General features: G+C 46.2%; 3 protein-coding genes, 3 long non-coding RNA genes and 1 pseudogene across 6 annotated transcripts; 3 read left to right on the top strand and 4 right to left on the bottom strand.

Moving 5' to 3' along the window:
* Positions 1 to 13,205: 13,205 nt before the first annotated feature.
* LOC147974359 (histidine-containing phosphotransfer protein 2-like) lies at positions 13,206 to 16,502 on the bottom strand. Its single transcript, XM_087519457.1, has 6 exons — positions 16,297 to 16,502; positions 16,083 to 16,204; positions 15,914 to 15,982; positions 14,386 to 14,457; positions 13,932 to 14,004; positions 13,206 to 13,557 (listed from the first exon to the last, which is right to left on the bottom strand). The coding sequence occupies exons 1-6, from the start codon at positions 16,354 to 16,356 to the stop codon at positions 13,522 to 13,524; spliced, it is 432 nt and encodes a 143-aa protein (XP_087375583.1). The 5' UTR covers positions 16,357 to 16,502; the 3' UTR covers positions 13,206 to 13,521.
* Positions 16,503 to 22,307: 5,805 nt separating this feature from the next.
* Positions 22,308 to 23,306, top strand: LOC147974358 (uncharacterized). Its single transcript, XR_015601945.1, has 3 exons — positions 22,308 to 22,438; positions 22,514 to 22,638; positions 22,739 to 23,306. It is a non-coding gene; the product is annotated as an uncharacterized LOC147974358 (long non-coding RNA).
* Positions 23,307 to 36,873: 13,567 nt separating this feature from the next.
* Positions 36,874 to 40,168, bottom strand: LOC147974357 (histidine-containing phosphotransfer protein 2-like). The gene is made up of 6 exons (XM_087519456.1): positions 39,965 to 40,168; positions 39,751 to 39,872; positions 39,582 to 39,650; positions 38,054 to 38,125; positions 37,600 to 37,672; positions 36,874 to 37,225 (listed from the first exon to the last, which is right to left on the bottom strand). Exons 1-6 carry the CDS (start codon positions 40,022 to 40,024, stop codon positions 37,190 to 37,192), a joined length of 432 nt encoding a protein of 143 aa, XP_087375582.1. The 5' UTR covers positions 40,025 to 40,168; the 3' UTR covers positions 36,874 to 37,189.
* Positions 40,169 to 45,971: 5,803 nt separating this feature from the next.
* Positions 45,972 to 46,970, top strand: LOC147974356 (uncharacterized). The gene is made up of 3 exons (XR_015601944.1): positions 45,972 to 46,102; positions 46,178 to 46,302; positions 46,403 to 46,970. It is a non-coding gene; the product is annotated as an uncharacterized LOC147974356 (long non-coding RNA).
* Positions 46,971 to 60,538: 13,568 nt separating this feature from the next.
* On the bottom strand, positions 60,539 to 63,833 carry LOC147974355 (histidine-containing phosphotransfer protein 2-like). The gene is made up of 6 exons (XM_087519455.1): positions 63,630 to 63,833; positions 63,416 to 63,537; positions 63,247 to 63,315; positions 61,719 to 61,790; positions 61,265 to 61,337; positions 60,539 to 60,890 (listed from the first exon to the last, which is right to left on the bottom strand). The coding sequence occupies exons 1-6, from the start codon at positions 63,687 to 63,689 to the stop codon at positions 60,855 to 60,857; spliced, it is 432 nt and encodes a 143-aa protein (XP_087375581.1). The 5' UTR covers positions 63,690 to 63,833; the 3' UTR covers positions 60,539 to 60,854.
* A 5,806-nt stretch (positions 63,834 to 69,639) lies between these two features.
* Positions 69,640 to 70,164, top strand: LOC147974354 (uncharacterized). Its single transcript, XR_015601943.1, has 3 exons — positions 69,640 to 69,770; positions 69,846 to 69,970; positions 70,071 to 70,164. It is a non-coding gene; the product is annotated as an uncharacterized LOC147974354 (long non-coding RNA).
* An 890-nt stretch (positions 70,165 to 71,054) lies between these two features.
* LOC147974353 (uncharacterized) overlaps positions 71,055 to 71,586 on the bottom strand; it is a 1,833-nt pseudogene continuing 1,301 nt past the window's right edge.

The following is a 71,586-nucleotide window of genomic DNA, read 5'->3' as shown; positions in this document are numbered from 1 at the left end:
CCACATCTTCAAGGGTGGCTTAGAAGCAATAAGTCTAAGTGCAGCATCTGAGAATTTTGGCTTTGAAGCCTTAGCAAACAGTCTAGCAGGTGGACAATAATACTCATAGGAATAAGCAGAATAATTTTTGGTCATATGAACATGACGGTTCGATGAACCGCTCTCATATTCATATGCCTGAGTATGGTTTCCCTGCAAAACATTTGCGTTAGTGTGACTCAGGTGAGTCCTCTGTTTGTATGAAGCCATTGGACCGTATGAAGCCTTTGGTCTGAGGTTTGTCTTCTTCAAGTGAGGTGTCATGAAGACATTCACAGGAAGATTTTCCAGACACTTTTTCGGAACCCAGATCTTCTTCATAGGCGGTCCATTCCTGCAGTTAGTATCAATGTACCTGGCAAACACTTCACCATTCTGATTCTTAAACAGTTTATAGTTTGCATCAAAGGATTCATCAATGATAATGGGGTTAGCACAAGTGAAGCCAGATAAATTGGATGGATCTGCTGAAAGTTCCTTTGCAGCAACCCATGTGGTTTTGGGGTACTTCTCAGGTTTCCAGTAAGAGCCATCTGCATTTATTTTCCTCACGAACCCAACACCCTCTTTCCTAGGGTTTCGGTTCAGAATCTGCTTCTTGAGGACATCACATAATGTCTGATGTCCTTTAAGACTTTTGTACATCCCTGTTTCAAGCAATGTCTTCAACCTAGCATTCTCATCAGCAATAGCAATGGTATCCTTAGCAGAGGGGTTAGTTACCACATCAACAGTTGAAGATATTGGAACAGCAGTAGCAGTGGAACATCCAGCAACAGAAGCAGCATTATCACGCTCAATGCATTTAAGACATGGTGGTTCAAATCCTTCCTGAGCGGAACTGATCTGTTCGGTGCGAAGTGACTCGTTTTCCTTTTGAAGATCTTCATGAGCCGTTCTCAATTTCTCAAGTTCTTGCTTCCTTTGAAGATAATCATAGGAAAGATTCTCATGAGTTGTTGAGAGAGTATCAAGACGATCTTCAAGTTCCTGATACTTAACGTGAAGATTTTTTATGTCTTCAATTAAGGATTCAGATCGAGTCATTTCAGCACCCAACAGATCATCGCTTCTGTCTAACAGTTTTTGAATATGTTCTATAGCTTTCTGTTGTTCAGTTGCAATTTTAGCAAGTGTTTTGTAGCTGGGTTTTGCATCACAGTCAGAGTCATCGTCACTAGATGTTTGATAGCGAGTAGTGTGTGTGTTTACCTTGGCACCGCGTGCCATGAAGCAGTAGGTAGGAGTGGAGTCGTTCTTGTCATTTGCATCGGTGTCGGTGATGAAGTCATTGTCTTCAGTGTTGAAGATGGACTTGGCGACGTATGCTGTAGCCAGACTCGCAATGCTAGAATCAGACTCCTCCTCAGACTCCACCTCTGCCTCCTCAGAAGCAGACTCCTCCTCTGAATCCATTTCCTTGCCAACAAACGCACGTGCCTTGCCAGATGAGCTATTCTTGTGTGATGAAGACTTTGAGGAAGACTTGGAAGAAGACTTTGAGTATTTCTTCTTCTTCTTGTCGTCAGAATCATATTCCTTGCTCTTCTTCTTCCTTCTGTTCTCATTGTCCCACTGTGGACACTCAGAGATGAAGTGTTCAGTTTTCTTCTTGTAGTCATGAGCAGAAGCTTCATCATTCCTTGAGCTTGATCGTGAAGATTTTCTGAAGCCTTTTTTCTTGGTGAATTTTTGGAACTTCTTCACTAGCATTGCAAGTTCTCTTCCAATGTCTTCAGGATCATCAGAACTGCTGTCAGATTCTTCTTCAAATGAGGAAACATCTTTTGCCTTCAAGGCACAAGTTCGCCCATAGTTTGGACCGTAGATATCTCTTTTCTCAGAAAGCTGAAACTCATGTGTGTTGAGCCTCTCAAGTATGTCAGATGGATCGAGTGTCTTGAAATCAGGATGTTCTTGAATCATCAGGGCTAGGATGTCAAACGAACTATCAAGTGATCTCAGCAGCGTCTTGACGATTTCATGTTTGGTGATCTCAGTGGCGCCGAGGGCTTGAAGCTCATTTGTGATGTCAGTGAGTCGGTCAAATGTGTGCTGGACATTCTCATTGTCATTTCGCTTGAAGCGGTTGAAGAGGTTGCGAAGAACACTGATTCTTTGATCTCTCTGGGTTGAGACGCCTTCATTGACCTTGGAGAGCCAGTCCCAGACCAGCTTTCATGTCTTCAAGGCACTCACACGGCCATACTGTCCTTTTGTCAGATGACCACAGATGATATTTTTGGCAGTAGAGTCCAGTTGAGTGAACTTCTTGACATCAGCAGCAGTGACACCTTCTCCAGCCTTGGGAACGCCATTCTCGACGACATACCATAGGTCGACGTCAATGGCTTCAAGATGCATGCGCATCTTATTCTTCCAGTAGGGATATTCAGTTCCATCGAAGACGGGGCACGCAGCGGAGACTTTGATTATCCCTGCAGTCGACATAGCTAAAACTCCAGGTGGTTAAACCGAATCACACAGAACAAGGGAGCACCTTTCTCTGATACCAATTGAAAGTGCGTTATATCGACTAGAGGGGGGGGGGTGAATAGGCGATTTTTATGAAAGTCTTCAACACGTGGGAGTTATGAAGACAAACAGCGAAGATTATGCCTATTACTATGCAGCGGAAGTTAGATTACACTAGGCCAGCCATGGTCAAGTATTCAATAGAGTGAAAGCACAACGACAAACAGCTGCAGTGTAATAAGGATCAGGTAGGAAGAAGTTATGAAGCCAAACAGATCATACATTCATGTTGTGAAGACAAAAGATAAAGCAAGCATGCAATGTCTTCACAATGAGTAACAGTAAGAAAAGGAAGTGAAGATGAAACCAGTGACTCGTTGAAGACAGTGATATGTTGGACCAGTTCCAGTTGCTGTGACAACTGTACGTCTGGTTGGAGCGGCTAGGTATTTAAACCTTAGGACACATAGTCCCGGACACCCAGTCCTGAACACACAGTTCAGGACACCAAGTCCTCACCGTATTCTCCTTGAGCTAAGGTCACTTAGTCCTCGCCCAATCACTCTGGTAAGTCTTCAAGGTAGACTTCCAAACCTTCACAAACTTCGTTCACTGGCAATCCACAATGTCTCTTGGATGTTTTGAACGCGACGCCTAACCGTCTGGAGGATTCACAGTCCTCAAGTGTAATAAGTCTTCAGATCACACAGACAAGAAGACTTAAGTGATGCCCAATTTACTCTGGCTCTGGGTGGTTAGGGCTTTTCTCCTCGCTAGGAATTTTCTCTCAAAGGCTTCGAGGTAGGTTTCTCTCAAACGACAAAAGCCGTGCACTGAAATCTGAGCAGCCCCACCATTTATGGTTGTGGGGGTGGGCTATTTATAGCCACTTGGCAACCCGACCTGATTTGTCCGAAATGACCCTGGGTCACTAAGGAACTGACACGTGTCTCAACGGTCAGATTTCAAACTCTCATGGCAACTTTACTTGGGCTACAAGCAAAGCTGACTTGTCCGGCTCTGGACAAGATTCGCTCTCATTGTCTTCACTCGAAGACATAGGTTTTTGTTTTAGGCATCACTTCAGTCATTCTGACTGGTTCTCCTGGACCCCACTTAACAGTACGGTGGTTCCTATGACTCAACACAAAAGAAAAAGAACTACGAAAGATCTAAGTCTTCGAGCTCCATAGGCTTCATAACATGTCTTCTTTTGTCATAGTCTTCAATGTGAATATCTTCATATACCACCTTTGTCTTCAATGTCTTCATACATTTTTAGGGGTCATCTCTGGTAGTAAAACCAAATCAATGAGGGACTTCTACCTGTGTTATCCTGCAATTCTCACAAACACATTAGTCCCTCAACTAGGTTTGTCGTCAATACTCCAAAACCAACTAGGGGTGGCACTAGATGCACTTACAAGCACACACTAGGAGAGGCCAACCATCGTATCATCCTATGGAGAAAGGATTGCATCATCTTTCGAAGGCCACCGACACCGCGTCATCCGACTCCTCGTCGCAGTCCGCCACCGAGTCAGCAGACTCCCGCTCCTCCAAGTCCACCAACGCGTCAGGCCACTCCTCCTCCAAGTCCAGCACAGCTTCAGGCCACTCCTTCTCCTCCAAGTCCAGCAAAGCGTCAGGCCACTCCTCCTCCAAGTCCGGCACAGCTTCAAGCCACTCCTCCTCCAAGTCCGGCACAGCTTTAGGCCACTCCTCCTCCTCCAACTCAGCCACGTCAGCCGTCTTCGCCGCCTCAACAATCACGGAAGAGAGCTGCCTCAGCTATGGTGCGTAGCGGTACAAGTCGAGGTAGTACTGGAGGTACAGGCGGAGGCAAGCGATTTCAATATGGTCCAAGCCTCGCGCCTCTTCCGCAGAGGCCTTACGACAAGTCCGAGGAGGAAAACGTAGCCATATCGAAGGCCGAGGTGGAAGCCCATTTTGCACCAAAACCGCCACCTCCGCCAAAGGAGAAAGTGCCTGTGGAAAAGATTGACCACTTCATTCGTATGGCTAGAGCACCAGCTCCCAAGCCTGTTGACACACACTATGAGCGCCACATCAAGAAGTTAAATCGAGCACGTCTACAGAAAGAGGCGAGCTCGAGCTCGAGCAAATCAGCTGGCAAAAGGAGCAGTAAAACCGTTCCCCAGCTGGGAGAACAGGCGGCGCAATCAATCCCCCCGCTTGTTGTGCCAACAACACATGAGAGTAGGCGCGCCCAATATTATTGTGGGCAAACCGTTAACGTTCCCGGGGTGGGCGATGTGGTAATAACCGAGGAGCATATTGCGCAGGCTGAATCGATCGGGATCACTATTGGACAACTCCTTGATATCGAGCCCATGTCTCCGACTAGAGAGGAGGAAATAAAACGGAAATATGCCCGGGGCCAACCTTTGGTCGAGCCAGAGGAGGTCCATAAGCTCCCAACGAGAATGTATGAATTGCATCAATGGTACATGGACATTACCAAGGTTTCCAATCGAGAGTCCCTCATGGTGAATGTCAACAAGGATCATTACTACCATGAGAAAGCTATGACCGTTGAGTATTCAGAACTATTTCAGCTATACAATCAAGACGCACTCGACAAATCTATCGTCAGTTGCTATTGTCTGTAAGTGATTTCTTTCTGCAATTTAAGTCTCAAGCTAGCTGTAGTGATCATTTTGATCAATCATTACCTGTAATTATCCTCATTATATTCTTTTCTGTGGTATTATGCAGGATGAAGATTTATGAAATGAAAAAAGGTGGACGCTATGGCATTGGGTTCGTTGACCCAAATACCATTAATGAATACACATGGAAAATAGATCCATATCACAAAAAAGTGTAGAGGAAAGCATGCTACAGTTCTTCAAGGAACTCAAATACAATGAAGATATAATACTTCCTTACAACTTCCAGTGAGTCACATTGTCTTGTACTACAAATTCTGTTTTTCCCTACTAGCTAGCTACATATTTTTGCTTACATATGCCCGCTTAATTAAGACATGCAAACGTGTGTTCATGCATGTTTCACTGGAACTTGTTAATCATTAAAGTTGATGAAGGAACAGTTGAAGTACTAGACTCACTACTTAAGAAAGCAAGTGACTACACCATCGTGAAGGGGATAGTGAATAGGTAATTTCAATCATTATTAACTATATCTCGGCCTATTTAGTTGGTTCGTCATTTCCTGATAACAACTATTTAATAACCCATTTATTCATTTTCTTTGTCGGTGGGCAGGGCTTGGGCAAAGTTCATCAAGGCCACTCCAGGCCCATGGAAACAAAATCTGAAATGGTATCGACCCAAGGTAAGTAATTAAGTAGTACTAGCTAGCTGTCATCTCTTTAATTATCATGCTTAATTAATTATTATCTGATCAAATTCCATTCTCGTAAAGGCCCTGAAGCAGGCGCCGGGGAATGATCTATGTGCATACTACGTTTGCGAGAACATTCGCATGATGGCGTCCGAAAGAAGCAAATCTCAAAGACAGGAGTGGGTACGATATCGATTGTCAGAATACTATATATATATTATGATCGGTTCTACTAGAAATTCTATTTATATATATGCATAACGTGTACAATATGTAGTATCATAAAATACCAGCAAACGAAAAATAATTAAATGAAAAACACAAAATTAAATGAAAAAGAAATCATAAACCCAAAACCCCCAACTTTTTAATACCGGTCTGATACTAAAGGGCTCCCTGCCCCCGAAGCTGACTCGTGCCACGTGGTTGCCCTTTAGCACCGGTTCGTGCTGAACCGGTACTAAAGGGGGGGGGGGTAGTGCCTACACTTTAGCACCGGTTACCAAACCGGCACTAAAGGGCCTTACGAACCGGTGCTATTGCCCGGTTCTGCACTAGTGACTGAATCTTCTTGTCATGTGCAACAACCAAGTGTGGTATATGCTAATGATATGGCTGTGTGGAATCTGGAATTTGCACAACAATGTAGGGATGGAAAGACCATCCCGCCAACGGTCTCAAAAAATTCCTATGTCTTAGCTACTTGAGTCCCTTGAAGCTTATTCGACAACACAACCCAGTAGAAATAATCAATGAAGGAGCGCCAATACAAACCGAGCTCCCTCCATTGCCGCGGCCTCCTGCAGCTCAAACAGACATTGCGGGGTCTTGGCCTCGGACATGCAGTCAAACTGTTGACACACCAAAAGTCTCCGGTATTGATCACCCCACAGAGAGTGGCCAGCCTGCTCGAACGCTACAGACATCTGCCCAATGAGAGGAACAATGATGCCAAGTTTAGATCGCTTAGGCTGACCAACCACAGAAGGAAACACAGCTGGATGTGCACAAAGGAGTATAAGTGGCAGGCCAGAATAAGGTAACCAAGTAGATTGGGAATCACAATATTAGACACCTCTCGAGACTGCTTCAATGCACTCTTGGTGTGAGCGAAGGACTTGGAGGTCACGAGCAACGCGGTGACCACTCTCTAGGGAGGTCGCCTCTTGTACTTTGAGGTCTTCCAACGACGCTTGAACGACCGCCAACTGACCTCGGGTATCATCGACCTGCAGCCGGAGGCCATCCCCAGTTGCTTTCCCTTCCCGCAGTTGGGCACGGAGTTCCTCAGTCATTCCTTGGTTCTTCTCCAATGTCCCACCTTCCACATGGAGCTGCTCCTCGCAGGACCGCAGGTCCACAAGCTTCGCAGCAGCAGCGTCATGGGTGCGGCTTGTCTCCTTCTAGAAAGCACCGAGAAGATCCTTCATCTCCAGCAAGCGATCTACCGCTGTCAACAAGAAAGCAGGTTCAACACAGATAACACTCATAGTCCAACCAGCCCAAAAGGAGAATACAACAGGACTTGCGAACGATGTCTGCTAAGGACCTTTCAAGTTGGGAAACACGGCTCTGCTTCGTCCCCACAACTTGGTAAAGTTCGCTAACCCGCATAGCAAGATCTGATCTTTGGGAAAGCAAATCCTAAAGACATAGCAATAAAAATCCAGCATCAAGCACATTATGACAAAATTGACTTAAGACCAATGTTTTAAATAGCGGGCTATGGCATTTAGCGGCGACCCTTAAAAACAGCTATAGTTGGGCTATAGCGGGCTATAGCGGGGCTATAGCGGCAAATTGTACATGAAATCATTTAGCGGCAACACCCTCAAACAGCTATAGCGGGGCTATAGCCGGCTATTTAAAACTATGCTTAAGACTCGGGGGCTACTACATGGGATGCATTGCGCTAACATTAGTTCCGGCAACCGTCGATTGTCTGACCACCCCCAGGGCGTCCTTCCGGGCCTGGGCCATATTGCCGCTCCTAACAAGAGAGGCCCGCAGACGACCCAGCGCAGGAGGAGCTATGAGTCAGCCATCAAGCAACGGCGAGGAGGCCAGAGGGGCGTAGCACCACTCACCACGTCAGCCTCCGGGGCAGGTCTGCGTGGCAATGCCGCGACCTCCGCTGAGCCCCGGCTCCTGTCAAGGGGTCGACCGTAGAAGAGCTCGGTCCAGCCGGGCTCCAGAGCTCACATCTTCACGGGGCCACTTCCCTATAGGAAATGCGATCGCCGAAGACAGAGGCGGGTGCTGCAAGTTTTCTTTAGGACATGTGTCGAGCTAAGAAAAACAGAAAGATGGGAATCTCGCAAAAAAGAACCCGCAAAGGGCTGCAGATGACAAATACCTGAGCAGCCCATTCTTAGCCTTGACCTTCAAAATCTGGCGAGGAATCCCCGGGTAACCGCGGCCCACATCTGGGCTGGCTCCTTTAGAGGGCTGGAATGCGAGCGGCCTCAGCTCTCGGGGACTCCTGAGCAACAAGCGAGGGCTCCGGTGGGCGACACCCACTTGTACACACGACTGACGTGCCAAGTCGTCCCATGGATGGGTTTGGGGGGCCTCCGTCAGCATTTTGATGACCTTTCCCACAGTAGGGATGGCTGGCGGTGTATTTATATGACACTAGTAAGAGCACACGTGCAACGCACGTCTCCACCAATACTCATAATTTTTTTTGTGAGTGACCATAAAAATATCAATGCACAACAATATACATTTTTAAAGCACATCACCAGTAAAGAGACATAAATGATGTACATGTTCGAAAACATAACATAGGATGAACATGGGTCTAATTAGTAATCATGCACACAAGGCATTTCGCAGCTGACGTAGACATTCAATCAAACACAAGATACCTTACAAATTTATTTTCAAATTTTGTGGTAAAAGAACCAAGAGCTCCACTGAAGTGTTGCAATACAACCGGAGAAAAGTCAGATATATCTTTTGTGTAATATATGATTAAGAAATTCTCGCACAAAATATGATGTTTTCTTTAAGATTGGTCTCTTTAAAATTTGGTAAGTATATCAAATACTGGCATAAATGGAATACAGATGATCGCATCGTCTCCAAAGAAAAGGAGGGGTGTGTCTCAATCTATTCTGAAAACATAGTCATGGATAATGTATAGACAAAACATGTGCCCGTCCGGTGAGCACATCATTCATCGTATTCAACTCCATACTCTTACAACAAATCTAGAAGGATGGAAACGATATACCAACTCACACACAAAATAAGCTTATCGTTTACTTCATCTGCCTGTTCTTGGTTTGTCGTGTGTCTCTTTGTCTTGATTGTCGAGAGCTCCACGGCCATCTCCTTATCAGCAGCTGGCTGCACCGAGACTTCTTGTTTGCCAGGCCAGGGTGCTGTAGGAATGGACATTGTACGGGCAATTGATCTTGTTGCTGAACTGAACCATGGGAGTGATATCAACATGTGTACCAATACCTAGTAATCATGCACGTCTCTCTACAAACATAAAAAAACTAATAACACTTGAAGAGTACAAAAAATAAAAAACACATTATTCATAGTGCAGTTCATCCAAAAATATTCTTGAACTAGATGTTTCCGGAAATTTCTTCAAGAAAATTGAAAATAAATTATGAAATGGTGTATCAAGTAAAATGAATAAAATATAGTGAATTACCTATATGCAGGAATCATTCAAGAAGTTCATTCCACCTACCAGCAATAAATTGTATCAGGACAGTGATATAATTTCTCTTTGGTTTGTGTATATTTCTTTTTGAACAGTACAAAAATTTGAACCATAATTTTATAGGAGAGAACACAAGTTACAAGAGCACCCCAAAGGGGACGACATCCACGCTCCACCACCAACACATATTACAATGGACTACTATGATAATCCAGCCATCCTCTTCCCTCCCGCAATAGGTCAGAAAGAATGAGAACACAGAGGTGAGCATTATTGAATGCCCTAGCACTGCGTTGCTTCCAAAGGCTCTAGCACACATGCATCACAAGATAATCAAAACCACATCATTACTTTGCGAATGAACTGGCGAGACCACCCCACCAATCCTGAAGATTAGCAGTGACGGAAGGAGCAGGGACAACATCAAGAATCAAGATGAGTTGATCGAAGATAGCGATGACATACCTGTCGAGCATATACGCACTGAAGCATGATGCGATCGACAATGTCCTCATCCTACTTAGAGAAAAAGGCAAAATATGGTCCTGCAGCCCTCTTCTGACCTCACGATCAGATGTCCATACTCGATGACGCGAAGCCAAGCAAATGAAAATCTTGTAGTTCCATGGCACCCATCTATTCCAAAGTGCCTTAGCACCAGGAAAGCAAACAGCTCCTTCAGACAGAAGAATGTACTGGTTAGTGTATATAACACTTCACAAATTCTGCACCCTGACCTTCCAGCACAGCTGACGCAAACTTGATGAATTCAGAACTCAACAATGAACTCTGCCGGTATCTTTAGCACAACAAATTCAACCCATATTTTGGCTGGTCTTTGTCTGCTCACCGAGAAATTCCACATGAATACCCTCATCCTAAAAAATACTGTGTCTAATGCAGGCACCACCTGAATGCTTACTGGTTGGAGCACTTCAATCATTCACATCATTCTTCAGCCACACGATCACCTGTTCACAACCCAGGTATATCAAATGAGGCCACCCTTACTCATATAATCAAGCTATGCATCTCTACATTTGGGTTGTAAAATTCCAGGACGAAACTGAACACAAAGTGCTCTTAGATGCTTAGAAAACATGTATAGCGATGTGATTACATTCTCACACATCCTCTTTGTAAAATTTCATCCTCACAATCAGAAAGAAACCATGCTCGAGACCTGCAGAAAACATTACATCATTGGTACTCGAAAAATAAATAATTTATGTTAGTTTTGCCCTTGAGAAAATAATGGTCAATTTGGTTTAGAGAAACATGTTATAAAGGCAAAAAATATTAATTAGGAAAGTTTTAGCTTGCAGACTCTCCCGTTCATCATAAATAATGTAGTAATTTAGATAACAATGTTGGATGGAGCAAGAGTATGGATGTTAGATAACAATGTTGGATGGAGCAAGAGTATGGATGTTGTAGTCATCCTTGGAATTATTGGACCTTGGACAGGCGTGTAGTAGCATTTCAAGAGCATATGTACTCTATCTACAGTTTATATGAAGGACAAAAATATCTAGTGTCTTACCAATGTTGATTCCTTCCTGCCCATGGTTTCAGTAGCTTGTTTAGAAGGTATATTATGTTTATACAGTATTATATGAGTAAATACATTGGTAATACAGGAAACTGGATCTCCTGAGTTCAGGTGCTACCTCCGAAAGCAAGAACTTGACAGCCATTCTGAGGATAGTCCATGAGAGGTTCCCAATATGTTAGGTCCGTTTATCGGTATAGGAATATCACGACGGTGTTGTGTTGTTAGTTTGCTGACACACAATGGGACACAAAAGAAAACTACCGTTTATCGGTATAGGAATCTTGTGATAAAATAGCTTGACATGTATTTTCATCAAGCTATAAGAGCAAACATTATGGATGATGGTGAACAGAACCATGCACTATAGAATTAGCACATGACTAATTTTCATTTTGCCCGAGGAAAAGAAAAATATATCCAAACATGACTCTAGCTAGTAGATTTTAACAATCATGTGAAAAAATGAAGGCCTCTGCGGTTTAATCACAATAATTAATTTATTATTAGCATGATATTATGAAACCATTCACTAACCTTTAGAAGGACAGAGAAGGTAGATAAACTACATCAGTATGTTGGTGTGCCTTTCAAGCAGCATCAATTCTACAAAAGATAATGGTAGCAATATGCCACCATACTAATCTCCCCGTCGAAAATAAGAACTGCATTCCTGTTCAATCAAACAAGGGGACACACAGAAGTCAATAGAAACACAGTATAAGCCCAATGACTGCTCCTAGCAGTCCACATTCTACTGATGTTGCAATCGGGAACTCTGCCTTATCTGACAAAAAAAAACCACTCAACATCTGTTAATCATATGAATCAATAAGCTCGCAGCTAGGACAGAAAGGCCAACGACCAACCTAGCTGAAAAATATTGTATATGGTACATGGTACACCCACCTAGATAATAGTTTAAATAATTACAACTTAAATCAGGTAACTATGGGAAGTGTAGGAAGATAGGTTATTGTTTCGATAGTGGGCAAAAAGCTAACAAATCATGATTTAGTTAATCAGGAAAACATGCTAAGTCTGAGATACACATCCTCTCACACTCTGTCGCCTTTTCTCAAATATGTGTTCTAAACTTCTAATACCGCATTATCCTTTCCATCGAACGAATTCAAAACAATAGTGGTGTATGAGGATTCTAACAATGGATTGGACGAATTGTAAGAAATAAAAGGGGTTGTTGGCTCCATTTTCTCGCGCCCATGGGGAAGCAGAGGAGGAGCGCCGGGCGGTGGCAGCGTTCCATGCTCGCATATCTGTTATAAAATTACGGGATTGGGCCAGCAGAGGAGGAGCGGCAAAGTTTTGTGGCAGAGATAAAATTACGGGATGAGGTAATGATAATCCCACTATCTGAGGATGAACGGGTGCGCGGGGCGGGGTAGTCTGCTTTGGCAGAACATTCAATCTGGATTGTTTATTTGCGTGGCATACTTTTGATGTAATATTGACTGTTAGATGTGAGTTAGTTAGACTAATCGAACGTCTCTGGTAATTCTGTGTACAGTTTGTGGTATGTCTTTAGTGCAATTCTTGTTTGCTCTTCTAATAGTACTGGAGATATAGAGTATGTGATTAAATTTGAAATGGATTTAAATTTTTTTATGACGTAGGATGCTTAGAAACTAAAGACGACCTCGAGGCAAACACCGCATATTAAATTAACCTGTAAATTTTTTCCAAGAATTTCTTGCGTATGACCTATATATACAGTCAAGGACTTATACTCCCTCGGATCCAAAATAAGTGTCGCAACTTTGAATAAGGTTGAACTAACCTCAATTCAAAGTTGCGACATTTTTTTTGGATTGGAGGGAGTACTTTATTGTACATATAGTTCAAATGTGATTCATGTCCATTAAATATCTGCCTCGCTGGTGGACCGCAAGCCTTGTGACCCATGAAATGTTGTCCGGCAGCACCTTCCGGTGGCCCTCCCCATCATATCTCCTTTTCTCCTCTGTCTGCAGAATGGTCAGTTTAGTGTTGCGGCGATGCTATGAGATTCCGATGGTCGTGGCGGAGGCCAGCAAGGAACACGTCTCAGTACACCAGCCAACAACAAGATTTTAGCTGGAGGAAATAGCATTTCCCAAGACGGTATTAAAAACAGCGAGCAACATACAATAAAACCAAGCCAAAAAGTAGCCAACCAAGTATAGAGTTTACACACAGCCGCAGACCAGCCATGACACACAAATATATAGAGTTGACAGACAAAGACACCGACACACAAGAGAAAAATTCCAGTTGCAGGGTGCTTGCGAGCCCGGAGTGCCGAAGCAAGAATTGTCATGTGATTCCACGCGCCCTGTCCAAAGCCCAGCAACCGTTGAACTGCCTACATATTCAAGGATACATACACCCTATCATTCCATATCACATGGGGCTATGCTTTTTTGGCTTCGATTACTGCTACTTAACTAGGACCCAAGGTTGCAATCTGCTTCTCCAACTACATCAAAACAAGAGTAGATTAATGATTATGACAGGTCTACAAAGTACAGTGGTGCTTAATTTATGTCGGTATATTTTTCCAGTACTTGGCAAAGGTTAAGTTAAGCTGGGAAACACAACTGGTTTTTTGGAGTTAGCCTAAGCATCTAACGAACCATCGTGACAACATTAAGACAGAAACATTCAACGCCAAATGGGACTTTCAAAGACCTCGTACTAAGTGCTCCAGAAACCAAACAATTTCAATAGTAACAAGAATAAGATCAACGTTATTACTTTTTTTATCTTAAACAATATATGCCCAGTCTACATATTGTTGATACTTTTGAGAAGTTGGAAGTCAAAAGCCAACACAGGCACATAAGATGCTACCTGCATAATGGTCTGTAGCCTGTCGCGCACATCGTAGAACTCATTCCTAAGAAGATTCAATCCCATGAGGCACCTGAAATAATGCAAACACACCACACTGTCACATTCTGAAGTAGTTAAGCAAACTGAACCGGAATGCTTCGGAAATTGTAACTGAATGTTTGAGAAAGAACTCTAGCCATCTCAAAATTTAATTGTGGTATAAACAAATGTCTAGAATTAACAAGTTACAAGAGAATAATCATACAGATAAATAAGTGAGTTATATCAATCAGCTGATTGGAGATGAAGTGAATAAGCAGGTTAGTGCTTATGAATATTAGATTAATATGAGCCAAAAATATTGTCATTAAAGACAAAATAAGTTGGCAGGTTTCACACAGGGGATTTGATAAGCACAGAGAGTAGAGAGTAATTACTGTGGTACATATATAATAAGGTAACAAGAACTGACCTTTCTTTGCTTTTTCCCTCATAGAACTGCTGGAAGTGCACGCATGCAAGGTTAACTTTCCTAGCACCAACGCTGATACATGCCAAAAAGAGCACGATCAAGAAACTAGAAATTTCCCAAACTTAACAAACACTGTGGAATGTTGAACATAAGCATAATTGCGGTGTCATAATAATATTATGGAGGAGCTATTTGTCAAGTGTTTGATCACCCAAAACAGAAAATAGTGTTGGTCTTATGTGCTATAGCAGTTAGTAGTGCTAGAGATATTTATAAAACTTTAAAGTTTCCCTAACCAAACATCATTAATATACATCGGCATTTCCACTGCACGAAACATAACTAAACTCGTCTTTTGAATTATGGCTGAACGACAACACCAACCGCATGAGGCACACGCCCACAACATATACACACCCACGCCGACACATCCAAATAGAGACAACATCAATGTATGTAGCGGAGAAACTGGAAAATAGCCATTTGCGTTACATAGAGGAGATCATTAATACTATAAATATTTTCATAACGGCAACTTTTATTGGTGACCTAAAATAATGCCATTGTTGAATATCACATTCAATAGTACGAGAAATTTCCACAAGACGGCAAAGTTTTCCTAGACGAGTTTTAGCGTTGCCATTGGCAGGAATGCTGACAATTCCGTTATATGAAATACGAAACACAACTAAACTTTGCTCTTCTATTTATTTCTATATGACAACCGCAAACGACACATCACTAACACATCTGAATAGAAACGTGGACAAACGAGAATACCCACCATCGCCATAATGCTGAATAGCATATCACTAGCTCAACTAAAGTTGGCTCTTCTAATTATGGCTAAACGACAAAACAAATGGCACGAGCCGCATGCCCACGATGTATCCACCAACCCCGACACATCTAAATAGAGACAACATCAATGTAGCGGAGAAACTGGAAAAACAGCCATTGGCGTTATGTAGAATAGGAGATCATTAATACTAGAAATATTTTCAGAATGGCAACTTTTATTGCTGGCCTAGAATACTGCCAATGCTGAAATTCACATTCAATAGTACTCGAATTTTTGCAAGACGACAAAGTTTTCCTTGACGCGTTTTAGTGTTGCCATTGGAAGGAATCAATGCAGACAATTCTATTATATGGAAGACTACTAAACTCAGCTTTTCTTCTTATGTATATACGACAACCGCAAACGACACTGCGCCGACACATCCGAATAGAAACATGGACAGACCGGGAAATCGCCATTGGTGTTATGCTGAATAGCATACCGCTAATTCCAGGAAGGCTCGCAAGACAACAAAGTTCTAATTTCTGATCGAGCCATAATAACATTGCGGTTGGATGAATGCCGGTGCTTCCGTGAGGCACACGAAATACAACTAAGCTCGGCACTTGTACTCAGGGTTACAGAATAGCGCAAACAACACCAACGGGGGGTATGCCCACCATTTCAATGGCAAACCATTTCAATGGCACGATCGACATCGATGCAGTGTGGGAAACAGATAATCACCTGCCGCTGCACTCCTTGAGCTGGTGCACTAGTTCGCCCACCATTTCGAAGTCGACGACGGGCAGGTTCCTGGGAGGGAATCACAAATTAAGCAGAGGATACGAAATCAATACCCAGGACGATGGGGCTAAGGAAAGCGGAGGGCTTGGTGCGGTGGTACGGCACGGACAGAAGGCTGGTGATGTCATTGAGCATCATGTCGGCCTCGTGGAGGAACATGTTGATGACCTCGGGGACGAAGCCCTCGTCCTGCGGCGGCTGAAGCTCTTGGTAGTACTCGTCTAGAATTCCCTGGATCCATCCATCAATACGGCGATCCGGGGGACAGAGCGAACACGGACGAATTCCGGCCCAGAATTGAGTTGAGGGGAAGGACGACTCACCATGGCGTACATGTAGCTGACGCGCGTGTTAAGCTGGCTCCTTAGCTCGGCGGCCGACATGGCGAAGGGAGGACAGAGCGAACACAGAGATGGAATTCGATGCTGCTGGCGGAGTGGACGAGGATAGAGGAGTGCAGGCAGGTCACGGAGGCTCTCTCACACGGAGCCTTTTGGCAGGGAGTGCTCGTTAAACTCTACTGGGCTGGCCGCCATCAATGAAGAGCTTGAAGAGGAATGCAGGCAGGTCACGGTGGCTCTCTCAAGGAGCCTTTTGGCAGTGAGTGCTCTATTGGCTGGCCGTCATCAATGAAGAGCTTCAAGTTGAATATGGCGTATGTGCGAGCATGCATGCAACTAGTACATTTTGGTGGATTGATGGATGGATGCCGGACCAGCTAGTCACTGCGGCACCCAGGAGGCAAGAAGATGTCTTTGGCCACTCGTTCGGCCCTTAGCCAAGGCCCCACAGGTCACTGACGGAAGGAAGGCAGGAAAGGGTCACTTTTCCAATTGCATAGCCCATCACTAAATAGTGCACATATGTTTATTGCTAATGAATATTTTTGGCATATTATATTGTTGGAGCAGAAACTCTTGCCCTAGCTCACCGCACCTCCCTCTCTGGTCACCTGACTCTCTCCTGGCTCGTACCGAAGAAGAACAAAGGAAGAAGGAGGGCACACGGTGGAATTTTTTCCGGCCTGAACGCCCGCCGCCCGAACGGCTTTTCTCCTCAAGCAACAAATTTGAGCCACACCTATAACACACGTGAGGGGTGAGGGTTTATACGTGCGCGCACCAACGCTCCATGACACGCACCAGACACCACCCCACTCACCCTCTCGCCACGCCCCGTGCTCCGCGGTTCACGCGCCCGCTGTGCACACACGCACACGGATGCGACCGGGTCCAGCGCCCAGCGCGACCACACACCTACATATCTCGCCAACTAACACCCCCCCGCCCCCCCACACACACACACGCGTGGCTACGGACCCGATGCGGCCTGGACCACGCCCGACACGTCTGGCGCACGCACGCATGCGCACCCGACGCGCCCTGGCCATAGACGCGGCTTATTTGGCTATCATTCAACCCCTAAGCCACGGCCTGGAGCAGTGCCGGCTCGAGCTTGTCGCCGGCCTCCGCGATGAGGGCTTGCTACGCCGCCGCCAGCTTCCGAAGCCTCGTGCACTCATGCCGGAAGTGTCCTCGCTAGCCACAATTGTAGCAGCGCCTGTGCCGTCATCGTCAAGGTCGAGTCAGCCTCCGCCCCGCCGTCTGTGCCGCCGTCATCATCAGCTACTTGTCTGCTCGTTTTCCGTCAGCCTGCGCACGCTGCCGCGACCTCTTGTCGAACGTCTTCAGCCGGCCGAGCGCCCCCTCGAACGGCATGGTCTTGACGTTGCAGAATTGCTCATTGTCGGCGACTGCCACGTACAGCCGGTCGGGCACCGAGTCCAACAGCTTATTCACCATCTCGGCATCCTCCAGCATCGTCCCAATTATGCCGCCATGCCACCAATCTTGCCGGCGAATGCGTCCAGCGACTCACCGTCCGCCATACGCAGACGCTCGAACTCACCGTGGAGGGTGGCTAGCCGCACCGCCCGGACCCGATCAACTCCAGCAAAACGGGTCTTCAAAATGGCCCAGACCTCCACCGCCGTCTTCTTCATCGACACCTGCATCAGCAGGTCTTCGGAGAGCGCCCCGAGCAGGTAAGCTCGCGCCGTCTTGTCCTTATTTGCGACGACCGCCGCCACCTCTTCCTCCGCTGAAACCACCGCCTCCCAGAGCCCGGCCGCATCCAGGTTGGCCTCCACCTTGATTGCCCAGGTGGCGACGAAGCTCACCGCCGGGGAGGTATGGGACTCCTTGAAGGTGAGGTTCGTCGGCGCCGATCGGGTCCGCGCGGCGAGGCTGGGGACGCTGCGCGGCGAATTTGACCGGATGAAGATGGCGGAAGGCGAGGAGCTCGACGTGTACGGCGGGAGGCTCGCGGCGATGGCGGCGAGGTACGCCAACCTCGGGGAGACGCTGGGCGACGCGGCGCTCGTCAAGAAGTTGCTGGATACGGTGCCGGAGCGTCTCTTCAGGCATCGAGCAGTCCCACGACGTGACGACGATGGCGTTCGACGAGGCACTCGGGCGGCTGCGCGTGTTCGATGAGCGGGTTCGGCGCCGTGGACATGACGGCGGCGAGCGCGGGGGTGAGCAGCTCCTCATGACAGCGGCGCAGTGGGCAGCGCGGGAGCGTCGACACGGCGGTGCTCGGGACGACGACGACGACAAGAGCGTGGCGTCGAGCAGCAGCGGGAACCGGCGCGGGTGCTGCTACAAGTGCGGTGAGCGGGGCCACTTCAAGCGGGAATGCCCTAAGCTGCGGAGGGCGCCGGCGGCGGAGCAGGCAATGTTGGCGGACGTCGGCGTCGAGGATGGCGGACTTCTCTAGGCCACGGCTTAAGAGGTGAATGTTAGACAAATAAGCCGTACATGCATACGTGAGCTAGGTAGACGTGAGATGCATGCATGTATTAGCTGCGTGTAGTGTGTGTTGTTCTGTTGACGGGAATCGGGGGAGCGTTGGAGTCGGTCCTGGCGGGCGCGCATGACCTGGGCATGTACGTGCATGTCGCCAAGGGGCGTGGATGGCGCGGGCTGGATCGGGTGCTCAGCGTGATCTGGGACGTGGGTACGTGCCCGGCGAGTCCCAGGGTATAAATACCCCAACATTGTAACAGATGGATCTGGAGTTTGTTGCTCGAGGAAAATATAAACGGCCGTTCATGCGGCCGGCGGCGTACGTGCGCCGGGGCAAACTCTTGCTGTGTTTTTCTCGTTCTTCTTGCTTCTTTCTTCTACTTCTGTGAGAGAGAGAGAGAGAGAGAGAGAGAGAGAGAGAGCTGAAGGTGAGGAGGAGAGCTGGGGCTAGACACCAACACTCACCATTGAGCACACGGACCGACATCAACAGCGAGCTCCCCGATCCGCCGGCGTACGACACAAGTGACATCGCCGGCGATCACCCAGCTTACGTGGCTCTGAAGCCAAAAGTTGGAGCAGAAACTCTTGCCCTAGCTCATCGCAGCCCCCTCTGGTCACCTGACTCTCTCCTGTCTCATACCAAATAAGAAGAAAGGAAGATGGAGGGCACACAGTGGACTTCTTTCCGGCGCACGAACGCCCGCCGCCCGAACGGATTTTCTCCTCAAGCAACAAACTTGAGCCACACCTATAACACACAGGAGGGGTGATGGTTTATACGTGTGCGCACCAATGCTCCACGACGCGCACCAGACGCCACCCCACTCTCCCATACACACACGGGCACGATCGGGCCCAACACCCAGCACGATCACACACCCATAGATCTCGCCAACTAACCCACACTTGCGCGTGCACACACACACACACACACATGTGGCTATAGACTCGATGCGAACCGAACCACGGCTGACACGTCTGGCGCACGCACGCACGCTCGCCCGATGCGCCCTAGCCATAGCGGCGGCTTATTTGGCTATCAGATACCTTTTACATAAAAACACAAATACACCCCCCGGCTCTGGGGCGACTCTGGGGCGACCAAACCATACCGCCTGAGCCCCCTCTCTCCTTCCCCTCCCATTCACCGCCGCCATCTAAGGACGCCGCCAGATTCTGATTGCATACGTTGCAAAGTAGCATCCCGGTTTCCAGTGCTCTTGTGTAGCTCCGGACCTCCCGCAGGGCATTAGCTCGCTGGCCCATAGCACCCCACTTGCAACAGAGCATGATGAAATGCAGCATTCCAGATGACTTTGGCGAGCAGTTGTGCCTGGCGAGCTTGTAGCAAAACACCGGTGAGATCGCCACACCCGAGCAGGTTGCAACGCAACACCCATGTGACTTCGGCTAATAGCCACGCCAGGCTAGCTTGCAAGCATGACGGTGGCCGCACGCGATGCTGCATCTTTGGCTTGCAGCACCCTGATCCAGCTCCTTTACAACCCTGAAGCACCCAGCGTTCTCAACGAACAGCCATCCCAGATTATGATACGCCACCGACCGGCCTCGAAGCATGAGCACAACAGATGTTGTGACCACCCGTTGAAGCAACGATCATTGTTACATCATCGGCGAGCTCCCTGGTTGCAAAATCGGCCCCGGCTACGAAGCCGACGAACTCCGTGGTTGCAACGTCGGTGAGGCTCTGCAGGTATCACATCGGCGTGCGAGCTCGCCCTTTTAATATTGGCCTCTAGCAATGCTCGATTGAACCAACAATGGTGAATGGACCACTGGCTACAACAGCATACACCGATTGCAGCACCCTGTCGAGGTTCTAAGGTTCTAGCACAGGCGAATGCTGCTGCGAGCAGCGCACCTTGGGCAGGATCCAGAAAATGGTACAGGGGAGCTCTGGTGTACGTGTCAGGGGTAGGAGACAAAAATGAGTGGTGAACACTTCGTCGGTTGGGATAAGGAAGGGGAGGGCACTGCGGTGTGTGGGAGGCGACTTACATCCGTGATGCGATCGGTCGGTTCATGTAAAGGATTTTCATGTAAAAACACACTTTTTGAATGAAGCAGCTTACGTCCGATTGTATTCTCTTCACTAAGAATACCAAGGTTTGTCATTCCTCCACGCAACTTCATATGAGAGTAGAATGGTCGACCACGTTCAATACCCAGAATTCCAGTTTTTTTTAATATCTTCGGTATTTCCAAATTTTACAATTCATGTGGGCGCGTCTGGAACCGTGTACACCTTTGTATTCCTGTATTCACATGATCTTATGTCAATGTAAGGCATTTCTCTTTTGCTGCGGCTGGTGAAATTCGCTAATATTACTATATTAAAAATGACCACAACATATTTAATATGCACCCATTATTGTCTAACTTTGAAACCTAATAAGTAAGAATATGTTGAGTGGCACAAACTCTCTGTACCTATGTGATGATTATTTATAAATTGACGACATCAATCTGTGATGATTTGACTTCTATGATGATACAATATTTGTTGGTGGTTGGCGGGAGGTAGATAATGGTAGAAGGAAAATGGCATTGTTATCATGGCACAAATCAATTCTTTCGAATGCAAAAGTTGGCATAGGCTTTAGAGAAACTAGATGATGCCCCGCGCGTTGCTGCGGGAATTGGTTGCAATATATTTCAATGAGATTTGATTGTGTGGAATATAAATTTTTAGATTAAGAACACATGAACAAAATAAAAAATAATATGACTTATTATATTTGATAAAATATTTATTGAATATAAGCTGAACAATAGAATGATAATTATTTTCCCATGAATGGTTGCATGTGGTGGTGGGTCTTTATGATGCATGGTTGCATGTTAATGTGGGTCTTATCCCATCCATAATTGTATGATGATGTGGCATGCTTGCATGTTAAGATAAATAGGTTAGTGGAGATTAATCTCTTAGGTATATAGGATTCGAGCATTTAATCAAGCCCTATTAGTAAGCAAGCTTGGTTGACTTTGGACTCTTCCAGAAGCATGTGTGCAAGGATTCTTAGATAGAACTATTATCCTAATGGCAATGTGCTGTTACCATTTTTTGGCAATGCATCCGTAGTGTGGCGTGTAGTAGAACTTGTGACGCATCCATAAGGACTTAGCTCAATCCATAGATCACAAATGGACCCTCTTTTCGACCTATGACACTGAAGGGCGGCCGGGGGGGGGGGGGGGGACCAGCTGAACCGAGTCTTGACTTTCTTACATGTCCAGGGGGCATGTGACATCCTTAATTTTGAATGAGTACTTCTGGAACCTTGATGTGGAGAACATTTTGATTTTTTTTAGAGAAAAGTATACTTTTCGTCCCTCAACTCTTCGCTGAGTTTAGTTTTCGTCCCTCAACTCTAAAACCGGACATATTGCATCCTTAACTTACGAAACCGGACAAAATTCGTCCCTTCTCTTGGCGGACCCGGTTTGGGTGCTGATTAGGTGCGGTTGACCAGTCCACGCCAACGTGGCAAGACGTCCCCACAAAACAGATGGCCTGCTCCCTCACTCTGCATCTCTCTCGCGTTCTCCCCACCCTCCCTCTCTGAAGCGGCGACGACAGGCAAAGACAGCAGGCGGCGGACGCACCGGAGGCTCGCCGGCGGTGGCTGAGGTTAGGGATCCGACGCGGCGGCGCACGTACTGCGGTCCTCTCTCAAATCCCCCTCATTTTCTCTCGGTCCTGCAGCCATCCAACGCGGCGGCGCGCCGTCGGCGGCGGCGGCGATGCACACGCAACCTATGGCTTCCGGTGATGAGGCCAGCATGTTTTGGGGCCCCCCGACCGAGGACGGCCATGCAGATGCATACATGGTAAGCTTGTCCATGTGCATCTTGATTTTTAGCATGCCTGATTTAGGAACAAGGGTTTGAGGATGATAGATGAATATTGAGAATTTTCTGTAATTTGCAGGATGCTGAGTACCTAGATCTTGTGTCTGGGGATGTTCCAATGGAGATTCAAGACATTGAGCATTGTGGAATTGAGGTCGATAGCAAGATAAAATGTTTCCATGGGGATGATCCAATTAAAAAGGTTGCATTTGAGGGTGTGGACACAGGAAGAAGATTCATCGCTTGTAAGAATGCAAAACCTTGTAAATTTTGAATTTGGTATGAGCCAGAGTGGCCTGCAACTTTGCAACGAGCTCTACAACAGTTGTGGGGCATGGTTCAGACAAACCAGAAGAAAAAGGAGGAGTCCGAGGCCCTTGTCAACCAGATGATGTTGGAGAAAATGACATTTGCAGCTGCAAATGCTTCTGTCACTCAGGAGAAGAATGAGGTTGTACAGAAGAAGATGCAACTAGAATTAGATGTGGCTGATATGAAGGAGAAGTACCAGAGGAAGATGAAAAGAATGAAAAGAGAGCTTCAGTGCAAGGAGAAGTGGCTACTGATGTCAGTTAGCTGCAATGTAACTGTTGTGGCTGTAGTAATTTGTCTGTTTGCAATGAAGCTGCTATCTTAAAGTAGTTTGCAGTTTGTAATGTAACCGTAATTATGTGTTGAATTTGTATCACTGTATGCTATGGATTTCAGCAGTATTTTGTCTGAATTTCAGCAGTATTTTTGTCTGAATTTTGAACATATATGATCACAGTTTTTGTTGCACAAACATTCATGTATGATCACTGTTTCTGTTGCACAGACATGAACAAACAAACTGGAGATTTAATGATACATACACACTGGAAATTGAAAAACACATTCTGATCCATGCACACTGGAAATGACATTAAGATCCATACATACTGGGCATTATGTTCCACAAATGACATTATGATTCATACACACTGGAAATTCAAACAAACACGTTCTAGAAATAGAAACAAACACATAGTCTAGATAATAAGACAATCAAACGGTTTGCAATGCTAGCAAACACATTCTGGAACTAATCAAGTAGCTTCTTTGGTAGTTTTTTTGGCCTTTTTGAATTGCACTGAGAATTAGCAGCACCAGAGCTCACATTCACTGTCACAGCTGAGCTTGAACTGACATTAACATGCACCCCTTTGACAGAAGCTTTAGATGGCCCTTTCTGTTTCTGCACTCCTTTTCCCTTGTCTACAGTAGACGCCATGAAGACTTTGGTCTGAGGTTTGTCTTCTTCAAGTGAGGTGTCATGAAGACATTCACAGGAAGTTTTTCCAGACACTTTTTCGGAACCCAGATCTTCTTCATAGGCGGTCCATTCCTGCAGTTAGTATCAATGTACCTGGCAAACACTTCACCATTCTGATTCTTAAACAGTTTATAGTTTGCATCAAAGGATTCATCAATGATAATGGGGTTAGCACAAGTGAAGCCAGATAAATTGGATGGATCTGCTGAAAGTTCCTTTGCAGCAACCCATGTGGTTTTGGGGTACTTCTCAGGTTTCCAGTAAGAGCCATCTGCATTTATTTTCCTCACGAACCCAACACCCTCTTTCCTAGGGTTTCGGTTCAGAATCTGCTTCTTGAGGACATCACATAATGTCTGATGTCCTTTAAGACTTTTGTACATCCCTGTTTCAAGCAATGTCTTCAACCTAGCATTCTCATCAGCAATAGCAATGGTATCCTCAGCAGAGGGGTTAGTTACCACATCAACAGTTGAAGATATTGGAACAGCAGTAGCAGTGGAACATCCAGCAACAGAAGCAGCATTATCACGCTCAATGCATTTAAGACATGGTGGTTCAAATCCTTCCTGAGCGGAACTGATCTGTTCGGTGCGAAGTGACTCGTTTTCCTTTTGAAGATCTTCATGAGCCGTTCTCAATTTCTCAAGTTCTTGCTTCCTTTGAAGATAATCATAGGAAAGATTCTCATGAGTTGTTGAGAGAGTATCAAGACGATCTTCAAGTTCCTGATACTTAACGTGAAGATTTTTTATGTCTTCAATTAAGGATTCAGATCGAGTCATTTCAGCACCCAACAGATCATCGCTTCTGTCTAACAGTTTTTGAATATGTTCTATAGCTTTCTGTTGTTCAGTTGCAATTTTAGCAAGTGTTTTGTAGCTGGGTTTTGCATCACAGTCAGAGTCATCGTCACTAGATGTTTGATAGCGAGTAGTGCGTGTGTTTACCTTGGCACCGCGTGCCATGAAGCAGTAGGTAGGAGTGGAGTCGTTCTTGTCATTTGCATCGGTGTCGGTGATGAAGTCATTGTCTTCAGTGTTGAAGATGGACTTGGCGACGTATGCTGTAGCCAGACTCGCAATGCTAGAATCAGACTCCTCCTCAGACTCCACCTCTGCCTCCTCAGAAGCAGACTCCTCCTCTGAATCCATTTCCTTGCCAACAAACGCACGTGCCTTGCCAGATGAGCTATTCTTGTGTGATGAAGACTTTGAGGAAGACTTGGAAGAAGACTTTGAGTATTTCTTCTTCTTCTTGTCGTCAGAATCATATTCCTTGCTCTTCTTCTTCCTTCTGTTCTCATTGTCCCACTGTGGACACTCAGAGATGAAGTGTTCAGTTTTCTTCTTGTAGTCATGAGCAGAAGCTTCATCATTCCTTGAGCTTGATCGTGAAGATTTTCTGAAGCCTTTTTTCTTGGTGAATTTTTGGAACTTCTTCACTAGCATTGCAAGTTCTCTTCCAATGTCTTCAGGATCATCAGAACTGCTGTCAGATTCTTCTTCAAATGAGGAAACATCTTTTGCCTTCAAGGCACAAGTTCGCCCATAGTTTGGACCGTAGATATCTCTTTTCTCAGAAAGCTGAAACTCATGTGTGTTGAGCCTCTCAAGTATGTCAGATGGATCGAGTGTCTTGAAATCAGGATGTTCTTGAATCATCAGGGCTAGGATGTCAAACGAACTATCAAGTGATCTCAGCAGCGTCTTGACGATTTCATGTTTGGTGATCTCAGTGGCGCCGAGGGCTTGAAGCTCATTTGTGATGTCAGTGAGTCGGTCAAATGTGTGCTGGACATTCTCATTGTCATTTCGCTTGAAGCGGTTGAAGAGGTTGCGAAGAACACTGATTCTTTGATCTCTCTGGGTTGAGACGCCTTCATTGACCTTGGAGAGCCAGTCCCAGACCAGCTTTCATGTCTTCAAGGCACTCACACGGCCATACTGTCCTTTTGTCAGATGACCACAGATGATATTTTTGGCAGTAGAGTCCAGTTGAGTGAACTTCTTGACATCAGCAGCAGTGACACCTTCTCCAGCCTTGGGAACGCCATTCTCGACGACATACCATAGGTCGACGTCAATGGCTTCAAGATGCATGCGCATCTTATTCTTCCAGTAGGGATATTCAGTTCCATCGAAGACGGGGCACGCAGCGGAGACTTTGATTATCCCTGCAGTCGACATAGCTAAAACTCCAGGTGGTTAAACCGAATCACACAGAACAAGGGAGCACCTTTCTCTGATACCAATTGAAAGTGCGTTATATCGACTAGAGGGGGGGGGGGTGAATAGGCGATTTTTATGAAAGTCTTCAACACGTGGGAGTTATGAAGACAAACAGCGAAGATTATGCCTATTACTATGCAGCGGAAGTTAGATTACACTAGGCCAGCCATGGTCAAGTATTCAATAGAGTGAAAGCACAACGACAAACAGCTGCAGTGTAATAAGGATCAGGTAGGAAGAAGTTATGAAGCCAAACAGATCATACATTCATGTTGTGAAGACAAAAGATAAAGCAAGCATGCAATGTCTTCACAATGAGTAACAGTAAGAAAAGGAAGTGAAGATGAAACCAGTGACTCGTTGAAGACAGTGATATGTTGGACCAGTTCCAGTTGCTGTGACAACTGTACGTCTGGTTGGAGCGGCTAGGTATTTAAACCTTAGGACACATAGTCCCGGACACCCAGTCCTGAACACACAGTTCAGGACACCAAGTCCTCACCGTATTCTCCTTGAGCTAAGGTCACTTAGTCCTCGCCCAATCACTCTGGTAAGTCTTCAAGGTAGACTTCCAAACCTTCACAAACTTCGTTCACTGGCAATCCACAATGTCTCTTGGATGTTCTGAACGCGACGCCTAACCGTCTGGAGGATTCACAGTCCTCAAGTGTAATAAGTCTTCAGATCACACAGACAAGAAGACTTAAGTGATGCCCAATTTACTCTGGCTCTGGGTGGTTAGGGCTTTTCTCCTCGCTAGGAATTTTCTCTCAAAGGCTTCGAGGTAGGTTTCTCTCAAACGACAAAAGCCGTGCACTGAAATCTGAGCAGCCCCACCATTTATGGTTGTGGGGGTGGGCTATTTATAGCCACTTGGCAACCCGACCTGATTTGTCCGAAATGACCCTGGGTCACTAAGGAACTGACACGTGTCTCAACGGTCAGATTTCAAACTCTCATGGCAACTTTACTTGGGCTACAAGCAAAGCTGACTTGTCCGGCTCTGGACAAGATTCGCTCTCATTGTCTTCACTCGAAGACATAGGTTTTTGTTTTAGGCATCACTTCAGTCATTCTGACTGGTTCTCATGGACCCCACTTAACAGTACGGTGGTTCCTATGACTCAACACAAAAGAAAAAGAACTACGAAAGATCTAAGTCTTCGAGCTCCATAGGCTTCATAACGTGTCTTCTTTTGTCATAGTCTTCAATGTGAATATCTTCATATACCACCTTTGTCTTCAATGTCTTCATACATTTTTAGGGGTCATCTCTGGTAGTAAAACCAAATCAATGAGGGACTTCTACCTGTGTTATCCTGCAATTCTCACAAACACATTAGTCCCTCAACTAGGTTTGTCGTCAATACTCCAAAACCAACTAGGGGTGGCACTAGATGCACTTACAAGCACACACTAGGAGAGGCCAACCATCGTATCATCCTATGGAGAAAGGATTGCATCATCTTTCGAAGGCCACCGACACCGCGTCATCCGACTCCTCGTCGCAGTCCGCCACCGAGTCAGCAGACTCCCGCTCCTCCAAGTCCACCAACGCGTCAGGCCACTCCTCCTCCAAGTCCAGCACAGCTTCAGGCCACTCCTTCTCCTCCAAGTCCAGCAAAGCGTCAGGCCACTCCTCCTCCAAGTCCGGCACAGCTTCAAGCCACTCCTCCTCCAAGTCCGGCACAGCTTCAGGCCACTCCTCCTCCTCCAACTCAGCCACGTCAGCCGTCTTCGCCGCCTCAGCAATCACGGAAGAGAGCTGCCTCAGCTATGGTGCGTAGCGGTACAAGTCGAGGTAGTACTGGAGGTACAGGCGGAGGCAAGCGATTTCAATATGGTCCAAGCCTCGCGCCTCTTCCGCAGAGGCCTTACGACAAGTCCGAGGAGGAAAACGTAGCCATATCGAAGGCCGAGGTGGAAGCCCATTTTGCACCAAAACCGCCACCGCCGCCAAAGGAGAAAGTGCCTGTGGAAAAGATTGACCACTTCATTCGTATGGCTAGAGCACCAGCTCCCAAGCCTGTTGACACACACTATGAGCGCCACATCAAGAAGTTAAATCGAGCACGTCTACAGAAAGAGGCGAGCTCGAGCTCGAGCAAATCAGCTGGCAAAAGGAGCAGTAAAACCGTTCCCCAGCTGGGAGAACAGGCGGCGCAATCAATCCCCCCGCTTGTTGTGCCAACAACACATGAGAGTAGGCGCGCCCAATATTATTGTGGGCAAACCGTTAACGTTCCCGGGGTGGGCGATGTGGTAATAACCGAGGAGCATATTGCGCAGGCTGAATCGATCGGGATCACTATTGGACAACTCCTTGATATCGAGCCCATGTCTCCGACTAGAGAGGAGGAAATAAAACGGAAATATGCCCGGGGCCAACCTTTGGTCGAGCCAGAGGAGGTCCATAAGCTCCCAACGAGAATGTATGAATTGCATCAATGGTACATGGACATTACCAAGGTTTCCAATCGAGAGTCCCTCATGGTGAATGTCAACAAGGATCATTACTACCATGAGAAAGCTATGACCGTTGAGTATTCAGAACTATTTCAGCTATACAATCAAGACGCACTCGACAAATCTATCGTCAGTTGCTATTGTCTGTAAGTGATTTCTTTCTGCAATTTAAGTCTCAAGCTAGCTGTAGTGATCATTTTGATCAATCATTACCTGTAATTATCCTCATTATATTCTTTTCTGTGGTATTATGCAGGATGAAGATTTATGAAATGAAAAAAGGTGGACGCTATGGCATTGGGTTCGTTGACCCAAATACCGTTAATGAATACACATGGAAAATAGATCCATATCACAAAAAAAGTGTAGAGGAAAGCATGCTACAGTTCTTCAAGGAACTCAAATACAATGAAGATATAATACTTCCTTACAACTTCCAGTGAGTCACATTGTCTTGTACTACAAATTCTGTTTTTCCCTACTAGCTAGCTACATGTTTTTGCTTACATATGCCCGCTTAATTAAGACATGCAAACGTGTGTTCATGCATGTTTCACTGGAACTTGTTAATCATTAAAGTTGATGAAGGAACAGTTGAAGTACTAGACTCACTACTTAAGAAAGCAAGTGACTACACCATCGTGAAGGGGATAGTGAATAGGTAATTTCAATCATTATTAACTATATCTCGGCCTATTTAGTTGGTTCGTCATTTCCTGATAACAACTATTTAATAACCCATTTATTCATTTTCTTTGTCGGTGGGCAGGGCTTGGGCAAAGTTCATCAGGGCCACTCCAGGCCCATGGAAACAAAATCTGAAATGGTATCGACCCAAGGTAAGTAATTAAGTAGTACTAGCTAGCTGTCATCTCTTTAATTATCATGCTTAATTAATTATTATCTGATCAAATTCCATTCTCGTAAAGGCCCTGAAGCAGGCGCCGGGGAATGATCTATGTGCATACTACGTTTGCGAGAACATTCGCATGATGGCGTCCGAAAGAAGCAAATCTCAAAGACAGGAGTGGGTACGATATCGATTGTCAGAATACTATATATATATTATGATCGGTTCTACTAGAAATTCTATTTATATATATGCATAACGTGTACAATATGTAGTATCATAAAATACCAGCAAACGAAAAATAATTAAATGAAAAACACAAAATTAAATGAAAAAGAAATCATAAACCCAAAACCCCCAACTTTTTAATACCGGTTGGTGACACCAACTGATACTAAAGGGCTCCCTGCCCCCGAAGCTGACTCGTGCCACGTGGTTGCCCTTTAGCACCGGTTCGTGCTGAACCGGTACTAAAGGGGGGGGGGGGTAGTGCCTACACTTTAGCACCGGTTGCCAAACCGGCACTAAAGGGCCTTACGAACCGGTGCTATTGCCCGGTTCTGCACTAGTGACTGAATCTTCTTGTCATGTGCAACAACCAAGTGTGGTATATGCTAATGATATGGCTGTGTGGAATCTGGAATTTGCACAACAATGTAGGGATGGAAAGACCATCCCGCCAACGGTCTCAAAAAATTCCTATGTCTTAGCTACTTGAGTCCCTTGAAGCTTATTCGACAACACAACCCAGTAGAAATAATCAATGAAGGAGCGCCAATACAAACCGAGCTCCCTCCATTGCCGCGGCCTCCTGCAGCTCAAACAGACATTGCGGGGTCTTGGCCTCGGACATGCAGTCAAACTGTTGACACACCAAAAGTCTCCGGTATTGATCACCCCACAGAGAGTGGCCAGCCTGCTCGAACGCTACAGACATCTGCCCAATGAGAGGAACAATGATGCCAAGTTTAGATCGCTTAGGCTGACCAACCACAGAAGGAAACACAGCTGGATGTGCACAAAGGAGTATAAGTGGCAGGCCAGAATAAGGTAACCAAGTAGATTGGGAATCACAATATTAGACACCTCTCGAGACTGCTTCAATGGACTCTTGGTGTGAGCGAAGGACTTGGAGGTCACGAGCAACGCGGTGACCACTCTCTAGGGAGGTCACCTCTTGTACTTTGAGGTCTTCCAACGATGTTTGAACGACCGCCAACTGACCTCGGGTATCATCGACCTGCAGCCGGAGGCCATCCCCAGTTGCTTTCCCTTCCCGCAGTTGGGCACGGAGTTCCTCAGTCATTCCTTGGTTCTTCTCCAATGTCCCACCTTCCACATGGACCTGCTCCTCGCAGGACCGCAGGTCCACAAGCTTCGCAGCAGCAGCGTCATGGGTGCGGCTTGTCTCCTTCTAGAAAGCACCGAGAAGATCCTTCATCTCCAGCAAGCGATCTACCGCTGTCAACAAGAAAGCAGGTTCAACACAGATAACACTCATAGTCCAACCAGCCCAAAAGGAGAATACAACAGGACTTGCGAACGATGTCTGCTAAGGACCTTTCAAGTTGGGAAACACGGCTCTGCTTCGTCCCCACAACTTGGTAAAGTTCGCTAACCCGCATAGCAAGATCTGATCTTTGGGAAAGCAAATCCTAAAGACATAGCAATAAAAATCCAGCATCAAGCACATTATGACAAAATTGACTTAAGACCAATGTTTTAAATAGCGGGCTATGGCATTTAGCGGCGACCCTTAAAAACAGCTATAGTTGGGCTATAGCGGGCTATAGCGGGGCTATAGCGGCAAATTGTACATGAAATCATTTAGCGGCAACACCCTCAAACAGCTATAGCGGGGCTATAGCCGGCTATTTAAAACTATGCTTAAGACTCGGGGGCTACTACATGGGATGCATTGCGCTAACATTAGTTCCGGCAACCGTCGATTGTCTGACCACCCCCAGGGCGTCCTTCCGGGCCTGGGCCATATTGCCGCTCCTAACAAGAGAGGCCCGCAGACGACCCAGCGCAGGAGGAGCTATGAGTCAGCCATCAAGCAACGGCGAGGAGGCCAGAGGGGCGTAGCACCACTCACCACGTCAGCCTCCAGGGCAGGTCTGCGTGGCAATGCCGCGACCTCCGCTGAGCCTCGGCTCCTGTCAAGGGGTCGACCGTAGAAGAGCTCGGTCCAGCCGGGCTCCAGAGCTCACATCTTCACGGGGCCACTTCCCTATAGGAAATGCGATCGCCGAAGACAGAGGCGGGTGCTGCAAGTTTTCTTTAGGACATGTGTCGAGCTAAGAAAAACAGAAAGATGGGAATCTCGCAAAAAAGAACCCGCAAAGGGCTGCAGATGACAAATACCTGAGCAGCCCATTCTTAGCCTTGACCTTCAAAATCTGGCGAGGAATCCCCGGGTAACCGCGGCCCACATCTGGGCTGGCTCCTTTAGAGGGCTGGAATGCGAGCGGCCTCAGCTCTCGGGGACTCCTGAGCAACAAGCGAGGGCTCCGGTGGGCGACACCCGCTTGTACACACGACTGACGTGCCAAGTCGTCCCATGGATGGGTTTGGGGGGCCTCCGTCAGCATTTTGATGACCTTTCCCACAGTAGGGATGGCTGGCGGTGTATTTATATGACACTAGTAAGAGCACACGTGCAACACACGTCTCCACCAATACTCATAATTTTTTTTGTGAGTGACCATAAAAATATCAATGCACAACAATATACATTTTTAAAGCACATCACCAGTAAAGAGACATAAATGATGTACATGTTCGAAAACATAACATAGGATGAACATGGGTCTAATTAGTAATCATGCACACAAGGCATTTCGCAGCTGACGTAGACATTCAATCAAACACAAGATACCTTACAAATTTATTTTCAAATTTTGTGGTAAAAGAACCAAGAGCTCCACTGAAGTGTTGCAATACAACCGGAGAAAAGTCAGATATATCTTTTGTGTAATATATGATTAAGAAATTCTCGCACAAAATATGATGTTTTCTTTAAGATTGGTCTCTTTAAAATTTGGTAAGTATATCAAATACTGGCATAAATGGAATACAGATGATCGCATCGTCTCCAAAGAAAAGGAGGGGTGTGTCTCAATCTATTCTGAAAACATAGTCATGGATAATGTATAGACAAAACATGTGCCCGTCCGGTGAGCACATCATTCATCGTATTCAACTCCATACTCTTACAACAAATCTAGAAGGATGGAAACGATATACCAACTCACACACAAAATAAGCTTATCGTTTACTTCATCTGCCTGTTCTTGGTTTGTCGTGTGTCTCTTTGTCTTGATTGTCGAGAGCTCCACGGCCATCTCCTTATCAGCAGCTGGCTGCACCGAGACTTCTTGTTTGCCAGGCCAGGGTGCTGTAGGAATGGACATTGTACGGGCAATTGATCTTGTTGCTGAACTGAACCATGGGAGTGATATCAACATGTGTACCAATACCTAGTAATCATGCACGTCTCTCTACAAACATAAAAAAACTAATAACACTTGAAGAGTACAAAAAATAAAAAACACATTATTCATAGTGCAGTTCATCCAAAAATATTCTTGAACTAGATGTTTCCGGAAATTTCTTCAAGAAAATTGAAAATAAATTATGAAATGGTGTATCAAGTAAAATGAATAAAATATAGTGAATTACCTATATGCAGGAATCATTCAAGAAGTTCATTCCACCTACCAGCAATAAATTGTATCAGGACAGTGATATAGTTTCTCTTTGGTTTGTGTATATTTCTTTTTGAACAGTACAAAAATTTGAACCATAATTTTATAGGAGAGAACACAAGTTACAAGAGCACCCCAAAGGGGACGACATCCACGCTCCACCACCAACACATATTACAATGGACTACTATGATAATCCAGCCATCCTCTTCCCTCCCGCAATAGGTCAGAAAGAATGAGAACACAGAGGTGAGCATTATTGAATGCCCTAGCACTGCGTTGCTTCCAAAGGCTCTAGCACACATGCATCACAAGATAATCAAAACCACATCATTACTTTGCGAATGAACTGGCGAGACCACCCCACCAATCCTGAAGATTAGCAGTGACGGAAGGAGCAGGGACAACATCAAGAATCAAGATGAGTTGATCGAAGATAGCGATGACATACCTGTCGAGCATATACGCACTGAAGCATGATGCGATCGACAATGTCCTCATCCTACTTAGAGAAAAAGGCAAAATATGGTCCTGCAGCCCTCTTCTGACCTCACGATCAGATGTCCATACTCGATGACGCGAAGCCAAGCAAATGAAAATCTTGTAGTTCCATGGCACCCATCTATTCCAAAGTGCCTTAGCACCAGGAAAGCAAACAGCTCCTTCAGACAGAAGAATGTACTGGTTAGTGTATATAACACTTCACAAATTCTGCACCCTGACCTTCCAGCACAGCTGACGCAAACTTGATGAATTCAGAACTCAACAATGAACTCTGCCGGTATATTTAGCACAACAAATTCAACCCATATTTTGGCTGGTCTTTGTCTGCTCACCGAGAAATTCCACATGAATACCCTCATCCTAAAAAATACTGTGTCTAATGCAGGCACCACCTGAATGCTTACTGGTTGGAGCACTTCAATCATTCACATCATTCTTCAGCCACACGATCACCTGTTCACAACCCAGGTATATCAAATGAGGCCACCCTTACTCATATAATCAAGCTATGCATCTCTACATTTGGGTTGTAAAATTCCAGGACGAAACTGAACACAAAGTGCTCTTAGATGCTTAGAAAACATGTATAGCGATGTGATTACATTCTCACACATCCTCTTTGTAAAATTTCATCCTCACAATCAGAAAGAAACCATGCTCGAGACCTGCAGAAAACATTACATCATTGGTACTCGAAAAATAAATAATTTATGTTAGTTTTGCCCTTGAGAAAATAATGGTCAATTTGGTTTAGAGAAACATGTTATAAAGGCAAAAAATATTAATTAGGAAAGTTTTAGCTTGCAGACTCTCCCGTTCATCATAAATAATGTAGTAATTTAGATAACAATGTTGGATGGAGCAAGAGTATGGATGTTAGATAACAATGTTGGATGGAGCAAGAGTATGGATGTTGTAGTCATCCTTGGAATTATTGGACCTTGGACAGGCGTGTAGTAGCATTTCAAGAGCATATGTACTCTATCTACAGTTTATATGAAGGACAAAAATATCTAGTGTCTTACCAATGTTGATTCCTTCCTGCCCATGGTTTCAGTAGCTTGTTTAGAAGGTATATTATGTTTATACAGTATTATACGAGTAAATACATTGGTAATACAGGAAACTGGATCTCCTGAGTTCAGGTGCTACCTCCGAAAGCAAGAACTTGACAGCCATTCTGAGGATAGTCCATGAGAGGTTCCCAATATGTTAGGTCCGTTTATCGGTATAGGAATATCACGACGGTGTTGTGTTGTTAGTTTGCTGACACACAATGGGACACAAAAGAAAACTACCGTTTATCGGTATAGGAATCTTGTGATAAAATAGCTTGACATGTATTTTCATCAAGCTATAAGAGCAAACATTATGGATGATGGTGAACAGAACCATGAACTATAGAATTAGCACATGACTAATTTTCATTTTGCCCAAGGAAAAGAAAAATATATCCAAACATGACTCTAGCTAGTAGATTTTAACAATCATGTGAAAAAATGAAGGCCTCTGCGGTTTAATCACAATAATTAATTTATTATTAGCATGATATTATGAAACCATTCACTAACCTTTAGAAGGACAGAGAAGGTAGATAAACTACATCAGTATGTTGGTGTGCCTTTCAAGCAGCATCAATTCTACAAAAGATAATGGTAGCAATATGCCACCATACTAATCTCCCCGTCGAAAATAAGAACTGCATTCCTGTTCAATCAAACAAGGGGACACACAGAAGTCAATAGAAACACAGTATAAGCCCAATGACTGCTCCTAGCAGTCCACATTCTACTGATGTTGCAATCGGGAACTCTGCCTTATCTGACAAAAAAAAACCACTCAACATCTGTTAATCATATGAATCAATAAGCTCGCAGCTAGGACAGAAAGGCCAACGACCAACCTAGCTGAAAAATATTGTATATGGTACATGGTACACCCACCTAGATAATAGTTTAAATAATTACAACTTAAATCAGGTAACTATGGGAAGTGTAGGAAGATAGGTTATTGTTTCGATAGTGGGCAAAAAGCTAACAAATCATGATTTAGTTAATCAGGAAAACATGCTAAGTCTGAGATACACATCCTCTCACACTCTGTCGCCTTTTCCCAAATATGTGTTCTAAACTTCTAATACCGCATTATCCTTTCCATCGAACGAATTCAAAACAATAGTGGTGTATGAGGATTCTAACAATGGATTGGACGAATTGTAAGAAATAAAAGGGGTTGTTGGCTCCATTTTCTCGCGCCCATGGGGAAGCAGAGGAGGAGCGCCGGGCGGTGGCAGCGTTCCATGCTCGCATATCTGTTATAAAATTACGGGATTGGGCCAGCAGAGGAGGAGCGGCAAAGTTTTGTGGCAGAGATAAAATTACGGGATGAGGTAATGATAATCCCACTATCTGAGGATGAACGGGTGCGCGGGGCGGGGTAGTCTGCTTTGGCAGAACATTCAATCTGGATTGTTTATTTGCGTGGCATACTTTTGATGTAATATTGACTGTTAGATGTGAGTTAGTTAGACTAATCGAACGTCTCTGGTAATTCTGTGTACAGTTTGTGGTATGTCTTTAGTGCAATTCTTGTTTGCTCTTCTAATAGTACTGGAGATATAGAGTATGTGATTAAATTTGAAATGGATTTAAATTTTTTTATGACATAGGATGCTTAGAAACTAAAGACGACCTCGAGGCAAACACCGCATATTAAATTAACCTGTAAATTTTTTCCAAGAATTTCTTGCGTATGACCTATATATACAGTCAAGGGCTTATACTCCCTCGGATCCAAAATAAGTGTCGCAACTTTGAATAAGGTTGAACTAACCTCAATTCAAAGTTGCGACATTTTTTTTTGGATTGGAGGGAGTACTTTATTGTACATATAGTTCAAATGTGATTCATGTCCATTAAATATCTGCCTCGCTGGTGGACCGCAAGCCTTGTGACCCATGAAATGTTGTCCGGCAGCACCTTCCGGTGGCCCTCCCCATCATATCTCCTTTTCTCCTCTGTCTGCAGAATGGTCAGTTTAGTGTTGCGGCGATGCTATGAGATTCCGATGGTCGTGGCGGAGGCCAGCAAGGAACACGTCTCAGTACACCAGCCAACAACAAGATTTTAGCTGGAGGAAATAGCATTTCCCAAGACGGTATTAAAAACAGCGAGCAACATACAATAAAACCAAGCCAAAAAGTAGCCAACCAAGTATAGAGTTTACACACAGCCGCAGACCAGCCATGACACACAAATATATAGAGTTGACAGACAAAGACACCGACACACAAGAGAAAAATTCCAGTTGCAGGGTGCTTGCGAGCCCGGAGTGCCGAAGCAAGAATTGTCATGTGATTCCACGCGCCCTGTCCAAAGCCCAGCAACCGTTGAACTGCCTACATATTCAAGGATACATACACCCTATCATTCCATATCACATGGGGCTATGCTTTTTTGGCTTCGATTACTGCTACTTAACTAGGACCCAAGGTTGCAATCTGCTTCTCCAACTACATCAAAACAAGAGTAGATTAATGATTATGACAGGTCTACAAAGTACAGTGGTGCTTAATTTATGTCGGTATATTTTTCCAGTACTTGGCAAAGGTTAAGTTAAGCTGGGAAACACAACTGGTTTTTTGGAGTTAGCCTAAGCATCTAACGAACCATCGTGACAATATTAAGACAGAAACATTCAACGCCAAATGGGACTTTCAAAGACCTCGTACTAAGTGCTCCAGAAACCAAACAATTTCAATAGTAACAAGAATAAGATCAACGTTATTACTTTTTTTATCTTAAACAATATATGCCCAGTCTACATATTGTTGATACTTTTGAGAAGTTGGAAGTCAAAAGCCAACACAGGCACATAAGATGCTACCTGCATAATGGTCTGTAGCCTGTCGCGCACATCGTAGAACTCATTCCTAAGAAGATTCAATCCCATGAGGCACCTGAAATAATGCAAACACACCACACTGTCACATTCTGAAGTAGTTAAGCAAACTGAACCGGAATGCTTCGGAAATTGTAACTGAATGTTTGAGAAAGAACTCTAGCCATCTCAAAATTTAATTGTGGTATAAACAAATGTCTAGAATTAACAAGTTACAAGAGAATAATCATACAGATAAATAAGTGAGTTATATCAATCAGCTGATTGGAGATGAAGTGAATAAGCAGGTTAGTGCTTATGAATATTAGATTAATATGAGCCAAAAATATTGTCATTAAAGACAAAATAAGTTGGCAGGTTTCACACAGGGGATTTGATAAGCACAGAGAGTAGAGAGTAATTACTGTGGTACATATATAATAAGGTAACAAGAACTGACCTTTCTTTGCTTTTTCCCTCATAGAACTGCTGGAAGTGCACGCATGCAAGGTTAACTTTCCTAGCACCAACGCTGATACATGCCAAAAAGAGCACGATCAAGAAACTAGAAATTTCCCAAACTTAACAAACACTGTGGAATGTTGAACATAAGCATAATTGCGGTGTCATAATAATATTATGGAGGAGCTATTTGTCAAGTGTTTGATCACCCAAAACAGAAAATAGTGTTGGTCTTATGTGCTATAGCAGTTAGTAGTGCTAGAGATATTTATAAAACTTTAAAGTTTCCCTAACCAAACATCATTAATATACATCGGCATTTCCACTGCACGAAACATAACTAAACTCGTCTTTTGAATTATGGCTGAACGACAACACCAACCGCATGAGGCACACGCCCACAACATATACACACCCACGCCGACACATCCAAATAGAGACAACATCAATGTATGTAGCGGAGAAACTGGAAAATAGCCATTTGCGTTACATAGAGGAGATCATTAATACTATAAATATTTTCATAACGGCAACTTTTATTGGTGACCTAAAATAATGCCATTGTTGAATATCACATTCAATAGTACGAGAAATTTCCACAAGACGGCAAAGTTTTCCTAGACGAGTTTTAGCGTTGCCATTGGCAGGAATGCTGACAATTCCGTTATATGAAATACGAAACACAACTAAACTTTGCTCTTCTATTTATTTCTATATGACAACCGCAAACGACACATCACTAACACATCTGAATAGAAACGTGGACAAACGAGAATACCCACCATCGCCATAATGCTGAATAGCATATCACTAGCTCAACTAAAGTTGGCTCTTCTAATTATGGCTAAACGACAAAACAAATGGCACGAGCCGCATGCCCACGATGTATCCACCAACCCCGACACATCTAAATAGAGACAACATCAATGTAGCGGAGAAACTGGAAAAACAGCCATTGGCGTTATGTAGAATAGGAGATCATTAATACTAGAAATATTTTCAGAATGGCAACTTTTATTGCTGGCCTAGAATACTGCCAATGCTGAAATTCACATTCAATAGTACTCGAATTTTTGCAAGACGACAAAGTTTTCCTTGACGCGTTTTAGTGTTGCCATTGGAAGGAATCAATGCAGACAATTCTATTATATGGAAGACTACTAAACTCAGCTTTTCTTCTTATGTATATACGACAACCGCAAACGACACTGCGCCGACACATCCGAATAGAAACATGGACAGACCGGGAAATCGCCATTGGTGTTATGCTGAATAGCATACCGCTAATTCCAGGAAGGCTCGCAAGACAACAAAGTTCTAATTTCTGATCGAGCCATAATAACATTGCGGTTGGATGAATGCCGGTGCTTCCGTGAGGCACACGAAATACAACTAAGCTCGGCACTTGTACTCAGGGTTACAGAATAGCGCAAACAACACCAACGGGGGGTATGCCCACCATTTCAATGGCAAACCATTTCAATGGCACGATCGACATCGATGCAGTGTGGGAAACAGATAATCACCTGCCGCTGCACTCCTTGAGCTGGTGCACTAGTTCGCCCACCATTTCGAAGTCGACGACGGGCAGGTTCCTGGGAGGGAATCACAAATTAAGCAGAGGATACGAAATCAATACCCAGGACGATGGGGCTAAGGAAAGCGGAGGGCTTGGTGCGGTGGTACGGCACGGACAGAAGGCTGGTGATGTCATTGAGCATCATGTCGGCCTCGTGGAGGAACATGTTGATGACCTCGGGGACGAAGCCCTCGTCCTGCGGCGGCTGAAGCTCTTGGTAGTACTCGTCTAGAATTCCCTGGATCCATCCATCAATACGGCGATCCGGGGGACAGAGCGAACACGGACGAATTCCGGCCCAGAATTGAGTTGAGGGGAAGGACGACTCACCATGGCGTACATGTAGCTGACGCGCGTGTTAAGCTGGCTCCTTAGCTCGGCGGCCGACATGGCGAAGGGAGGACAGAGCAAACACAGAGATGGAATTCGATGCTGCTGGCGGAGTGGACGAGGATAGAGGAGTGCAGGCAGGTCACGGAGGCTCTCTCACACGGAGCCTTTTGGCAGGGAGTGCTCGTTAAACTCTACTGGGCTGGCCGCCATCAATGAAGAGCTTGAAGAGGAATGCAGGCAGGTCACGGTGGCTCTCTCAAGGAGCCTTTTGGCAGTGAGTGCTCTATTGGCTGGCCGTCATCAATGAAGAGCTTCAAGTTGAATATGGCGTATGTGCGAGCATGCATGCAACTAGTACATTTTGGTGGATTGATGGATGGATGCCGGACCAGCTAGTCACTGCGGCACCCAGGAGGCAAGAAGATGTCTTTGGCCACTCGTTCGGCCCTTAGCCAAGGCCCCACAGGTCACTGACGGAAGGAAGGCAGGAAAGGGTCACTTTTCCAATTGCATAGCCCATCACTAAATAGTGCACATATGTTTATTGCTAATGAATATTTTTGGCATATTATATTGTTGGAGCAGAAACTCTTGCCCTAGCTCACCGCACCTCCCTCTCTGGTCACCTGACTCTCTCCTGGCTCGTACCGAAGAAGAACAAAGGAAGAAGGAGGGCACACGGTGGAATTTTTTCCGGCCTGAACGCCCGCCGCCCGAACGGCTTTTCTCCTCAAGCAACAAATTTGAGCCACACCTATAACACACGTGAGGGGTGAGGGTTTATACGTGCGCGCACCAACGCTCCATGACACGCACCAGACACCACCCCACTCACCCTCTCGCCACGCCCCGTGCTCCGCGGTTCACGCGCCCGCTGTGCACACACGCACACGGATGCGACCGGGTCCAGCGCCCAGCGCGATCACACACCTACATATCTCGCCAACTAACACCCCCCCCCCACACACACACACACACACGCGTGGCTACGGACCCGATGCGGCCTGGACCACGCCCGACACGTCTGGCGCACGCACGCATGCGCACCCGACGCGCCCTGGCCATAGACGCGGCTTATTTGGCTATCATTCAACCCCTAAGCCACGGCCTGGAGCAGTGCCGGCTCGAGCTTGTCGCCGGCCTCCGCGATGAGGGCTTGCTACGCCGCCGCCAGCTTCCGAAGCCTCGTGCACTCATGCCGGAAGTTTCCTCGCTAGCCACAACTGTAGCAGCGCCTGTGCCGTCATCGTCAAGGTCGAGTCAGCCTCCGCCCCGCCGTCTGTGCCGCCGTCATCATCAGCTACTTGTCTGCTCGTTTTCCGTCAGCCTGCGCACGCCGCCGCGACCTCTTGTCGAACGTCTTCAGCCGGCCGAGCGCCCCCTCGAACGGCATGGTCTTGACGTTGCAGAATTGCTCATTGTCGGCGACTGCCACGTACAGCCGGTCGGGCACCGAGTCCAACAGCTTATTCACCATCTCGGCATCCTCCAGCATCGTCCCAATTATGCCGCCATGCCACCAATCTTGCCGGCGAATGCGTCCAGCGACTCACCGTCCGCCATACGCAGACGCTCGAACTCACCGTGGAGGGTGGCTAGCCGCACCGCCCGGACCCGATCAACTCCAGCAAAACGGGTCTTCAAAATGGCCCAGACCTCCACCGCCGTCTTCTTCATCGACACCTGCATCAGCAGGTCTTCGGAGAGCGCCCCGAGCAGGTAAGCTCGCGCCGTCTTGTCCTTATTTGCGACGACTGCCGCCACCTCTTCCTCCGCTGAAACCACCGCCTCCCAGAGCCCGGCCGCATCCAGGTTGGCCTCCACCTTGATTGCCCAGGTGGCGACGAAGCTCACCGCCGGGGAGGTATGGGACTCCTTGAAGGTGAGGTTCGTCGGCGCCGATCGGGTCCGCGCGGCGAGGCTGGGGACGCTGCGCGGCGAATTTGACCGGATGAAGATGGCGGAAGGCGAGGAGCTCGACGTGTACGGCGGGAGGCTCGCGGCGATGGCGGCGAGGTACGCCAACCTCGGGGAGACGCTGGGCGACGCGGCGCTCGTCAAGAAGTTGCTGGATACGGTGCCGGAGCGTCTCTTCAGGCATCGAGCAGTCCCACGACGTGACGACGATGGCGTTCGACGAGGCACTCGGGCGGCTGCACGTGTTCGATGAGCAGGTTCGGCGCCGTGGACATGACGGCGGCGAGCGCGGGGGTGAGCAGCTCCTCATGACAGCGGCGCAGTGGGCAGCGCGGGAGCGTCGACACGGCGGTGCTCGGGACGACGACGACGACAAGAGCGTGGCGTCGAGCAGCAGCGGGAACCGGCGCGGGTGCTGCTACAAGTGCGGTGAGCGGGGCCACTTCAAGCGGGAATGCCCTAAGCTGCGGAGGGCGCCGGCGGCCGAGCAGGCAATGTTGGCGGACGTCGGCGTCGAGGATGGCGGACTTCTCTAGGCCACGGCTTAAGGGGTGAATGTTAGACAAATAAGCCGTACATGCATACGTGAGCTAGGTAGACGTGAGATGCATGCATGTATTAGCTGCGTGTAGTGTGTGTTGTTCTGTTGACGGGAATCGGGGGAGCGTTGGAGTCGGTCCTGGCGGGCGCGCATGACCTGGGCATGTACGTGCATGTCGCCAAGGGGCGTGGATGGCGCGGGCTGGATCGGGTGCTCAGCGTGATCTGGGACGTGGGTACGTGCCCGGCGAGTCCCAGGGTATAAATACCCCAACATTGTAACAGATGGATCTGGAGTTTGTTGCTCGAGGAAAATATAAACGGCCGTTCATGCGGCCGGCGGCGTACGTGCGCCGGGGCAAACTCTTGCTGTGTTTTTCTCGTTCTTCTTGCTTCTTTCTTCTACTTCTGTGAGAGAGAGAGAGAGAGAGAGAGAGAGAGAGCTGAAGGTGAGGAGGAGAGCTGGGGCTAGACACCAACACTCACCATTGAGCACACGGACCGACATCAACAGCGAGCTCCCCGATCCGCCGGCGTACGACACAAGTGACATCGCCGGCGATCACCCAGCTTACGTGGCTCTGAAGCCAAAAGTTGGAGCAGAAACTCTTGCCCTAGCTCATCGCAGCCCCCTCTGGTCACCTGACTCTCTCCTGTCTCATACCAAATAAGAAGAAAGGAAGATGGAGGGCACACAGTGGACTTCTTTCCGGCGCACGAACGCCCGCCGCCCGAACGGATTTTCTCCTCAAGCAACAAACTTGAGCCACACCTATAACACACAGGAGGGGTGAGGGTTTATACGTGTGCGCACCAATGCTCCACGACGCGCACCAGACGCCACCCCACTCTCCCATACACACACGGGCACGATCGGGCCCAACACCCAGCACGATCACACACCCATAGATCTCGCCAACTAACCCACACTTGCGCGTGCACACACACACACACACATGTGGCTATAGACTCGATGCGAACCGAACCACGGCTGACACGTCTGGCGCACGCACGCACGCTCGCCCGATGCGCCCTAGCCATAGCGGCGGCTTATTTGGCTATCAGATACCTTTTACATAAAAACACAAATACACCCCCCGGCTCTGGGGCGACTCTGGGGCGACCAAACCATACCGCCTGAGCCCCCTCTCTCCTTCCCCTCCCATTCACCGCCGCCATCTAAGGACGCCGCCAGATTCTGATTGCATACGTTGCAAAGTAGCATCCCGGTTTCCAGTGCTCTTGTGTAGCTCCGGACCTCCCGCAGGGCATTAGCTCGCTGGCCCATAGCACCCCACTTGCAACAGAGCATGATGAAATGCAGCATTCCAGATGACTTTGGCGAGCAGTTGTGCCTGGCGAGCTTGTAGCAAAACACCGGTGAGATCGCCACACCCGAGCAGGTTGCAACGCAACACCCATGTGACTTCGGCTAATAGCCACGCCAGGCTAGCTTGCAAGCATGACGGTGGCCGCACGCGATGCTGCATCTTTGGCTTGCAGCACCCTGATCCAGCTCCTTTACAACCCTGAAGCACCCAGCGTTCTCAACGAACAGCCATCCCAGATTATGATACGCCACCGACCGGCCTCGAAGCATGAGCACAACAGATGTTGTGACCACCCGTTGAAGCAACGATCATTGTTACATCATCGGCGAGCTCCCTGGTTGCAAAATCGGCCCCGGCTACGAAGCCGACGAACTCCGTGGTTGCAACGTCGGTGAGGCTCTGCAGGTATCACATCGGCGTGCGAGCTCGCCCTTTTAATATTGGCCTCTAGCAATGCTCGATTGAACCAACAATGGTGAATGGACCACTGGCTACAACAGCATACACCGATTGCAGCACCCTGTCGAGGTTCTAAGGTTCTAGCACAGGCGAATGCTGCTGCGAGCAGCGCACCTTGGGCAGGATCCAGAAAATGGTACAGGGGAGCTCTGGTGTACGTGTCAGGGGTAGGAGACGAAAATGAGTGGTGAACACTTCGTCGGTTGGGATAAGGAAGGGGAGGGCACTGCGGTGTGTGGGAGGCGACTTACATCCGTGATGCGATCGGTCGGTTCATGTAAAGGATTTTCATGTAAAAACACACTTTTTGAATGAAGCAGCTTACGTCCGATTGTATTCTCTTCACTAAGAATACCAAGGTTTGTCATTCCTCCACGCAACTTCATATGAGAGTAGAATGGTCGACCACGTTCAATACCCAGAATTCCAGTTTTTTTTAATATCTTCGGTATTTCCAAATTTTACAATTCATGTGGGCGCGTCTGGAACCGTGTACACCTTTGTATTCCTGTATTCACATGATCTTATGTCAATGTAAGGCATTTCTCTTTTGCTGCGGCTGGTGAAATTCGCTAATATTACTATATTAAAAATGACCACAACATATTTAATATGCACCCGTTATTGTCTAACTTTGAAACCTAATAAGTAAGAATATGTTGAGTGGCACAAACTCTCTGTACCTATGTGATGATTATTTATAAATTGACGACATCAATCTGTGATGATTTGACTTCTATGATGATACAATATTTGTTGGTGGTTGGCGGGAGGTAGATAATGGTAGAAGGAAAATGGCATTGTTATCATGGCACAAATCAATTCTTTCGAATGCAAAAGTTGGCATAGGCTTTAGAGAAACTAGATGATGCCCCGCGCGTTGCTGCGGGAATTGGTTGCAATATATTTCAATGAGATTTGATTGTGTGGAATATAAATTTTTAGATTAAGAACACATGAACAAAATAAAAAATAATATGACTTATTATATTTGATAAAATATTTATTGAATATAAGCTGAACAATAGAATGATAATTATTTTCCCATGAATGGTTGCATGTGGTGGTGGGTCTTTATGATGCATGGTTGCATGTTAATGTGGGTCTTATCCCATCCATAATTGTATGATGATGTGGCATGCTTGCATGTTAAGATAAATAGGTTAGTGGAGATTAATCTCTTAGGTATATAGGATTCGAGCATTTAATCAAGCCCTATTAGTAAGCAAGCTTGGTTGACTTTGGACTCTTCCAGAAGCATGTGTGCAAGGATTCTTAGATAGAACTATTATCCTAATGGCAATGTGCTGTTACCATTTTTTGGCAATGCATCCGTAGTGTGGCGTGTAGTAGAACTTGTGACGCATCCATAAGGACTTAGCTCAATCCATAGATCACAAATGGACCCTCTTTTCGACCTATGACACTAAAGGGCGGCCGGGGGGGGGGGGGGGGGACCAGCTGAACCGAGTCTTGACTTTCTTACATGTCCAGGGGGCATGTGACATCCTTAATTTTGAATGAGTACTTCTGGAACCTTGATGTGGAGAACATTTTGATTTTTTTTAGAGAAAAGTATACTTTTCGTCCCTCAACTCTTCGCTGAGTTTAGTTTTCGTCCCTCAACTCTAAAACCGGGCAGATTGCATCCTTAACTTACGAAACCGGACAAAATTCGTCCCTTCTCTTGGCGGACCCGGTTTGGGTGCTGATTAGGTGCGGTTGACCAGTCCACGCCAACGTGGCAAGACGTCCCCACAAAACAGATGGCCTGCTCCCTCACTCTGCATCTCTCTCGCGTTCTCCCCACCCTCCCTCTCTGAAGCGGCGACGACAGGCAAAGACAGCAGGCGGCGGACGCACCGGAGGCTCGCCGGCGGTGGCTGAGGTTAGGGATCCGACGCGGCGGCGCACGTACTGCGGTCCTCTCTCAAATCCCCCTCATTTTCTCTCGGTCCTGCAGCCATCCAACGCGGCGGCGCGCCGTCGGCGGCGGCGGCGATGCACACGCAACCTATGGCTTCCGGTGATGAGGCCAGCATGTTTTGGGGCCCCCCGACCGAGGACGGCCATGCAGATGCATACATGGTAAGCTTGTCCATGTGCATCTTGATTTTTAGCATGCCTGATTTAGGAACAAGGGTTTGAGGATGATAGATGAATATTGAGAATTTTCTGTAATTTGCAGGATGCTGAGTACCTAGATCTTGTGTCTGGGGATGTTCCAATGGAGATTCAAGACATTGAGCATTGTGGAATTGAGGTCGATAGCAAGATAAAATGTTTCCATGGGGATGATCCAATTAAAAAGGTTGCATTTGAGGGTGTGGACACAGGAAGAAGATTCATCGCTTGTAAGAATGCAAAACCTTGTAAATTTTGAATTTGGTATGAGCCAGAGTGGCCTGCAACTTTGCAACGAGCTCTACAACAGTTGTGGGGCATGGTTCAGACAAACCAGAAGAAAAAGGAGGAGTCCGAGGCCCTTGTCAACCAGATGATGTTGGAGAAAATGACATTTGCAGCTGCAAATGCTTCTGTCACTCAGGAGAAGAATGAGGTTGTACAGAAGAAGATGCAACTAGAATTAGATGTGGCTGATATGAAGGAGAAGTACCAGAGGAAGATGAAAAGAATGAAAAGAGAGCTTCAGTGCAAGGAGAAGTGGCTACTGATGTCAGTTAGCTGCAATGTAACTGTTGTGGCTGTAGTAATTTGTCTGTTTGCAATGAAGCTGCTATCTTAAAGTAGTTTGCAGTTTGTAATGTAACCGTAATTATGTGTTGAATTTGTATCACTGTATGCTATGGATTTCAGCAGTATTTTGTCTGAATTTCAGCAGTATTTTTGTCTGAATTTTGAACATATATGATCACAGTTTTTGTTGCACAAACATTCATGTATGATCACTGTTTCTGTTGCACAGACATGAACAAACAAACTGGAGATTTAATGATACATACACACTGGAAATTGAAAAACACATTCTGATCCATGCACACTGGAAATGACATTAAGATCCATACATACTGGGCATTATGTTCCACAAATGACATTATGATTCATACATACTGGAAATTCAAACAAACACGTTCTAGAAATAGAAACAAACACATAGTCTAGATAATAAGACAATCAAACGGTTTGCAATGCTAGCAAACACATTCTGGAACTAATCAAGTAGCTTCTTTGGTAGTTTTTTTGGCCTTTTTGAATTGCACTGAGAATTAGCAGCACCAGAGCTCACATTCACTGTCACAGCTGAGCTTGAACTGACATTAACATGCACCCCTTTGACAGAAGCTTTAGATGGCCCTTTCTGTTTCTGCACTCCTTTTCCCTTGTCTACAGTAGACGCCATGAAGACTTTGGTCTGAGGTTTGTCTTCTTCAAGTGAGGTGTCATGAAGACATTCACAGGAAGTTTTTCCAGACACTTTTTCGGAACCCAGATCTTCTTCATAGGCGGTCCATTCCTGCAGTTAGTATCAATGTACCTGGCAAACACTTCACCATTCTGATTCTTAAACAGTTTATAGTTTGCATCAAAGGATTCATCAATGATAATGGGGTTAGCACAAGTGAAGCCAGATAAATTGGATGGATCTGCTGAAAGTTCCTTTGCAGCAACCCATGTGGTTTTGGGGTACTTCTCGGGTTTCCAGTAAGAGCCATCTGCATTTATTTTCCTCACGAACCCAACACCCTCTTTCCTAGGGTTTCGGTTCAGAATCTGCTTCTTGAGGACATCACATAATGTCTGATGTCCTTTAAGACTTTTGTACATCCCTGTTTCAAGCAATGTCTTCAACCTAGCATTCTCATCAGCAATAGCAATGGTATCCTCAGCAGAGGGGTTAGTTACCACATCAACAGTTGAAGATATTGGAACAGCAGTAGCAGTGGAACATCCAGCAACAGAAGCAGCATTATCACGCTCAATGCATTTAAGACATGGTGGTTCAAATCCTTCCTGAGCGGAACTGATCTGTTCGGTGCGAAGTGACTCGTTTTCCTTTTGAAGATCTTCATGAGCCGTTCTCAATTTCTCAAGTTCTTGCTTCCTTTGAAGATAATCATAGGAAAGATTCTCATGAGTTGTTGAGAGAGTATCAAGACGATCTTCAAGTTCCTGATACTTAACGTGAAGATTTTTTATGTCTTCAATTAAGGATTCAGATCGAGTCATTTCAGCACCCAACAGATCATCGCTTCTGTCTAACAGTTTTTGAATATGTTCTATAGCTTTCTGTTGTTCAGTTGCAATTTTAGCAAGTGTTTTGTAGCTGGGTTTTGCATCACAGTCAGAGTCATCGTCACTAGATGTTTGATAGCGAGTAGTGCGTGTGTTTACCTTGGCACCGCGTGCCATGAAGCAGTAGGTAGGAGTGGAGTCGTTCTTGTCATTTGCATCGGTGTCGGTGATGAAGTCATTGTCTTCAGTGTTGAAGATGGACTTGGCGACGTATGCTGTAGCCAGACTCGCAATGCTAGAATCAGACTCCTCCTCAGACTCCACCTCTGCCTCCTCAGAAGCAGACTCCTCCTCTGAATCCATTTCCTTGCCAACAAACGCACGTGCCTTGCCAGATGAGCTATTCTTGTGTGATGAAGACTTTGAGGAAGACTTGGAAGAAGACTTTGAGTATTTCTTCTTCTTCTTGTCGTCAGAATCATATTCCTTGCTCTTCTTCTTCCTTCTGTTCTCATTGTCCCACTGTGGACACTCAGAGATGAAGTGTTCAGTTTTCTTCTTGTAGTCATGAGCAGAAGCTTCATCATTCCTTGAGCTTGATCGTGAAGATTTTCTGAAGCCTTTTTTCTTGGTGAATTTTTGGAACTTCTTCACTAGCATTGCAAGTTCTCTTCCAATGTCTTCAGGATCATCAGAACTGCTGTCAGATTCTTCTTCAAATGAGGAAACATCTTTTGTCTTCAAGGCACAAGTTCGCCCATAGTTTGGACCGTAGATATCTCTTTTCTCAGAAAGCTGAAACTCATGTGTGTTGAGCCTCTCAAGTATGTCAGATGGATCGAGTGTCTTGAAATCAGGATGTTCTTGAATCATCAGGGCTAGGATGTCAAACGAACTATCAAGTGATCTCAGCAGCGTCTTGACGATTTCATGTTTGGTGATCTCAGTGGCGCCGAGGGCTTGAAGCTCATTTGTGATGTCAGTGAGTCGGTCAAATGTGTGCTGGACATTCTCATTGTCATTTCGCTTGAAGCGGTTGAAGAGGTTGCGAAGAACACTGATTCTTTGATCTCTCTGGGTTGAGACGCCTTCATTGACCTTGGAGAGCCAGTCCCAGACCAGCTTTCATGTCTTCAAGGCACTCACACGGCCATACTGTCCTTTTGTCAGATGACCACAGATGATATTTTTGGCAGTAGAGTCCAGTTGAGTGAACTTCTTGACATCAGCAGCAGTGACACCTTCTCCAGCCTTGGGAACGCCATTCTCGACGACATACCATAGGTCGACGTCAATGGCTTCAAGATGCATGCGCATCTTATTCTTCCAGTAGGGATATTCAGTTCCATCGAAGACGGGGCACGCGGCGGAGACTTTGATTATCCCTGCAGTCGACATAGCTAAAACTCCAGGTGGTTAAACCGAATCACACAGAACAAGGGAGCACCTTTCTCTGATACCAATTGAAAGTGCGTTATATCGACTAGAGGGGGGGGGGGTGAATAGGCGATTTTTATGAAAGTCTTCAACACGTGGGAGTTATGAAGACAAACAGCGAAGATTATGCCTATTACTATGCAGCGGAAGTTAGATTACACTAGGCCAGCCATGGTCAAGTATTCAATAGAGTGAAAGCACAACGACAAACAGCTGCAGTGTAATAAGGATCAGGTAGGAAGAAGTTATGAAGCCAAACAGATCATACATTCATGTTGTGAAGACAAAAGATAAAGCAAGCATGCAATGTCTTCACAATGAGTAACAGTAAGAAAAGGAAGTGAAGATGAAACCAGTGACTCGTTGAAGACAGTGATATGTTGGACCAGTTCCAGTTGCTGTGACAACTGTACGTCTGGTTGGAGCGGCTAGGTATTTAAACCTTAGGACACATAGTCCCGGACACCCAGTCCTGAACACACAGTTCAGGACACCAAGTCCTCACCGTATTCTCCTTGAGCTAAGGTCACTTAGTCCTCGCCCAATCACTCTGGTAAGTCTTCAAGGTAGACTTCCAAACCTTCACAAACTTCGTTCACTGGCAATCCACAATGTCTCTTGGATGTTCTGAACGCGACGCCTAACCGTCTGGAGGATTCACAGTCCTCAAGTGTAATAAGTCTTCAGATCACACAGACAAGAAGACTTAAGTGATGCCCAATTTACTCTGGCTCTGGGTGGTTAGGGCTTTTCTCCTCGCTAGGAATTTTCTCTCAAAGGCTTCGAGGTAGGTTTCTCTCAAACGACAAAAGCCGTGCACTGAAATCTGAGCAGCCCCACCATTTATGGTTGTGGGGGTGGGCTATTTATAGCCACTTGGCAACCCGACCTGATTTGTCCGAAATGACCCTGGGTCACTAAGGAACTGACACGTGTCTCAACGGTCAGATTTCAAACTCTCATGGCAACTTTACTTGGGCTACAAGCAAAGCTGACTTGTCCGGCTCTGGACAAGATTCGCTCTCATTGTCTTCACTCGAAGACATAGGTTTTTGTTTTAGGCATCACTTCAGTCATTCTGACTGGTTCTCCTGGACCCCACTTAACAGTACGGTGGTTCCTATGACTCAACACAAAAGAAAAAGAACTACGAAAGATCTAAGTCTTCGAGCTCCATAGGCTTCATAACGTGTCTTCTTTTGTCATAGTCTTCAATGTGAATATCTTCATATACCACCTTTGTCTTCAATGTCTTCATACATTTTTAGGGGTCATCTCTGGTAGTAAAACCAAATCAATGAGGGACTTCTACCTGTGTTATCCTGCAATTCTCACAAACACATTAGTCCCTCAACTAGGTTTGTCGTCAATACTCCAAAACCAACTAGGGGTGGCACTAGATGCACTTACAAGCACACACTAGGAGAGGCCAACCATCGTATCATCCTATGGAGAAAGGATTGCATCATCTTTCGAAGGCCACCGACACCGCGTCATCCGACTCCTCGTCGCAGTCCGCCACCGAGTCAGCAGACTCCCGCTCCTCCAAGTCCACCAACGCGTCAGGCCACTCCTCCTCCAAGTCCAGCACAGCTTCAGGCCACTCCTTCTCCTCCAAGTCCAGCAAAGCGTCAGGCCACTCCTCCTCCAAGTCCGGCACAGCTTCAAGCCACTCCTCCTCCAAGTCCGGCACAGCTTCAGGCCACTCCTCCTCCTCCAACTCAGCCACGTCAGCCGTCTTCGCCGCCTCAGCAATCACGGAAGAGAGCTGCCTCAGCTATGGTGCGTAGCGGTACAAGTCGAGGTAGTACTGGAGGTACAGGCGGAGGCAAGCGATTTCAATATGGTCCAAGCCTCGCGCCTCTTCCGCAGAGGCCTTACGACAAGTCCGAGGAGGAAAACGTAGCCATATCGAAGGCCGAGGTGGAAGCCCATTTTGCACCAAAACCGCCACCGCCGCCAAAGGAGAAAGTGCCTGTGGAAAAGATTGACCACTTCATTCGTATGGCTAGAGCACCAGCTCCCAAGCCTGTTGACACACACTATGAGCGCCACATCAAGAAGTTAAATCGAGCACGTCTACAGAAAGAGGCGAGCTCGAGCTCGAGCAAATCAGCTGGCAAAAGGAGCAGTAAAACCGTTCCCCAGCTGGGAGAACAGGCGGCGCAATCAATCCCCCCGCTTGTTGTGCCAACAACACATGAGAGTAGGCGCGCCCAATATTATTGTGGGCAAACCGTTAACGTTCCCGGGGTGGGCGATGTGGTAATAACCGAGGAGCATATTGCGCAGGCTGAATCGATCGGGATCACTATTGGACAACTCCTTGATATCGAGCCCATGTCTCCGACTAGAGAGGAGGAAATAAAACGGAAATATGCCCGGGGCCAACCTTTGGTCGAGCCAGAGGAGGTCCATAAGCTCCCAACGAGAATGTATGAATTGCATCAATGGTACATGGACATTACCAAGGTTTCCAATCGAGAGTCCCTCATGGTGAATGTCAACAAGGATCATTACTACCATGAGAAAGCTATGACCGTTGAGTATTCAGAACTATTTCAGCTATACAATCAAGACGCACTCGACAAATCTATCGTCAGTTGCTATTGTCTGTAAGTGATTTCTTTCTGCAATTTAAGTCTCAAGCTAGCTGTAGTGATCATTTTGATCAATCATTACCTGTAATTATCCTCATTATATTCTTTTCTGTGGTATTATGCAGGATGAAGATTTATGAAATGAAAAAAGGTGGACGCTATGGCATTGGGTTCGTTGACCCAAATACCATTATTGAATACACATGGAAAATAGATCCATATCACAAAAAAAGTGTAGAGGAAAGCATGCTACAGTTCTTCAAGGAACTCAAATACAATGAAGATATAATACTTCCTTACAACTTTCAGTGAGTCACATTGTCTTGTACTACAAATTCTGTTTTTCCCTACAGGCTAGCTACATGTTTTTGCTTACATATGCCCGCTTAATTAAGACATGCAAACGTGTGTTCATGCATGTTTCACTGGAACTTGTTAATCATTAAAGTTGATGAAGGAACAGTTGAAGTACTAGACTCACTACTTAAGAAAGCAAGTGACTACACCATCGTGAAGGGGATAGTGAATAGGTAATTTCAATCATTATTAACTATATCTCGGCCTATTTAGTTGGTTCGTCATTTCCTGATAACAACTATTTAATAACCCATTTATTCATTTTCTTTGTCGGTGGGCAGGGCTTGGGCAAAGTTCATCAGGGCCACTCCAGGCCCATGGAAACAAAATCTGAAATGGTATCGACCCAAGGTAAGTAATTAAGTAGTACTAGCTAGCTGTCATCTCTTTAATTATCATGCTTAATTAATTATTATCTGATCAAATTCCATTCTCGTAAAGGCCCTGAAGCAGGCGCCGGGGAATGATCTATGTGCATACTACGTTTGCGAGAACATTCGCATGATGGCGTCCGAAAGAAGCAAATCTCAAAGACAGGAGTGGGTACGATATCGATTGTCAGAATACTATATATATATTATGATCGGTTCTACTAGAAATTCTATTTATATATATGCATAACGTGTACAATATGTAGTATCATAAAATACCAGCAAACGAAAAATAATTAAATGAAAAACACAAAATTAAATGAAAAAGAAATCATAAACCCAAAACCCCCAACTTTTTAATACCGGTTGGTGACACCAACTGATACTAAAGGGCTCCCTGCCCCCGAAGCTGACTCGTGCCACGTGGTTGCCCTTTAGCACCGGTTCGTGCTGAACCGGTACTAAAGGGGGGGGGGGGGTAGTGCCTACACTTTAGCACCGGTTGCCAAACCGGCACTAAAGGGCCTTACGAACCGGTGCTATTGCCCGGTTCTGCACTAGTGACTGAATCTTCTTGTCATGTGCAACAACCAAGTGTGGTATATGCTAATGATATGGCTGTGTGGAATCTGGAATTTGCACAACAATGTAGGGATGGAAAGAACATCCCGCCAACGGTCTCAAAAAATTCCTATGTCTTAGCTACTTGAGTCCCTTGAAGCTTATTCGACAACACAACCCAGTAGAAATAATCAATGAAGGAGCGCCAATACAAACCGAGCTCCCTCCATTGCCGCGGCCTCCTGCAGCTCAAACAGACATTGCGGGGTCTTGGCCTCGGACATGCAGTCAAACTGTTGACACACCAAAAGTCTCCGGTATTGATCACCCCACAGAGAGTGGCCAGCCTGCTCGAACGCTACAGACATCTGCCCAATGAGAGGAACAATGATGCCAAGTTTAGATCGCTTAGGCTGACCAACCACAGAAGGAAACACAGCTGGATGTGCACAAAGGAGTATAAGTGGCAGGCCAGAATAAGGTAACCAAGTAGATTGGGAATCACAATATTAGACACCTCTCGAGACTGCTTCAATGGACTCTTGGTGTGAGCGAAGGACTTGGAGGTCACGAGCAACGCGGTGACCACTCTCTAGGGAGGTCACCTCTTGTACTTTGAGGTCTTCCAACGATGTTTGAACGACCGCCAACTGACCTCGGGTATCATCGACCTGCAGCCGGAGGCCATCCCCAGTTGCTTTCCCTTCCCGCAGTTGGGCACGGAGTTCCTCAGTCATTCCTTGGTTCTTCTCCAATGTCCCACCTTCCACATGGATCTGCTCCTCGCAGGACCGCAGGTCCACAAGCTTCGCAGCAGCAGCGTCATGGGTGCGGCTTGTCTCCTTCTAGAAAGCACCGAGAAGATCCTTCATCTCCAGCAAGCGATCTACCGCTGTCAACAAGAAAGCAGGTTCAACACAGATAACACTCATAGTCCAACCAGCCCAAAAGGAGAATACAACAGGACTTGCGAACGATGTCTGCTAAGGACCTTTCAAGTTGGGAAACACGGCTCTGCTTCGTCCCCACAACTTGGTAAAGTTCGCTAACCCGCATAGCAAGATCTGATCTTTGGGAAAGCAAATCCTAAAGACATAGCAATAAAAATCCAGCATCAAGCACATTATGACAAAATTGACTTAAGACCAATGTTTTAAATAGCGGGCTATGGCATTTAGCGGCGACCCTTAAAAACAGCTATAGTTGGGCTATAGCGGGCTATAGCGGGGCTATAGCGGCAAATTGTACATGAAATCATTTAGCGGCAACACCCTCAAACAGCTATAGCGGGGCTATAGCCGGCTATTTAAAACTATGCTTAAGACTCGGGGGCTACTACATGGGATGCATTGCGCTAACATTAGTTCCGGCAACCGTCGATTGTCTGACCACCCCCAGGGCGTCCTTCCGGGCCTGGGCCATATTGCCGCTCCTAACAAGAGAGGCCCGCAGACGACCCAGCGCAGGAGGAGCTATGAGTCAGCCATCAAGCAACGGCGAGGAGGCCAGAGGGGCGTAGCACCACTCACCACGTCAGCCTCCAGGGCAGGTCTGCGTGGCAATGCCGCGACCTCCGCTGAGCCTCGGCTCCTGTCAAGGGGTCGACCGTAGAAGAGCTCGGTCCAGCCGGGCTCCAGAGCTCACATCTTCACGGGGCCACTTCCCTATAGGAAATGCGATCGCCGAAGACAGAGGCGGGTGCTGCAAGTTTTCTTTAGGACATGTGTCGAGCTAAGAAAAACAGAAAGATGGGAATCTCGCAAAAAAGAACCCGCAAAGGGCTGCAGATGACAAATACCTGAGCAGCCCATTCTTAGCCTTGACCTTCAAAATCTGGCGAGGAATCCCCGGGTAACCGCGGCCCACATCTGGGCTGGCTCCTTTAGAGGGCTGGAATGCGAGCGGCCTCAGCTCTCGGGGACTCCTGAGCAACAAGCGAGGGCTCCGGTGGGCGACACCCGCTTGTACACACGACTGACGTGCCAAGTCGTCCCATGGATGGGTTTGGGGGGCCTCCGTCAGCATTTTGATGACCTTTCCCACAGTAGGGATGGCTGGCGGTGTATTTATATGACACTAGTAAGAGCACACGTGCAACACACGTCTCCACCAATACTCATAATTTTTTTTGTGAGTGACCATAAAAATATCAATGCACAACAATATACATTTTTAAAGCACATCACCAGTAAAGAGACATAAATGATGTACATGTTCGAAAACATAACATAGGATGAACATGGGTCTAATTAGTAATCATGCACACAAGGCATTTCGCAGCTGACGTAGACATTCAATCAAACACAAGATACCTTACAAATTTATTTTCAAATTTTGTGGTAAAAGAACCAAGAGCTCCACTGAAGTGTTGCAATACAACCGGAGAAAAGTCAGATATATCTTTTGTGTAATATATGATTAAGAAATTCTCGCACAAAATATGATGTTTTCTTTAAGATTGGTCTCTTTAAAATTTGGTAAGTATATCAAATACTGGCATAAATGGAATACAGATGATCGCATCGTCTCCAAAGAAAAGGAGGGGTGTGTCTCAATCTATTCTGAAAACATAGTCATGGATAATGTATAGACAAAACATGTGCCCGTCCGGTGAGCACATCATTCATCGTATTCAACTCCATACTCTTACAACAAATCTAGAAGGATGGAAACGATATACCAACTCACACACAAAATAAGCTTATCGTTTACTTCATCTGCCTGTTCTTGGTTTGTCGTGTGTCTCTTTGTCTTGATTGTCGAGAGCTCCACGGCCATCTCCTTATCAGCAGCTGGCTGCACCGAGACTTCTTGTTTGCCAGGCCAGGGTGCTGTAGGAATGGACATTGTACGGGCAATTGATCTTGTTGCTGAACTGAACCATGGGAGTGATATCAACATGTGTACCAATACCTAGTAATCATGCACGTCTCTCTACAAACATAAAAAAACTAATAACACTTGAAGAGTACAAAAAATAAAAAACACATTATTCATAGTGCAGTTCATCCAAAAATATTCTTGAACTAGATGTTTCCGGAAATTTCTTCAAGAAAATTGAAAATAAATTATGAAATGGTGTATCAAGTAAAATGAATAAAATATAGTGAATTACCTATATGCAGGAATCATTCAAGAAGTTCATTCCACCTACCAGCAATAAATTGTATCAGGACAGTGATATAGTTTCTCTTTGGTTTGTGTATATTTCTTTTTGAACAGTACAAAAATTTGAACCATAATTTTATAGGAGAGAACACAAGTTACAAGAGCACCCCAAAGGGGACGACATCCACGCTCCACCACCAACACATATTACAATGGACTACTATGATAATCCAGCCATCCTCTTCCCTCCCGCAATAGGTCAGAAAGAATGAGAACACAGAGGTGAGCATTATTGAATGCCCTAGCACTGCGTTGCTTCCAAAGGCTCTAGCACACATGCATCACAAGATAATCAAAACCACATCATTACTTTGCGAATGAACTGGTGAGACCACCCCACCAATCCTGAAGATTAGCAGTGACGGAAGGAGCAGGGACAACATCAAGAATCAAGATGAGTTGATCGAAGATAGCGATGACATACCTGTCGAGCATATACGCACTGAAGCATGATGCGATCGACAATGTCCTCATCCTACTTAGAGAAAAAGGCAAAATATGGTCCTGCAGCCCTCTTCTGACCTCACGATCAGATGTCCATACTCGATGACGCGAAGCCAAGCAAATGAAAATCTTGTAGTTCCATGGCACCCATCTATTCCAAAGTGCCTTAGCACCAGGAAAGCAAACAGCTCCTTCAGACAGAAGAATGTACTGGTTAGTGTATATAACACTTCACAAATTCTGCACCCTGACCTTCCAGCACAGCTGACGCAAACTTGATGAATTCAGAACTCAACAATGAACTCTGCCGGTATATTTAGCACAACAAATTCAACCCATATTTTGGCTGGTCTTTGTCTGCTCACCGAGAAATTCCACATGAATACCCTCATCCTAAAAAATACTGTGTCTAATGCAGGCACCACCTGAATGCTTACTGGTTGGAGCACTTCAATCATTCACATCATTCTTCAGCCACACGATCACCTGTTCACAACCCAGGTATATCAAATGAGGCCACCCTTACTCATATAATCAAGCTATGCATCTCTACATTTGGGTTGTAAAATTCCAGGACGAAACTGAACACAAAGTGCTCTTAGATGCTTAGAAAACATGTATAGCGATGTGATTACATTCTCACACATCCTCTTTGTAAAATTTCATCCTCACAATCAGAAAGAAACCATGCTCGAGACCTGCAGAAAACATTACATCATTGGTACTCGAAAAATAAATAATTTATGTTAGTTTTGCCCTTGAGAAAATAATGGTCAATTTGGTTTAGAGAAACATGTTATAAAGGCAAAAAATATTAATTAGGAAAGTTTTAGCTTGCAGACTCTCCCGTTCATCATAAATAATGTAGTAATTTAGATAACAATGTTGGATGGAGCAAGAGTATGGATGTTAGATAACAATGTTGGATGGAGCAAGAGTATGGATGTTGTAGTCATCCTTGGAATTATTGGACCTTGGACAGGCGTGTAGTAGCATTTCAAGAGCATATGTACTCTATCTACAGTTTATATGAAGGACAAAAATATCTAGTGTCTTACCAATGTTGATTCCTTCCTGCCCATGGTTTCAGTAGCTTGTTTAGAAGGTATATTATGTTTATACAGTATTATACGAGTAAATACATTGGTAATACAGGAAACTGGATCTCCTGAGTTCAGGTGCTACCTCCGAAAGCAAGAACTTGACAGCCATTCTGAGGATAGTCCATGAGAGGTTCCCAATATGTTAGGTCCGTTTATCGGTATAGGAATATCACGACGGTGTTGTGTTGTTAGTTTGCTGACACACAATGGGACACAAAAGAAAACTACCGTTTATCGGTATAGGAATCTTGTGATAAAATAGCTTGACATGTATTTTCATCAAGCTATAAGAGCAAACATTATGGATGATGGTGAACAGAACCATGAACTATAGAATTAGCACATGACTAATTTTCATTTTGCCCAAGGAAAAGAAAAATATATCCAAACATGACTCTAGCTAGTAGATTTTAACAATCATGTGAAAAAATGAAGGCCTCTGCGGTTTAATCACAATAATTAATTTATTATTAGCATGATATTATGAAACCATTCACTAACCTTTAGAAGGACAGAGAAGGTAGATAAACTACATCAGTATGTTGGTGTGCCTTTCAAGCAGCATCAATTCTACAAAAGATAATGGTAGCAATATGCCACCATACTAATCTCCCCGTCGAAAATAAGAACTGCATTCCTGTTCAATCAAACAAGGGGACACACAGAAGTCAATAGAAACACAGTATAAGCCCAATGACTGCTCCTAGCAGTCCACATTCTACTGATGTTGCAATCGGGAACTCTGCCTTATCTGACAAAAAAAAACCACTCAACATCTGTTAATCATATGAATCAATAAGCTCGCAGCTAGGACAGAAAGGCCAACGACCAACCTAGCTGAAAAATATTGTATATGGTACATGGTACACCCACCTAGATAATAGTTTAAATAATTACAACTTAAATCAGGTAACTATGGGAAGTGTAGGAAGATAGGTTATTGTTTCGATAGTGGGCAAAAAGCTAACAAATCATGATTTAGTTAATCAGGAAAACATGCTAAGTCTGAGATACACATCCTCTCACACTCTGTCGCCTTTTCCCAAATATGTGTTCTAAACTTCTAATACCGCATTATCCTTTCCATCGAACGAATTCAAAACAATAGTGGTGTATGAGGATTCTAACAATGGATTGGATGAATTGTAAGAAATAAAAGGGGTTGTTGGCTCCATTTTCTCGCGCCCATGGGGAAGCAGAGGAGGAGCGCCGGGCGGTGGCAGCGTTCCATGCTCGCATATCTGTTATAAAATTACGGGATTGGGCCAGCAGAGGAGGAGCGGCAAAGTTTTGTGGCAGAGATAAAATTACGGGATGAGGTAATGATAATCCCACTATCTGAGGATGAACGGGTGCGCGGGGCGGGGTAGTCTGCTTTGGCAGAACATTCAATCTGGATTGTTTATTTGCGTGGCATACTTTTGATGTAATATTGACTGTTAGATGTGAGTTAGTTAGACTAATCGAACGTCTCTGGTAATTCTGTGTACAGTTTGTGGTATGTCTTTAGTGCAATTCTTGTTTGCTCTTCTAATAGTACTGGAGATATAGAGTATGTGATTAAATTTGAAATGGATTTAAATTTTTTTATGACATAGGATGCTTAGAAACTAAAGACGACCTCGAGGCAAACACCGCATATTAAATTAACCTGTAAATTTTTTCCAAGAATTTCTTGCGTATGACCTATATATACAGTCAAGGGCTTATACTCCCTCGGATCCAAAATAAGTGTCGCAACTTTGAATAAGGTTGAACTAACCTCAATTCAAAGTTGCGACATTTTTTTTTGGATTGGAGGGAGTACTTTATTGTACATATAGTTCAAATGTGATTCATGTCCATTAAATATCTGCCTCGCTGGTGGACCGCAAGCCTTGTGACCCATGAAATGTTGTCCGGCAGCACCTTCCGGTGGCCCTCCCCATCATATCTCCTTTTCTCCTCTGTCTGCAGAATGGTCAGTTTAGTGTTGCGGCGATGCTATGAGATTCCGATGGTCGTGGCGGAGGCCAGCAAGGAACACGTCTCAGTACACCAGCCAACAACAAGATTTTAGCTGGAGGAAATAGCATTTCCCAAGACGGTATTAAAAACAGCGAGCAACATACAATAAAACCAAGCCAAAAAGTAGCCAACCAAGTATAGAGTTTACACACAGCCGCAGACCAGCCATGACACACAAATATATAGAGTTGACAGACAAAGACACCGACACACAAGAGAAAAATTCCAGTTGCAGGGTGCTTGCGAGCCCGGAGTGCCGAAGCAAGAATTGTCATGTGATTCCACGCGCCCTGTCCAAAGCCCAGCAACCGTTGAACTGCCTACATATTCAAGGATACATACACCCTATCATTCCATATCACATGGGGCTATGCTTTTTTGGCTTCGATTACTGCTACTTAACTAGGACCCAAGGTTGCAATCTGCTTCTCCAACTACATCAAAACAAGAGTAGATTAATGATTATGACAGGTCTACAAAGTACAGTGGTGCTTAATTTATGTCGGTATATTTTTCCAGTACTTGGCAAAGGTTAAGTTAAGCTGGGAAACACAACTGGTTTTTTGGAGTTAGCCTAAGCATCTAACGAACCATCGTGACAATATTAAGACAGAAACATTCAACGCCAAATGGGACTTTCAAAGACCTCGTACTAAGTGCTCCAGAAACCAAACAATTTCAATAGTAACAAGAATAAGATCAACGTTATTACTTTTTTTATCTTAAACAATATATGCCCAGTCTACATATTGTTGATACTTTTGAGAAGTTGGAAGTCAAAAGCCAACACAGGCACATAAGATGCTACCTGCATAATGGTCTGTAGCCTGTCGCGCACATCGTAGAACTCATTCCTAAGAAGATTCAATCCCATGAGGCACCTGAAATAATGCAAACACACCACACTGTCACATTCTGAAGTAGTTAAGCAAACTGAACCGGAATGCTTCGGAAATTGTAACTGAATGTTTGAGAAAGAACTCTAGCCATCTCAAAATTTAATTGTGGTATAAACAAATGTCTAGAATTAACAAGTTACAAGAGAATAATCATACAGATAAATAAGTGAGTTATATCAATCAGCTGATTGGAGATGAAGTGAATAAGCAGGTTAGTGCTTATGAATATTAGATTAATATGAGCCAAAAATATTGTCATTAAAGACAAAATAAGTTGGCAGGTTTCACACAGGGGATTTGATAAGCACAGAGAGTAGAGAGTAATTACTGTGGTACATATATAATAAGGTAACAAGAACTGACCTTTCTTTGCTTTTTCCCTCATAGAACTGCTGGAAGTGCACGCATGCAAGGTTAACTTTCCTAGCACCAACGCTGATACATGCCAAAAAGAGCACGATCAAGAAACTAGAAATTTCCCAAACTTAACAAACACTGTGGAATGTTGAACATAAGCATAATTGCGGTGTCATAATAATATTATGGAGGAGCTATTTGTCAAGTGTTTGATCACCCAAAACAGAAAATAGTGTTGGTCTTATGTGCTATAGCAGTTAGTAGTGCTAGAGATATTTATAAAACTTTAAAGTTTCCCTAACCAAACATCATTAATATACATCGGCATTTCCACTGCACGAAACATAACTAAACTCGTCTTTTGAATTATGGCTGAACGACAACACCAACCGCATGAGGCACACGCCCACAACATATACACACCCACGCCGACACATCCAAATAGAGACAACATCAATGTATGTAGCGGAGAAACTGGAAAATAGCCATTTGCGTTACATAGAGGAGATCATTAATACTATAAATATTTTCATAACGGCAACTTTTATTGGTGACCTAAAATAATGCCATTGTTGAATATCACATTCAATAGTACGAGAAATTTCCACAAGACGGCAAAGTTTTCCTAGACGAGTTTTAGCGTTGCCATTGGCAGGAATGCTGACAATTCCGTTATATGAAATACGAAACACAACTAAACTTTGCTCTTCTATTTATTTCTATATGACAACCGCAAACGACACATCACTAACACATCTGAATAGAAACGTGGACAAACGAGAATACCCACCATCGCCATAATGCTGAATAGCATATCACTAGCTCAACTAAAGTTGGCTCTTCTAATTATGGCTAAACGACAAAACAAATGGCACGAGCCGCATGCCCACGATGTATCCACCAACCCCGACACATCTAAATAGAGACAACATCAATGTAGCGGAGAAACTGGAAAAACAGCCATTGGCGTTATGTAGAATAGGAGATCATTAATACTAGAAATATTTTCAGAATGGCAACTTTTATTGCTGGCCTAGAATACTGCCAATGCTGAAATTCACATTCAACAGTACTCGAATTTTTGCAAGACGACAAAGTTTTCCTTGACGCGTTTTAGTGTTGCCATTGGAAGGAATCAATGCAGACAATTCTATTATATGGAAGACTACTAAACTCAGCTTTTCTTCTTATGTATATACGACAACCGCAAACGACACTGCGCCGACACATCCGAATAGAAACATGGACAGACCGGGAAATCGCCATTGGTGTTATGCTGAATAGCATACCGCTAATTCCAGGAAGGCTCGCAAGACAACAAAGTTCTAATTTCTGATCGAGCCATAATAACATTGCGGTTGGATGAATGCCGGTGCTTCCGTGAGGCACACGAAATACAACTAAGCTCGGCACTTGTACTCAGGGTTACAGAATAGCGCAAACAACACCAACGGGGGGTATGCCCACCATTTCAATGGCAAACCATTTCAATGGCACGATCGACATCGATGCAGTGTGGGAAACAGATAATCACCTGCCGCTGCACTCCTTGAGCTGGTGCACTAGTTCGCCCACCATTTCGAAGTCGACGACGGGCAGGTTCCTGGGAGGGAATCACAAATTAAGCAGAGGATACGAAATCAATACCCAGGACGATGGGGCTAAGGAAAGCGGAGGGCTTGGTGCGGTGGTACGGCACGGACAGAAGGCTGGTGATGTCATTGAGCATCATGTCGGCCTCGTGGAGGAACATGTTGATGACCTCGGGGACGAAGCCCTCGTCCTGCGGCGGCTGAAGCTCTTGGTAGTACTCGTCTAGAATTCCCTGGATCCATCCATCAATACGGCGATCCGGGGGACAGAGCGAACACGGACGAATTCCGGCCCAGAATTGAGTTGAGGGGAAGGACGACTCACCATGGCGTACATGTAGCTGACGCGCGTGTTAAGCTGGCTCCTTAGCTCGGCGGCCGACATGGCGAAGGGAGGACAGAGCAAACACAGAGATGGAATTCGATGCTGCTGGCGGAGTGGACGAGGATAGAGGAGTGCAGGCAGGTCACGGAGGCTCTCTCACACGGAGCCTTTTGGCAGGGAGTGCTCGTTAAACTCTACTGGGCTGGCCGCCATCAATGAAGAGCTTGAAGAGGAATGCAGGCAGGTCACGGTGGCTCTCTCAAGGAGCCTTTTGGCAGTGAGTGCTCTATTGGCTGGCCGTCATCAATGAAGAGCTTCAAGTTGAATATGGCGTATGTGCGAGCATGCATGCAACTAGTACATTTTGGTGGATTGATGGATGGATGCCGGACCAGCTAGTCACTGCGGCACCCAGGAGGCAAGAAGATGTCTTTGGCCACTCGTTCGGCCCTTAGCCAAGGCCCCACAGGTCACTGACGGAAGGAAGGCAGGAAAGGGTCACTTTTCCAATTGCATAGCCCATCACTAAATAGTGCACATATGTTTATTGCTAATGAATATTTTTGGCATATTATATTGTTGGAGCAGAAACTCTTGCCCTAGCTCACCGCACCTCCCTCTCTGGTCACCTGACTCTCTCCTGGCTCGTACCGAAGAAGAACAAAGGAAGAAGGAGGGCACACGGTGGAATTTTTTCCGGCCTGAACGCCCGCCGCCCGAACGGCTTTTCTCCTCAAGCAACAAATTTGAGCCACACCTATAACACACGTGAGGGGTGAGGGTTTATACGTGCGCGCACCAACGCTCCATGACACGCACCAGACACCACCCCACTCACCCTCTCGCCACGCCCCGTGCTCCGCGGTTCACGCGCCCGCTGTGCACACACGCACACGGATGCGACCGGGTCCAGCGCCCAGCGCGATCACACACCTACATATCTCGCCAACTAACACCCCCCCCCCCCACACACACACACACACGCGTGGCTACGGACCCGATGCGGCCTGGACCACGCCCGACACGTCTGGCGCACGCACGCATGCGCACCCGACGCGCCCTGGCCATAGACGCGGCTTATTTGGCTATCATTCAACCCCTAAGCCACGGCCTGGAGCAGTGCCGGCTCGAGCTTGTCGCCGGCCTCCGCGATGAGGGCTTGCTACGCCGCCGCCAGCTTCCGAAGCCTCGTGCACTCATGCCGGAAGTTTCCTCGCTAGCCACAACTGTAGCAGCGCCTGTGCCGTCATCGTCAAGGTCGAGTCAGCCTCCGCCCCGCCGTCTGTGCCGCCGTCATCATCAGCTACTTGTCTGCTCGTTTTCCGTCAGCCTGCGCACGCCGCCGCGACCTCTTGTCGAACGTCTTCAGCCGGCCGAGCGCCCCCTCGAACGGCATGGTCTTGACGTTGCAGAATTGCTCATTGTCGGCGACTGCCACGTACAGCCGGTCGGGCACCGAGTCCAACAGCTTATTCACCATCTCGGCATCCTCCAGCATCGTCCCAATTATGCCGCCATGCCACCAATCTTGCCGGCGAATGCGTCCAGCGACTCACCGTCCGCCATACGCAGACGCTCGAACTCACCGTGGAGGGTGGCTAGCCGCACCGCCCGGACCCGATCAACTCCAGCAAAACGGGTCTTCAAAATGGCCCAGACCTCCACCGCCGTCTTCTTCATCGACACCTGCATCAGCAGGTCTTCGGAGAGCGCCCCGAGCAGGTAAGCTCGCGCCGTCTTGTCCTTATTTGCGACGACCGCCGCCACCTCTTCCTCCGCTGAAACCACCGCCTCCCAGAGCCCGGCCGCATCCAGGTTGGCCTCCACCTTGATTGCCCAGGTGGCGACGAAGCTCACCGCCGGGGAGGTATGGGACTCCTTGAAGGTGAGGTTCGTCGGCGCCGATCGGGTCCGCGCGGCGAGGCTGGGGACGCTGCGCGGCGAATTTGACCGGATGAAGATGGCGGAAGGCGAGGAGCTCGACGTGTACGGCGGGAGGCTCGCGGCGATGGCGGCGAGGTACGCCAACCTCGGGGAGACGCTGGGCGACGCGGCGCTCGTCAAGAAGTTGCTGGATACGGTGCCGGAGCGTCTCTTCAGGCATCGAGCAGTCCCACGACGTGACGACGATGGCGTTCGACGAGGCACTCGGGCGGCTGCACGTGTTCGATGAGCAGGTTCGGCGCCGTGGACATGACGGCGGCGAGCGCGGGGGTGAGCAGCTCCTCATGACAGCGGCGCAGTGGGCAGCGCGGGAGCGTCGACACGGCGGTGCTCGGGACGACGACGACGACAAGAGCGTGGCGTCGAGCAGCAGCGGGAACCGGCGCGGGTGCTGCTACAAGTGCGGTGAGCGGGGCCACTTCAAGCGGGAATGCCCTAAGCTGCGGAGGGCGCCGGCGGCCGAGCAGGCAATGTTGGCGGACGTCGGCGTCGAGGATGGCGGACTTCTCTAGGCCACGGCTTAAGGGGTGAATGTTAGACAAATAAGCCGTACATGCATACGTGAGCTAGGTAGACGTGAGATGCATGCATGTATTAGCTGCGTGTAGTGTGTGTTGTTCTGTTGACGGGAATCGGGGGAGCGTTGGAGTCGGTCCTGGCGGGCGCGCATGACCTGGGCATGTACGTGCATGTCGCCAAGGGGCGTGGATGGCGCGGGCTGGATCGGGTGCTCAGCGTGATCTGGGACGTGGGTACGTGCCCGGCGAGTCCCAGGGTATAAATACCCCAACATTGTAACAGATGGATCTGGAGTTTGTTGCTCGAGGAAAATATAAACGGCCGTTCATGCGGCCGGCGGCGTACGTGCGCCGGGGCAAACTCTTGCTGTGTTTTTCTCGTTCTTCTTGCTTCTTTCTTCTACTTCTGTGAGAGAGAGAGAGAGAGAGAGAGAGAGAGAGAGCTGAAGGTGAGGAGGAGAGCTGGGGCTAGACACCAACACTCACCATTGAGCACACGGACCGACATCAACAGCGAGCTCCCCGATCCGCCGGCGTACGACACAAGTGACATCGCCGGCGATCACCCAGCTTACGTGGCTCTGAAGCCAAAAGTTGGAGCAGAAACTCTTGCCCTAGCTCATCGCAGCCCCCTCTGGTCACCTGACTCTCTCCTGTCTCATACCAAATAAGAAGAAAGGAAGATGGAGGGCACACAGTGGACTTCTTTCCGGCGCACGAACGCCCGCCGCCCGAACGGATTTTCTCCTCAAGCAACAAACTTGAGCCACACCTATAACACACAGGAGGGGTGAGGGTTTATACGTGTGCGCACCAATGCTCCACGACGCGCACCAGACGCCACCCCACTCTCCCATACACACACGGGCACGATCGGGCCCAACACCCAGCACGATCACACACCCATAGATCTCGCCAACTAACCCACACTTGCGCGTGCACACACACACACACACATGTGGCTATAGACTCGATGCGAACCGAACCACGGCTGACACGTCTGGCGCACGCACGCACGCTCGCCCGATGCGCCCTAGCCATAGCGGCGGCTTATTTGGCTATCAGATACCTTTTACATAAAAACACAAATACACCCCCCGGCTCTGGGGCGACTCTGGGGCGACCAAACCATACCGCCTGAGCCCCCTCTCTCCTTCCCCTCCCATTCACCGCCGCCATCTAAGGACGCCGCCAGATTCTGATTGCATACGTTGCAAAGTAGCATCCCGGTTTCCAGTGCTCTTGTGTAGCTCCGGACCTCCCGCAGGGCATTAGCTCGCTGGCCCATAGCACCCCACTTGCAACAGAGCATGATGAAATGCAGCATTCCAGATGACTTTGGCGAGCAGTTGTGCCTGGCGAGCTTGTAGCAAAACACCGGTGAGATCGCCACACCCGAGCAGGTTGCAACGCAACACCCATGTGACTTCGGCTAATAGCCACGCCAGGCTAGCTTGCAAGCATGACGGTGGCCGCACGCGATGCTGCATCTTTGGCTTGCAGCACCCTGATCCAGCTCCTTTACAACCCTGAAGCACCCAGCGTTCTCAACGAACAGCCATCCCAGATTATGATACGCCACCGACCGGCCTCGAAGCATGAGCACAACAGATGTTGTGACCACCCGTTGAAGCAACGATCATTGTTACATCATCGGCGAGCTCCCTGGTTGCAAAATCGGCCCCGGCTACGAAGCCGACGAACTCCGTGGTTGCAACGTCGGTGAGGCTCTGCAGGTATCACATCGGCGTGCGAGCTCGCCCTTTTAATATTGGCCTCTAGCAATGCTCGATTGAACCAACAATGGTGAATGGACCACTGGCTACAACAGCATACACCGATTGCAGCACCCTGTCGAGGTTCTAAGGTTCTAGCACAGGCGAATGCTGCTGCGAGCAGCGCACCTTGGGCAGGATCCAGAAAATGGTACAGGGGAGCTCTGGTGTACGTGTCAGGGGTAGGAGACGAAAATGAGTGGTGAACACTTCGTCGGTTGGGATAAGGAAGGGGAGGGCACTGCGGTGTGTGGGAGGCGACTTACATCCGTGATGCGATCGGTCGGTTCATGTAAAGGATTTTCATGTAAAAACACACTTTTTGAATGAAGCAGCTTACGTCCGATTGTATTCTCTTCACTAAGAATACCAAGGTTTGTCATTCCTCCACGCAACTTCATATGAGAGTAGAATGGTCGACCACGTTCAATACCCAGAATTCCAGTTTTTTTTAATATCTTCGGTATTTCCAAATTTTACAATTCATGTGGGCGCGTCTGGAACCGTGTACACCTTTGTATTCCTGTATTCACATGATCTTATGTCAATGTAAGGCATTTCTCTTTTGCTGCGGCTGGTGAAATTCGCTAATATTACTATATTAAAAATGACCACAACATATTTAATATGCACCCGTTATTGTCTAACTTTGAAACCTAATAAGTAAGAATATGTTGAGTGGCACAAACTCTCTGTACCTATGTGATGATTATTTATAAATTGACGACATCAATCTGTGATGATTTGACTTCTATGATGATACAATATTTGTTGGTGGTTGGCGGGAGGTAGATAATGGTAGAAGGAAAATGGCATTGTTATCATGGCACAAATCAATTCTTTCGAATGCAAAAGTTGGCATAGGCTTTAGAGAAACTAGATGATGCCCCGCGCGTTGCTGCGGGAATTGGTTGCAATATATTTCAATGAGATTTGATTGTGTGGAATATAAATTTTTAGATTAAGAACACATGAACAAAATAAAAAATAATATGACTTATTATATTTGATAAAATATTTATTGAATATAAGCTGAACAATAGAATGATAATTATTTTCCCATGAATGGTTGCATGTGGTGGTGGGTCTTTATGATGCATGGTTGCATGTTAATGTGGGTCTTATCCCATCCATAATTGTATGATGATGTGGCATGCTTGCATGTTAAGATAAATAGGTTAGTGGAGATTAATCTCTTAGGTATATAGGATTCGAGCATTTAATCAAGCCCTATTAGTAAGCAAGCTTGGTTGACTTTGGACTCTTCCAGAAGCATGTGTGCAAGGATTCTTAGATAGAACTATTATCCTAATGGCAATGTGCTGTTACCATTTTTTGGCAATGCATCCGTAGTGTGGCGTGTAGTAGAACTTGTGACGCATCCATAAGGACTTAGCTCAATCCATAGATCACAAATGGACCCTCTTTTCGACCTATGACACTAAAGGGCGGCCGGGGGGGGGGGGGGGGGGACCAGCTGAACCGAGTCTTGACTTTCTTACATGTCCAGGGGGCATGTGACATCCTTAATTTTGAATGAGTACTTCTGGAACCTTGATGTGGAGAACATTTTGATTTTTTTTAGAGAAAAGTATACTTTTCGTCCCTCAACTCTTCGCTGAGTTTAGTTTTCGTCCCTCAACTCTAAAACCGGACAGATTGCATCCTTAACTTACGAAACCGGACAAAATTCGTCCCTTCTCTTGGCGGACCCGGTTTGGGTGCTGATTAGGTGCGGTTGACCAGTCCACGCCAACGTGGCAAGACGTCCCCACAAAACAGATGGCCTGCTCCCTCACTCTGCATCTCTCTCGCGTTCTCCCCACCCTCCCTCTCTGAAGCGGCGACGACAGGCAAAGACAGCAGGCGGCGGACGCACCGGAGGCTCGCCGGCGGTGGCTGAGGTTAGGGATCCGACGCGGCGGCGCACGTACTGCGGTCCTCTCTCAAATCCCCCTCATTTTCTCTCGGTCCTGCAGCCATCCAACGCGGCGGCGCGCCGTCGGCGGCGGCGGCGATGCACACGCAACCTATGGCTTCCGGTGATGAGGCCAGCATGTTTTGGGGCCCCCCGACCGAGGACGGCCATGCAGATGCATACATGGTAAGCTTGTCCATGTGCATCTTGATTTTTAGCATGCCTGATTTAGGAACAAGGGTTTGAGGATGATAGATGAATATTGAGAATTTTCTGTAATTTGCAGGATGCTGAGTACCTAGATCTTGTGTCTGGGGATGTTCCAATGGAGATTCAAGACATTGAGCATTGTGGAATTGAGGTCGATAGCAAGATAAAATATTTCCATGGGGATGATCCAATTAAAAAGGTTGCATTTGAGGGTGTGGACACAGGAAGAAGATTCATCGCTTGTAAGAATGCAAAACCTTGTAAATTTTGAATTTGGTATGAGCCAGAGTGGCCTGCAACTTTGCAACGAGCTCTACAACAGTTGTGGGGCATGGTTCAGACAAACCAGAAGAAAAAGGAGGAGTCCGAGGCCCTTGTCAACCAGATGATGTTGGAGAAAATGACATTTGCAGCTGCAAATGCTTCTGTCACTCAGGAGAAGAATGAGGTTGTACAGAAGAAGATGCAACTAGAATTAGATGTGGCTGATATGAAGGAGAAGTACCAGAGGAAGATGAAAAGAATGAAAAGAGAGCTTCAGTGCAAGGAGAAGTGGCTACTGATGTCAGTTAGCTGCAATGTAACTGTTGTGGCTGTAGTAATTTGTCTGTTTGCAATGAAGCTGCTATCTTAAAGTAGTTTGCAGTTTGTAATGTAACCGTAATTATGTGTTGAATTTGTATCACTGTATGCTATGGATTTCAGCAGTATTTTGTCTGAATTTCAGCAGTATTTTTGTCTGAATTTTGAACATATATGATCACAGTTTTTGTTGCACAAACATTCATGTATGATCACTGTTTCTGTTGCACAGACATGAACAAACAAACTGGAGATTTAATGATACATACACACTGGAAATTGAAAAACACATTCTGATCCATGCACACTGGAAATGACATTAAGATCCATACATACTGGGCATTATGTTCCACAAATGACATTATGATTCATACATACTGGAAATTCAAACAAACACGTTCTAGAAATAGAAACAAACACATAGTCTAGATAATAAGACAATCAAACGGTTTGCAATGCTAGCAAACACATTCTGGAACTAATCAAGTAGCTTCTTTGGTAGTTTTTTTGGCCTTTTTGAATTGCACTGAGAATTAGCAGCACCAGAGCTCACATTCACTGTCACAGCTGAGCTTGAACTGACATTAACATGCACCCCTTTGACAGAAGCTTTAGATGGCCCTTTCTGTTTCTGCACTCCTTTTCCCTTGTCTACAGTAGACGCCAACATGTTAGAAGCAGACCTCTTTGTCCCTTTTGAAGTCTTGGGTGCACTGCTGCTTTGTTGTGAAGCCATGGGCTGAAATAAAATATGTACAGAAACTAGAAGAGATCACAAGTTAAAAATATGTACAGATAGAAACTGAAGAAAAATAAGTACATACATATAAAGTGAAGAGATTTTTTACTAACCTGCCTCATAGTTTGAGCTGGTTGGCTGCTTTCTTTTATATGACAAGTTGTTTTATTGTGCCCCGTCCCTTTGCACTTCGAACATCTGATCACCGTGCCTATCTTTGGTAACTTTGTTTTGGAAACTTTCTTCTCACCCTTCTCTTTGTTCCTCTGAG

Source organism: Triticum urartu, chromosome 4A (genome assembly GCF_056163025.1).
Source record: "Triticum urartu cultivar PI428250 chromosome 4A, HENAU_Tu73, whole genome shotgun sequence".
NCBI classification, from domain to species: Eukaryota; Viridiplantae; Streptophyta; class Magnoliopsida; order Poales; family Poaceae; genus Triticum; species Triticum urartu.
This window is presented reverse-complemented; position numbering and strand designations above follow the sequence as displayed.

What these genes read in the sequence shown, in the direction of transcription:
- LOC147974359 (XM_087519457.1), bottom strand. Translation starts at nt 16,356, where the DNA reads ATGTCGGCCGCCGAGCTAAGGAGCCAGCTTAACACGCGCGTCAGCTAC. An exon ending in CTCAAGGAGTGCAGCGGCAG is followed by an intron (nt 14,458 to 15,913) that starts GTGATTATCTGT and finishes GGCATGTATCAG; the next exon opens with CGTTGGTGCTAGGAAAGTTA. An exon ending in GAGGGAAAAAGCAAAGAAAG is followed by an intron (nt 14,005 to 14,385) that starts GTCAGTTCTTGT and finishes GCATTATTTCAG; the next exon opens with GTGCCTCATGGGATTGAATC.
- LOC147974357 (XM_087519456.1), bottom strand. Translation starts at nt 40,024, where the DNA reads ATGTCGGCCGCCGAGCTAAGGAGCCAGCTTAACACGCGCGTCAGCTAC. An exon ending in CTCAAGGAGTGCAGCGGCAG is followed by an intron (nt 38,126 to 39,581) that starts GTGATTATCTGT and finishes GGCATGTATCAG; the next exon opens with CGTTGGTGCTAGGAAAGTTA. An exon ending in GGCTACAGACCATTATGCAG is followed by an intron (nt 37,226 to 37,599) that starts GTAGCATCTTAT and finishes GTTTTGATGTAG; the next exon opens with TTGGAGAAGCAGATTGCAAC.
- LOC147974355 (XM_087519455.1), bottom strand. Translation starts at nt 63,689, where the DNA reads ATGTCGGCCGCCGAGCTAAGGAGCCAGCTTAACACGCGCGTCAGCTAC. An exon ending in CTCAAGGAGTGCAGCGGCAG is followed by an intron (nt 61,791 to 63,246) that starts GTGATTATCTGT and finishes GGCATGTATCAG; the next exon opens with CGTTGGTGCTAGGAAAGTTA. An exon ending in GAGGGAAAAAGCAAAGAAAG is followed by an intron (nt 61,338 to 61,718) that starts GTCAGTTCTTGT and finishes GCATTATTTCAG; the next exon opens with GTGCCTCATGGGATTGAATC.